This window comes from Coregonus lavaretus (assembly GCF_964263955.1).
Source record: "Coregonus lavaretus genome assembly, contig: HAP1_SCAFFOLD_694, whole genome shotgun sequence".
NCBI classification, from domain to species: domain Eukaryota; kingdom Metazoa; phylum Chordata; class Actinopteri; order Salmoniformes; family Salmonidae; genus Coregonus; species Coregonus lavaretus.
Genome location: NW_028160776.1, coordinates 185,862 through 257,231, shown reverse-complemented (window position 1 = coordinate 257,231; position 71,370 = coordinate 185,862). Strand labels below are relative to the sequence as shown.

At 46.2% G+C, this 71,370-nt stretch overlaps 3 protein-coding genes across 5 annotated transcripts in view; 2 read left to right on the top strand and 1 right to left on the bottom strand.

Moving 5' to 3' along the window:
• The first annotated feature begins 18,854 nt into the window (after positions 1–18,854).
• LOC311121450 (protein THEM6-like) lies at positions 18,855–27,906 on the top strand. Of its 3 annotated transcripts, none has more exons than XM_084195942.1 (6): positions 18,855–18,917; positions 19,035–19,152; positions 24,196–24,420; positions 24,605–24,793; positions 25,372–25,462; positions 26,827–27,906. In XM_084195942.1, coding segments are annotated over exons 2-6 (636 nt in total). In that variant the 5' UTR covers positions 18,855–18,917; positions 19,035–19,150; the 3' UTR covers positions 26,956–27,906. The 3 variants fall into 3 exon arrangements, with proteins under 3 accessions (XP_084052068.1, XP_084052069.1, XP_084052070.1); XM_084195943.1 differs by having other exon boundaries at positions 18,855–18,935; XM_084195944.1 differs by having other exon boundaries at positions 18,860–18,908.
• A 4,990-nt stretch (positions 27,907–32,896) lies between these two features.
• LOC311121452 (protein THEM6-like) lies at positions 32,897–52,974 on the top strand. Its single transcript, XM_084195945.1, has 4 exons — positions 32,897–32,955; positions 42,639–42,866; positions 51,007–51,286; positions 51,947–52,974. The coding sequence occupies exons 2-4, from the start codon at positions 42,643–42,645 to the stop codon at positions 52,073–52,075; spliced, it is 633 nt and encodes a 210-aa protein (XP_084052071.1). The 5' UTR covers positions 32,897–32,955; positions 42,639–42,642; the 3' UTR covers positions 52,076–52,974.
• Positions 52,975–66,409: 13,435 nt separating this feature from the next.
• The window catches only part of LOC311121449 (serine/threonine-protein kinase pim-2-like), an 18,367-nt gene continuing 13,406 nt past the window's right edge, over positions 66,410–71,370 (bottom strand). Inside the window, exons 7-8 of the mRNA XM_084195941.1 lie at positions 69,865–69,946; positions 66,410–66,551 (exon numbers count right to left, since the gene is read on the bottom strand). Coding sequence (XP_084052067.1) covers positions 66,460–66,551; positions 69,865–69,946 — 174 coding nt within the window. The 3' untranslated portion in view covers positions 66,410–66,459. The remainder of the gene's footprint in view (positions 66,552–69,864; positions 69,947–71,370) is intronic.

Sequence of the window (71,370 nt, the reverse complement as noted above, 5' to 3'; positions counted from 1 at the left end):
ATTATTAAAGTGACTAGTGTTCCATTTCTTATAGTGGCCAGTGGTTTCAATAGGCAGCAGCAGCCTCTAATGTGCTAGTGATGGCTATTTAACAGTCTGATGGCCTTGAGATAGAAGCTGTTTTTCATTCTCTCGGTCCCAGCTTTGATTCACCTGTACTGACCTCGCCTTCTAGATGATAGCGGGGTGAACAGGCAGTGGCTCGGGTGGTTGATATCCTTGATGATCTTTTTGGCCATCCTGTGACATCGGGTGCTGTAGGTGTCCTGGAGGGCGGGTAGTTTGCCTCCGGTAATGCGTTCGGCAGACCGCACCACCCTCTAGAGAGCCCTGCGGTTGCGGGCGGTGCAGTTGCCGTACCAGGCGGTGATACAGCCCGACAGGATGCTCTCAATTGTGCATCTGTAAATGTTTGAGAGGGTTTTAGGTGATAAGCCACATTTCTTCAGCCTCCTGAGGTTGAAGAAGCTCTGTTGCGCCTTTTTCACCACACTGTCTGCGTGGGTGGACCATTTCAGTTTGTCAGTGATGTGTACGCAGAGGAACTTGAAGCTTTCCACTTTCTCCACTGTGGTCCCATCGATGTGGAAAGAGGGGTGCACCCTCTGCTGTTTCCTGATGTCCACGATCCTCTCCTTTGTTTTGTTGACGTCGAGTGAGAGGTTATTTTCCTGGCACCACACTCCCAGAGCCCTCACCTCCTCCCTGTAGGTGGTATTGTTGGTAATCAAGCCTACTACTGTTGTGTCGTCTGCAAACTTGATGATTGAGTTGGAGGCGTGCTTGGCCACGCAGTCATGGGTGAACAGGGAGTACAGGAGGGGGCTGAGCATGCACCCTTGTGGGGCCCCAGTGTTGAGGATCAGCGAAGTGGAGATGTTGTTTCCTACCTTCACCACCTGGGGGCGGCCCGTCAGGAAGTCCAGGACCCAGTTGCACAGGGCGGGGTTCAGACCCAGAGCCTTGAGCTTAATGATGAGCTTGGAGGGTACTATGGTGTTGAATGCTGAGCTATAGTCAATGAACAGCATTCTTACATAGGTATTCCTCTTGTCCAGATGGGATAGTGCAGTGGAGAAGGAGAGGCCACAGTCCTTGGTAGTGGGCCTCATCAGTGGCACTGTGTTGTCCTCAAATCGGGCGAAGAAGGTGTTTAGCTTGTCTGGAAGTGAGACGTCGGTGTCGGTGACGTGGCTGGTTTTCCTTTTGTAGTCCGTGATTGTCTGTAGACCCTGCCACATACGTCTCGTGTCTGAGCCGTTGAATAGCAACTCCACTTTGTCTCTATACTGATGTTTTGCCAGTTTAATTGCCTTGCAGAATGAGTAGCTACACTGTTTGTATTCTGCCATATTCCCAGTCACCTTGCCATGGTTAAATGCGGTGGTTGGTGCTTTCAGATTTGCGCGAATGCTGCCGTCTATCCACGGTTTCTGGTTAGGGTAGGTTTTAATAGTCACAGTGGGCACAACATCTCCTATACACTTCCTGATAAACTCAGTCACCGTTTCAGTGTATTCATCAAATAATTTTCCAAAGCTACCCTGAACATATCCCGGTCTGCATGATCAAAACAATCTTGAAGCGTGGATTCCGATTGGTCAGACCAGCGTTGAATAGTCCTTAGCACGGGTACCTGCTGTTTGAGTTTCTGCCTATAGGAAGGGAGGAGCAAATGGAGTTGTGGTCAGATTTGTCGAAAGAAGGGCGGGGGAGGGCCTTATAACCATCCCGGAAGTTCGAATAGCAATGGTCGAGGATTTTAGCAGCCCGAGTACAACAGTCGATATGTTGATAGAACTTCGGCAGCCAGTCCTCAAATTTGCTTTGTTAAAATCCCCGGCTACAATAAATGCAGCCTCGGGATATGTGGTTTCCAGTTTGCATAAAGTCCAGTAAAGTTCTTTGAGGGCCGTCGTGGTATCGGCTTGAGGGGGGATATACACAGCCGTGACTATAACCAAAGAGAATTATCTTGGGAGATAATACGGCCGGCATTTGATTGTGAGGTATTCTAGGTCGGGTGAACAAAAGGACTTGAGTTCCTGTATGTTACTACAATTACACCATGAGTCGTTAATCATGAAACACACACCTCCGCCATTCTGCTTCCAGGATAAATATTTATTTATGTCTGTGCGATGAACTGAGAACCCATCTGGCTGGACCGATTTCGACAGAATATCCCCAGAGAGCCATGTTTCTGTGAAACAAAGTATGTTACAGGCCCTGATGTCTCTCTGGAAATAAATTCTTGCCCTGAGCTCGTCGACTTTGTTATCCAAACACTGAACATTAGCGAGTAGTATACTTGGAAGCGGTGGGTGGTGTGCGCGCCTCCTAAGTCGGACCAGTAGGCCGCTCCGAGTGCCTCTCCTCCGCCGGCGATGTTTTGGGTCAGCCGCTGGAATCAGTTCAGTTGCCCTGGGGAGAGCAAACAAAGGATCTGCTTCGGGAAAGTCGTATTCCTGGTCGTAATGTTGGTGAGTTACCGTCGCTCTGATATCGAAACGTTTTTCCCGGCTGTAGGTAATGTTACAAAACACTTTCTGAGCTAATAATGTAAAAAATACTACATAAAAAAACAAAATACCGCAAAGTTTCCTAAGAGCTAGTCCCGAGGCCGCCATCTTCGTCGGCACCAGGATATATGATCCATATTATGACCATCTTAAAACATTTCCATATGTCAGTTTAGCCCCCCCCCCCCTTAGACTCGAAATAATTAAAAGAGAAACATATTCATGAAAACATTTCACTTGGAACAATTACCCCATCTAGTGTCTGTTTTTTGGAGCGTTCAGTGTTACATTGAGCAGACATATTGCACTGTACACAATTTCTGATATTATACTGGCTCTTAATCTTTGGAAAAGTTACAGAAAACTGGTATTCAATGCATAAAGCTGGCCATGCTCCTCAAGTGGGTTGCTGATGAACATGAATCCAGAACAGGGTTGCCAGGTGCAGCAAAAATGTCTAGGCCAATGACTACTCAAAACACGCCCATAAGGCCCTTTTTATTTCGCAGCAAGATAGGAGTTGACACATTTAGCCAATAAACCCTGTTTCCATAACGTTACCGAGCGAATTAAGAAGGAATCTCCACTTAACTTCTGATCAACCTAAAAAGCAAAATTCAGTTTTCCATCAAAATAATAATTATTGCCAGCTAATGTGACTAATAATACAGGAATGTGAATATGTCACAAGATAAAAGATAATTCCTCCTTATTAAACTTTTAAAAAACGAATGTTAGACTATTTTCTGGCAATTGTGCTGTTATTATGTGCCAGATGTTGAGACTACAAACCGTTATAGATTGACTGGTCATTATAATAGACATAGGTTAGGCCTGACTGAAATCTGGGTTTATGATTGTAGTTCAACTTTGCTACTTTGCTATGGTTTGGTTAGCTAGATAAAGGTGGCCCATAGCCCCTGGTAGGCCTACAGTAAGGAGCCTAGTCAAGATGTTAAGATGAACAATTTAGCAGCTTGCTTAGTTCAAATTGACAGAGTAATTTATTCAACATGTACAGCGAGGCGATTTCGAGGTAATAAGTGCTTCCATTACCCAATAGCCTGCTGTAAAAGGCTAATAATGACTTGCATAGTTAAATAAAGGTTTAATAAAAATAAAATAAAATAAAAGGCTATTGAGGATGGGTTCATAATTTCAATCACTGAATCAAATATTAACATATGGATATGAACTGAATAGGCTTGTTTATTTTAACCTGCAGCCTAATCTGACCTGTTACCTTCAATCTAATGCCTTCTATGACCAGGTGACTAAGACTAGATGACTATGACCAGGTATCCCACTTTCCTTTTCTCTTTCTTAACAACAGCTGATCAGCGGGTGCGATTGAACTGTGACCATGATCACAATTGATAACTTCCAATTTAATTAACTAAAAATGGCCATTAATAATTGCATAATAACAAAAGGCTGCAACAACAGTAAACTGAAGTTATAGGCTATTTATTAAATCAGTTTGACAGCTCCGGGTAGGCTACACAAGTGGCACAAATTGATTTGCATTGACTCCAGTGATATGGTCATTTCAACATATTTATTGTATAAAATGGTAGGCTACATTAGTCTACAACGGCATTGGAAATTAATAAGCTACTTGATGGCCAACAGATGTATCATTCTCCACAGTTAATGTCAGTTTCATTGTGGACTTTTCCCCATAACAGAAGCACGCAAGGGAATTCCATAACTTCCATTTGAAATTTCCACTCGCGCACGGTGCGAGGACCAAGAACTATGCATAAAACCCATCGCTTGATATGGTTTTCTATAAGCAAAGCTGACATTAGAATACAGTTTAAAGCACCTCTGAGCACATTTATCTAATGCGCTCTAGAGCGCCTAAAGTCGTTTTCCTGTGCTTTGTCACCGTTATTTCTTGATGCGCATCAGTTCAAGGGCATTAATGTGTTTTGTGGAAAAGGGTTGGAAATAGGTGTCTCCATAACGACAATCTAAAAAGCCTACAACTGGTAACAAGTTACTGGTAACAAGTTACTGGTAACAAGTTGCCAGCACCTGTATGTGCTGCCCTGTCTCCTCTCACTCACTCAGAAACTGGCTTCCTGCTGCAGCGCTCAGTCTCAACACACACACTCCCCTCTGGCCTCCCAACGTCTCTCTCTCTCTCTCTCTCTCTCTCACTCACTCAGAAACAGTCTGATAGACAGCAGCAGCAGGTCACAGTGATATACACTATATATACAAAAGTATGTGAACACCCCTTCAAATTAGTGGACAAATTAGTGGAGAGAATGCCAAGAGTGTGCAAAGATGTCATCAAGGCAAAGGGTGGCTATTTGAAGAATCTCAAATATAACATATATTTTGATTTGTTTAACACTTTTTTGCTTACTACATGATTCCATATGTGTTATTTCATAGTTTTGATGTCCACATCACCAACAAACTATCATGGTCCAAACACACCAAGACAGTCGTGAAGAGGGCACGACAATGCCTATTCCCCCTCAGGAGACTGAAAAGATTTGGCATGGGTCCCCAAATCCTCAAAAAGTTCTACAGCTACACCATCGAGAGCATCCTGACCAGTTGCATCACCACCTGGTATGGCAACTGCTCGGCATCCAACCGTAAGACGCTACAGAGGGTAGTGCGTACGGCCCAGTACATCACTGGGGCCAAGCTTCCTGCCATCCAGGACCTCTATACTAGTGTCAGAGGAAGGTCCAAACATTGTCAAAGACTCCTGTCACCCAAGTCAAGCGGTACCGGAGCTCCAAGTCTAGGACCAAAAGGCTCCTTAACAGCTTCTACCCCCAAGCCATAAGACTGCTGAACCGTTAATCAAATGGCCACCCGGACTATTTACATTGACCCCCCTTTGTTTTTACACTGCTGCTACTCACTGTTTATTATCTATGCATTGTCACTTTACCCCTACCTACATGTTACTTCAATTACCTCAACTAACATGTCCCCCCTCACATTGACTCAGTACCGGTACCCCCTAACCCCCTGTACTTTAGTTTATTTTGAAAATATTTTCTTAACTCAATTTCTTGAAGGGCTTGTCAGTAAGCATTTCACAGTAAGGTCTACACCTGTTGTATTCGGCGCATGTGACAAATATTAAGACCTAATAAACCAACAGACTCTCGCCCTTCCAGGAATTGAGTTTGACACCCCTGCCTTAGTCCTTACATCAAGAGGTCTGAGCATAACAATACATTTTAAATGCCCAAATTCAGAATCAATTGGGCTTCCAAAAATAATATGGTCACTGGGTTAGTTTTACCTTGATTGCAGATTTTCTCAATTTTTATTTATTTTATTGTTATGCTCAGACCTCTTGATGTAAGGACTAAGGCAGGGGTGTCAAACTCAATTCCTGGAAGGGCGAGAGTCTGTTGGTTTATCAGGTCTTAATAGTTTGGAACTCCAAACATGGTTTTCTAGGTCTTAATTGAACACAAATTGAAGGGAAATAACCCAGTAGGAATTGAATTTGACACCCCTGAACAAAGGTGTTGGACTGTCTGTCACAAGGAGTCCAAGCCTGGCTACCCATCAAATATTATGCAGTTATAAATAGAATTACGGTAAACTGATGATATGCAGACATACAGTAATAAACTACCAGGAGTGGATTTCACCAGTATGTCACTTTGGGGAACAACACAAAGAGCACCCTATCCAGGTTTGCCAGCCTGGGGTGACACCACCCAAGATGGCTCTAGGTCCGGTGTGTGTGTGTCTGGTGTGTCCTGTCTGGTGTGTCCTGTCTGGTGTGTCCTGTCCGGTGTGTCCTGTCTGGTGTGTCCTGTCTGGTGTGTCCTGTCCGGTGTGTCCTGTCTGGTGTGTCCTGTCTGGTGTGTCCTGTCTGGTGTGTCCTGTCTGGTGTGTCCTGTCTGGTGTGTCCCGTCTGGTGTGTCCTGTCTGGTGTGTCCTGTCCGGTGTGTCCTGTCTGGTGTGTCCTGTCTGGTGTGTCCTGTCTGGTGTGTCCCGTCCGGTGTGTCCCGTCTGGTGTGTCCTGTCTGGTGTGTCCTGTCCGGTGTGTCCTGTCTGGTGTGTCCTGTCTGGTGTGTCCTGTCTGGTGTGTCCCGTCTGGTGTGTCCTGTCTGGTGTGTCCTGTCTGGTGTGTCCTGTCTGGTGTGTCCTGTCTGGTGTGTCCTGTCTGGTGTGTCCTGTCCATGACCTATGAATGTAGACACAGATAATGTGGTTGCAGAGCATGAATACAGCCATTACAGAACACCATTACAGGCACCTTCCTGATGCGGCAGGTAGCTTAGTGGTTAAGAGCGTTGTGCCAGTAACCAAAAGGTCGCTGGTTCTAATCCCAGAGCCGACTAGGTGAAAAATCTGTTGATGTGCCCTTGAGCAAGGCACTTAACCCTAATTGCTCCTGTAAGTCGCTCTGGATAAGAGCGTCTGCTAAAATGACTAAAAAAATTAAATACAATTATTAATCATTTGATATCAATTTTAACTTTCCATCATTCACACTATGAAAATAGATACTTGATACGAATAGGCTATCCAATATCATAGCTTAAGCTACATTTTATTGCATAGTATGCCTTTTTTTAGGGAAGGAGGTGAGACAAGTATTTTTAAGATAGGCCTGTTTCTTTGTTCTCTGGTGTGGGCAGCCCTGGTCTGCCAGCAGTTTCCCACCTGGATCTTGACTGGTGCCTTTGCCTCCCTCTCCCTTGTCACTCCCTTGGCACTGCTCTTTCCTGAGGTGGCAGAGACAGGCAGTTGACACCTGAGGTGGCAGAGACAGGCAGTTGACACCTGAGGTGGCAGAGACAGGCAGTTGACCCCTGAGGTGGCAGAGACAGGCAGTTGACCCCTGAGGTGGTTGACCTCTTCTCCAGCTGGCAGTGATAGATAGTTTGTCCAATGTACAGACATTAAAGGGGAAATCACCAGTTGCTACATCCATTTTTGGACTTATTAATTAATTATATGTATCCATTGATTCTTGAAGAATACAACTTATAAATGCCTAATGAGCTTAGTTCAACTGTCATACCCCATCAGAACCCAGTGGTGGAAAAAGTACCCAATTGTCATACTTCAGTAAAAGTAAAGATACCTTAATAGAAAATGACTCAAGTAAAAGTGAAATTCACCCGGTAAAATACTACTTGAGTAAAAGTCTAAAAGTATTTGGTTTTAAATATACTTAAGTGTCAAAAGTAAATGTAATTGCTAAAATGTACTTAAGTATCAAAAGTAAAAGTATAAATCATTTGAAATTCCTTATATTAAGCAAACCAGATGGCACCATTGTCTTGTTTTTTAAGTTTACGGATAGCCAGGGGCACACTCCAACACTCAGACATCATTTACAAACAAAGCATTTGTGTTTAGTGAGTCCACCAGATCAGAGGCAGTAGGGATGACCAGGGATGTTCTCTTGATATGTGTGTGAATTAGACCATTTTCCTGTCCTGCTAAGCATTCAAAACGTAACGAGTACTTTTGGGCGTCAGGGAATATGTAAGGAGTAAAAAGTACATTATTTTTTTTAGGAATGTAGTGAAGTAAAAGTAAAAGTAGTCAAAAATATAAATAGTAAAGTACAGACACCCAAAACAACTACTTAAGTAGTACTTTAAAGTATTTTTACTTAAGTACTTTACACCACTGTCACAACCCAAAATACAAGCTTGTTTTCCTCCAATGTTTGTAATAATAATAATAATATGCAAATTAGCAGACGCTTTTATCCAAAGCGACTTACAGTCATGCGTGCATACATTTTTGTGTATGGGTGGTCCCGGGGATCGAACCCACTACCTTGGCGTTACAAGCGCCGTGCTCTACCAGCTAGGCTACAGAGGACCACGAAACCAAGAAACCAAGAAAATGTAAACACTATATAGCCTCAAAACATTTACATTTTTACATTTACGTCATTTAGCAGACGCTCTTATCCAGAGCGACCTACAAATTGGTGCATTCACCCTATAGCCAGTGGGATAACCACTTTACAATTGTTTTTTTTTTTGTTTTTTTTGGGGGGGGGGGGGGGGTAGAAGGATTACTTTATCCTATCCCAGGTATTCCTTAAAGAGGTGGGGTTTCAAATGTCTCCGGAAGGTGGTGAGTGACTCCGCTGTCCTGGCGTCGTGAGGGAGCTTGTTCCACCATTGGGGTGCCAGAGCAGCGAATAGCTTTGACTGGGCTGAGCGGGAACTATGCTTCCGCAGAGGAAGGGGAGCCAGCAGGCCAGAGGTGGATGAACGCAATGCCCTCGTTTGGGTGTAGGGACTGATCAGAGCCTGAAGGTACGGAGGTGCCGTTCCCCTCACAGCTCCATAGGCAAGCACCATGGTCTTGTAGCAGATGAGAGCTTCAACTGGAAGCCAGTGGAGTGTGCGGAGGAGCAGGGTGACGTGAGAGAACTTGGGAAGGTTGAACACCAGACGGGCTGTAGCAAACTATTATCTTGATATCATGGATGGTCAGTCCTTGTATCCATGGCTCTGTCTATGAATTTGAGAGTGGTATCATTTCTCCAGGCCCATCCCTCAGTCTTTCACCGTACGGGGCGGGGACACCACTTTGTTTTTGTTTCTACTGCTGATTGACGCTTTAAGACGTCTTGAAACGATGGAAACATAAATGTCAAAGTGGCGTTAATATAATAACTTTAATACCTTTGTATGCTAGACATGACAATATTTCAGAGTTTACCATTAGGTCAATTACCTATTACCTTTCATGATACTGGGGCTGTTTTATATGGAAGGACATTCACACACTATTGGAATTAAAGTAATTGTGTTGACATTCTGGATGGACACATCATAGCCAGATACTGTGCTTTGCAAAAGTATTCATCCCCCTTGGCATTTTTCCTATTTTGTTGCATTACAACCTGTAATTTAAATTGATTTTTATTTGGATTTCATGTAATGGACATACACAAAATAGTCCAAATTGGTGAAGTGAAATGAAAAAAATTACTTGTTTCAAAGAATTCTAAAAAATAAATAATGGAAAAGTGGTGCGTGCGTATGTATTCACCCCCTTTGCTATGACGTCCCTAAATAAGATCTGGTGCAACCAATTACCTTCAGAAGTCACATAATTAGTTAAATAAAGTCCACCTGTGTGCAATCTAAGTGTCACATGATCTGTCACATGATCTCAGAATATATACAGTGGGGAGAACAAGTATTTGATACACTGCCGATTTTGCAGGTTTTCCTACTTACAAAGCATGTTGAGGTCTGTAATTTTTATCATAGCTACACTTCAACTGTGAGAGACGGAATCTAAAACCAAAATCCAGAAAATCACATTGTATGATTTTTAAGTAATTAATTTGCATTTTATTGCATGACATAAGTATCTTCAAAGTGGTAGGCATGTTGTGTAAATCAAATGACATGAACTCCCAAAAAATCAATTTTAATTCCAGGTTGTAAGGCAACAAAATAGGAAAAATACCAAGGGGGGTGAATACTTTCGCAAGCCGCTGTACGTACATTATACTAGCTAGCTACCTTCCTGGGTAGTTGTCTTCACTTTCTGTGGTAGGCTACTGCTGTCTGTCAACGTCGCCAGATTTATCTTGATTTCATGAAGTGGAACGTGGCATACCAATGTCTCTTTTACAATCTCAATGATGCAACTTTAGCTCTATTTTTGTATCTGGAAACAAGCAATGCTACTCGTAACCATGTCTATACTGAACAAAAATATAAACGCAACATGTAAAGTATTGGTCCCATGTTTCATGCACTGAAATAAAAGATCCTAGAAATGTTTCAAATGCACAAAAGGCTTATTTCTCTCAAATGTTGTGCACAAATTTGTTTGCATCCCTGCTAGTGAGCATTTCTCCTTTGCCAAGATAATCCATCCACCTGACAGGTGTGCTATATCAAGAAGCTGATTAAACAGCAGGATCATTACACAGGTGCACCTCGTGCTGGGGACAATAAAAGGCCACTCTAAAATGGGCAGTTTTGTCACACAGCACAATGCCCCAGATGTCTCCAGTCCTGAAGCATTGAGCATTTACAGACAATTGTGTCCAAAACAGGTTCATTACTCAAGGCTTTGATCAGTACAGTGTACACTAGTGGCCCCTGCTGGTCAAAAGAATTTAGAGCAGCCAAATGATTATAGATGACGTCCCACACCCCGTAGTGCGTGTTCAGTGTAGCCTATGGAAACCAATACTAAACCAATCATGTGGTTGTTCTATAAAACGAAGCTTCGGACATCATTTGATCATGTGCTTCTGATAAAGCGATACAAGCGTTGGAACACTGCTTCGAGACCGATGGAGAAACTCGAGGAGTGGGTGTGACAGTTGAGGGTACGACAGATTAGAAAAGATGGCGGAGGCGGACGATGAAGTGGATTCTAATGGCGGTAGAATCAAGGAGGATTGGAGTATTGTTCAAAAGAATGGAAAAAGGAGCAAAGTAGGGAACAGTGATGAGAACGTCCCTTTATATCTAGCAGGAGGACGAGGGTGAGGGTAACCAGAAGTGGTCTAGTGATAATTGTTTGTGTTTCTATTGGTCAGAGGGAGAAGGCGCTCAGAGTTAAACAGATGGGGGAAAGAATTGTGAATTGTTTCGCTCTCAAGAAAAGGACTCCATTGAAAGGAGTGATTACTGGGGTAGCGGTAAATGTGAAAGTTGACCAACTGAAGGGGAAGATTCCCGGTGTTTGTGATGCTCGTGTTTTGGTGCGACGCAGACAGGGTGGCGTGAGTGGTGAAACAGAAGAGTCGTTGTCTGTTCTTTTGAGTTTTGAAGTTGAGTCTTTGCCTGACAAAGTGAAATTAGGATATATAAGTTATCCTGTGCGAGCTTATGTGCCGAGTACATTACGATGTTACAGGTGTCAAACTTATGGGCATGTGGCAGCAGTATGTAGGAGGGAGATTCCAAGGTGTGAGAAGTGTGCAGAAGGGCATGAGACTAAGGAGTGTGAAAAAGTAGGGAAAGTGGTGGTATGTGCTAATTGTAGGGGTGCCATGGGGCTGGGGATCAGACATGTCCCATGCGAGAGAAGCAGGTTGAGGTTTGCAGGGTAACAGTAGAGAAGAAGTTGTCATATGCTGAGGCAGTGAATAAAGTAGAGGAAGATGGGTCAAGGGGGAGGGATCCTGAGAGGAGTGGTGTGAGTAGTAGATCTGTACCAGTACAGAGGGATAAACCAACAAGTGATATATGTTTCAGTAAGATTGGATTTTTAGCGTTTATAACAATGGTTATCAACTGTACTGCAGGGATGGAACATAAGTCGGAGAAAATCGAGGTTGTGTTGGCAGCTGCAGAGCGGTATTTGGGTGGCCGAGACTTGACATCAGAAGAGTTACAGGGAGTGTTAAGTGGTGATGTCCCATCATTTCAGTATGAAAAATAAAAAAATAATGTATGCACTCACTAACTGTAAGTCGCTCTGGATAAGAACGTCTGCTAAATGACTAAAATGTAAAATGATAAGGTATTGGTGTTGTACAACAGAGTGTGGGAGGAGGGGAAACTAACAGGCAGTTGGAAGGAGGCAGTAGAGGGACCGATCCAGAAGCCCGGGAAGGATCCAACGAAGCCAACACGCTATCGGCCAATAGCTTTAACATCACATGTATATAAGATTATGGAACGTATGATCACGGAGAGGCTAACTTACTTCCTGGAGAGCAGAGGGCTAGTATCGCCGGTTCAGGAAGGGTAGGGGAACTATGGATCCAGTGCTCTGCTTAGAAGCAGAGGTCAGGAAGGTTCAGGTGAACAAGGAAACTGTTGTAACTGTCTTTTTTGATGTGGAGAAGGCGTATGATATGATGTGGAAGGAGGGGTTGTTAATCAAGCTTGATTTTGTGGGGATAGGAGGAAGAATGTACAACTGGATAAAGGACTTCCTGTTTGGAAAGTCTATCCAGGTGAGGGTGGGGAAGTCTTTATCAGGCAGCTACCTGGTGGATAATGGTACACCGCAGGGGAGCGTGATTAGTCCTCTGTTGTTCTCAATCATGATCAATGATGTTTACTCTCAGGTACATCCGGATATAGGGAGGTCGTTATTTGCAGATGATGGGGCCTTATGGAAGAGGGGAAGAAATGTGCCATACATGGTCAGGAAGGTACAGGAAGCAATTGATGAGGTAGAGCGGTGGGCATTAATGTGGGGATTCAGGTTCTCTGTAGAGAAAACTTAAACAGTGTTCTTTACCAGGAGGAAGGTGGGAGATGAGGTACGTTTGAGGTTATATGGGAGAAACCTGGAGAGGGTGGTGGCCTTCAGGTTCCTTGGGGTATACTTTGATACTAGACTGACCTGGGCAGGACACATTGAGAGAGTGGTGGGAAAGTGTACGAAGGTGCTAAATGTGATGCGCTGTCTGGCGGGTAAGGAGTGGGGGGCTGTGCGTTCCTCATTGAAGACCATTATGTTGCATTGATCCGATCTGTAATAGACTATGACAGTATAGCGTATGGTTCGGCAGCCCGGACCTCACTGGAAAGGCTAGATGTCATACAGGGGCAAGGACTCCGAATATGTAGTGGGGCGTTTCGGACGTCCCCAGTGGCTGCATTACAGGTGGAGATGGGGGACATGCCATTGCAGATTAGGAGACAGCAGCTGGCAATGAATTACTGGGTCAACCTACAAGGACATGGGGTGTCTCATCCTGTGAAAGGGATTTTACAGGCATGCTGGGAACATGAGCGAAGACAGAACAGGAGCTTTGGGTGGGTGGGTAATACCCAGGCGAAGGACATGGGGCTGGATGGAAGGGAGTTTAGTCCAACGGTAGTTATTCCTGTAAATCCACCATGGCTACTCCCGCCTCCAGTAGTTGATCTAGAAGTGTTGGAGAGACTACAGAAAGATAGGGAGGGGGTTGATCCATCAGATTTGTTTAAGAGACGTCTGGAAACTGTGTATCAGGATTGTGTGGCTATTTACACTGATGGTTCAAAAGATCCAAGGACAGGACGTACTGGGTCAGCATTTGTAGTGCAGGAATGTGGGGTGGAAGTCAGGAAACGTATTACAGATCATCTGGCTGTATATACGGCGGAGCTGATGGCCGTACTGTTGGCCTTGCAGTGGGCGGAGCTGATGGCCATACTGTTGGCCTTGCAGTGGGTGGAGCTGATGGCCATACTGTTGGCCTTGCAGTGGGCGGAGCTGGTGGCCATACTGTTGGCCTTGCAGTGGGTGGAGCTGATGGCCATACTGTTGGCCTTGCAGTGGGCGGAGCTGATGGCCATACTGTTGGCCTTGCAGTGGGTGGAGCTGATGGCCGTACTGTTGGCCTTGCAGTGGGTGGAGCTGATGGCCATACTGTTGGCCTTGCAGTGGGCGGAGCTGATGGCCATACTGTTGGCCTTGCAGTGGGTGGAGCTGGTGGCCATACTGTTGGCCTTGCAGTGGGCGGAGCTGATGGCCATCCTGTTGGCCTTGCAGTGGGTGGAGCTGATGGCCATCCTGTTGGCCTTGCAGTGGGCGGAGCTGATGGCCATACTGTTGGCCTTGCAGTGGGTGGAGCTGATGGCCATACTGTTGGCCTTGCAGTGGGCGGAGCTGGTGGCCATACTGTTGGCCTTGCAGTGGGTGGAGCTGATGGCCATACTGTTGGCCTTGCAGTGGGCGGAGCTGATGGCCATACTGTTGGCCTTGCAGTGGGTGGAGCTGATGGCCATACTGTTGGCCTTGCAGTGGGTGGAGCTGATGGCCATACTGTTGGCCTTGCAGTGGGTGGAGCTGATGGCCATACTGTTGGCCTTGCAGTGGGTGGAGCTGATGGCCATACTGTTGGCCTTGCAGTGGGTGGAGCTGATGGCCATACTGTTGGCCTTGCAGTGGGTGGAGCTGATGGCCATACTGTTGGCCTTGCAGTGGGCGGAGCTGGTGGCCATACTGTTGGCCTTGCAGTGGGCGGAGCTGGTGGCCATACTGTTGGCCTTGCAGTGGGCGGAGCTGGTGGCCATACTGTTGGCCTTGCAGTGGGTGGAGCTGATGGACATACTGTTGGCCTTGCAGTGGGCGGAGCTGATGGCCATACTGTTGGCCTTGCAGTGGGTGGAGCTGATGGCCATACTGTTGGCCTTGCAGTGGGGGGAGCTGATGGCCATACTGTTGGCCTTGCAGTGGGTGGAGCTGGTGGCCATACTGTTGGCCTTGCAGTGGGCGGAGCTGGTGGCCATACTGTTGGCCTTGCAGTGGGCGGAGCTGGTGGCCATACTGTTGGCCTTGCAGTGGGTGGAGCTGATGGCCATACTGTTGGCCTTGCAGTGGGCGGAGCTGATGGCCATACTGTTGGCCTTGCAGTGGGTGGAGCTGATGGCCATACTGTTGGCCTTGCAGTGGGTGGAGCTGATGGCCATACTGTTGGCCTTGCAGTGGGTGGAGCTGATGGCCATACTGTTGGCCTTGCAGTGGGCGGAGCTGGTGGCCATACTGTTGGCCTTGCAGTGGGCGGAGCTGATGGCCATACTGTTGGCCTTGCAGTGGGCGGAGCTGATGGCCATACTGTTGGCCTTGCAGTGGGTGGAGCTGATGGCCATACTGTTGGCCTTGCAGTGGGTGGAGCTGATGGCCATCCTGTTGGCCTTGCAGTGGGTGGAGCTGATGGCCATACTGTTGGCCTTGCAGTGGGTGGAGCTGGTGGCCATACTGTTGGCCTTGCAGTGGGTGGAGCTGATGGCCATCCTGTTGGCCTTGCAGTGGGCGGAGCTGATGGCCATACTGTTGGCCTTGCAGTGGGTGGAGCTGGTGGCCATACTGTTGGCCTTGCAGTGGGTGGAGCTGATGGCCATCCTGTTGGCCTTGCAGTGGGCGGAGCTGATGGCCATACTGTTGGCCTTGCAGTGGGCGGAGCTGATGGCCATACTGTTGGCCTTGCAGTGGGTGGAGCTGATGGCCATACTGTTGGCCTTGCAGTGGGTGGAGCTGATGGCCATACTGTTGGCCTTGCAGTGGGTGGAGCTGATGGCCATACTGTTGGCCTTGCAGTGGGCGGAGCTGATGGCCATACTGTTGGCCTTGCAGTGGGTGGAGCTGATGGCCATACTGTTGGCCTTGCAGTGGGCGGAGCTGATGGCCATACTGTTGGCCTTGCAGTGGGCGGAGCTGATGGACATACTGTTGGCCTTGCAGTGGGCGGAGCTGATGGCCATACTGTTGGCCTTGCAGTGGGTGGAGCTGATGGCCATACTGTTGGCCTTGCAGTGGGTGGAGCTGATGGCCATCCTGTTGGCCTTGCAGTGGGTGGAGCTGATGGCCATACTGTTGGCCTTGCAGTGGGTGGAGCTGGTGGCCATACTGTTGGCCTTGCAGTGGGTGGAGCTGATGGCCATCCTGTTGGCCTTGCAGTGGGCGGAGCTGATGGCCATACTGTTGGCCTTGCAGTGGGTGGAGCTGGTGGCCATACTGTTGGCCTTGCAGTGGGTGGAGCTGATGGCCATCCTGTTGGCCTTGCAGTGGGCGGAGCTGATGGCCATACTGTTGGCCTTGCAGTGGGCGGAGCTGATGGCCATACTGTTGGCCTTGCAGTGGGTGGAGCTGATGGCCATACTGTTGGCCTTGCAGTGGGTGGAGCTGATGGCCATACTGTTGGCCTTGCAGTGGGTGGAGCTGATGGCCATACTGTTGGCCTTGCAGTGGGCGGAGCTGATGGCCATACTGTTGGCCTTGCAGTGGGTGGAGCTGATGGCCATACTGTTGGCCTTGCAGTGGGCGGAGCTGATGGCCATACTGTTGGCCTTGCAGTGGGCGGAGCTGGTGGCCATACTGTTGGCCTTGCAGTGGGTGGAGCTGATGGCCATACTGTTGGCCTTGCAGTGGGTGGAGCTGATGGCCATACTGTTGGCCTTGCAGTGGGTGGAGCTGATGGCCATACTGTTGGCCTTGCAGTGGGCGGAGCTGATGGCCATACTGTTGGCCTTGCAGTGGGTGGAGCTGATGGCCATACTGTTGGCCTTGCAGTGGGTGGAGCTGATGGCCATACTGTTGGCCTTGCAGTGGGCGGAGCTGATGGCCATACTGTTGGCCTTGCAGTGGGTGGAGCTGATGGCCATACTGTTGGCCTTGCAGTGGGCGGAGCTGGTGGCCATACTGTTGGCCTTGCAGTGGGTGGAGCTGATGGCCATACTGTTGGCCTTGCAGTGGGTGGAGCTGATGGCCATACTGTTGGCCTTGCAGTGGGTGGAGCTGATGGCCATACTGTTGGCCTTGCAGTGGGTGGAGCTGATGGCCATACTGTTGGCCTTGCAGTGGGTGGAGCTGATGGCCATCCTGTTGGCCTTGCAGTGGGTGGAGCTGATGGCCATACTGTTGGCCTTGCAGTGGGCGGAGCTGATGGCCATACTGTTGGCCTTGCAGTGGGTGGAGCTGATGGCCGTACTGTTGGCCTTGCAGTGGGTGGAGCTGATGGCCATCCTGTTGGCCTTGCAGTGGGTGGAGCTGATGGCCATACTGTTGGCCTTGCAGTGGGCGGAGCTGATGGCCATACTGTTGGCCTTGCAGTGGGTGGAGCTGATGGCCATACTGTTGGCCTTGCAGTGGGCGGAGCTGATGGCCATACTGTTGGCCTTGCAGTGGGTGGAGCTGATGGCCGTACTGTTGGCCTTGCAGTGGGTGGAGCTGATGGCCATACTGTTGGCCTTGCAGTGGGCGGAGCTGATGGCCATACTGTTGGCCTTGCAGTGGGTGGAGCTGATGGCCATACTGTTGGCCTTGCAGTGGGTGGAGCTGATGGCCATACTGTTGGCCTTGCAGTGGGTGGAGCTGATGGCCATACTGTTGGCCTTGCAGTGGGCGGAGCTGATGGCCATACTGTTGGCCTTGCAGTGGGTGGAGCTGATGGCCATACTGTTGGCCTTGCAGTGGGTGGAGCTGATGGCCATACTGTTGGCCTTGCAGTGGGTGGAGCTGATGGCCATACTGTTGGCCTTGCAGTGGGTGGAGCTGATGGCCATACTGTTGGCCTTGCAGTGGGTGGAGCTGATGGCCATACTGTTGGCCTTGCAGTGGGTGGAGCTGATGGCCATACTGTTGGCCTTGCAGTGGGTGGAGCTGATGGCCATACTGTTGGCCTTGCAGTGGGTGGAGCTGGTGGCCATACTGTTGGCCTTGCAGTGGGTGGAGCTGATGGCCATACTGTTGGCCTTGCAGTGGGTGGAGCTGGTGGCCATACTGTTGGCCTTGCAGTGGGCGGAGCTGATGGCCATACTGTTGGCCTTGCAGTGGGTGGAGCTGATGGCCATACTGTTGGCCTTGCAGTGGGTGGAGCTGATGGCCATACTGTTGGCCTTGCAGTGGGTGGAGCTGATGGCCATACTGTTGGCCTTGCAGTGGGGGGAGCTGATGGCCATACTGTTGGCCTTGCAGTGGGGGGAGCTGATGGCCATACTGTTGGCCTTGCAGTGGGTGGAGCTGGTGGCCATACTGTTGGCCTTGCAGTGGGTGGAGCTGATGGCCGTACTGTTGGCCTTGCAGTGGGTGGAGCTGGTGGCCATACTGTTGGCCTTGCAGTGGGTGGAGGAAGTCAAGCCAGACAGAGTAGTTATTTGTTCTGATTCATGTGCAGTGTTAATGAGCCTCCAGTCCTTTAGCTCACGTAGCAGACAAGACCTGCTTTATGAGGTGCTACAAACCCATGGCAAGATTAAACAGATGGGAGTTCAGATAAGATTTACTTGGGTCCCAGCCCATGTGGGGGGGGGGGGGGGGGGGAGAACGAGGCAGTAGATGAACAGGCTAAACAAGCACTTAGTAGTGGGGATGGTGATGTTGAAGTTCAATGAGCAAGGCAGAGGCAAAAAGACTGATATATACAGTGATGGTGCAGAGATGGCAGGAGCAGTGGAATAGAGATAATAAGGGAAGGCATTTATTTCAAGTACAGAGGAAAGTCGGGAGGGGAGGACGGCAGGAAGGGACAGAAGAGAGGAGGCTATTTTTACAAGATTAAGGGTGGGACACGGCCAGCTGAATAAGACATTAAATGTGATAGGAAAGCATTCAACAGGAAAGTGTGATTATTGCCAGGAAACAGAGACCCTGGAGCATGTATTGCTACAGTGTGGGCCGTATCAGAGGGAAAGAGATAGGATGAGATCTAGTATGAGGGAGAAGGGGATACAGGAAATTAGTTTAAAGAGTATATTGAGCAGAACGTCATTAGATATAGTTTCAAATATTTTGCTATCTTTTTTAAGAGCAACAGGGTTGGCTGGTAGGATTTAGTTTCTCCCTGTCTCTGGCCCACACTCCAGTACGATAGGTGGCGGTAATGCACCATAACGTTGGATGCCAACCGCCGATAAACCCCACTGAAGAAGAAGAAGATGAAGAAGACTGTTTCGAAATAAAGTGCATAGTGAGTTCGCAGCATACCTCGGAGCTCCGGTATCAAACGTAACATCACTATTTAAAGTTAGCATAGGTTTTACTTGACTTGGGAAGTTTGGACTGGATAGTTTGCTCGACGGAGAGCGATAGCTAAAGATCTGCTCTTCCAATCTATTTCTGTAGGTGTTTCGCAGAATCACGACATTGTAGAGCAACAGAACTCCAGACCAGAGTTTCAGGCTAAGAAGTCCCAACGTGCACTGCTGATTTCAGCCAGCAAGTTTCTCATCAAAACAGTCATGTAAGTTTGTTATAACTTCGCTTGAACGTTGGTCTGTGTTGTCCACAGTGAGAGTTCATGTAACTTCAAAGTTTGCGTAAATGTGTTAATATCTAATTCAGGTTTTGAAGACTAACGTCTCTACTATGCCACATTTTCCCCATTCAAATATAAAGTGAGTGTGAAAAACATTAGGAACACCGGCTCTTTCCATGACAGACTGACCAGGTGAAAGCTATGATCCCTTATTGATGTCACTTGTTAAATCCACTTCAATCAGTGTAGATGAATGGGAGGAGACAGGTTAAAGAAGGATTTTTAAGCATTGAGACATGGATTGTGTATGTGTGCCATTCAGAGGGTGAAAGGGCAAGATAACAGATTTAAGTACTTTTGAACGGGGTATGGTAGTAGGTGCCAGTTAGAGAGTCAAGAACTGCAACGCTGCTGGGTTTTTCATGCTCAACAGTTTCAAGAATGGTCCACCACCCAAAGGACATCCAGCCAACTTGACACAACTGTGGGAAGCATTGGAGTCAACATGGGCCAGCATCCCTGTGGAATGCTTTTGACACCTTGTAGAGGGCTGTTCTGAGGGCAAAGGGGGGTGCAACTCTATTTATTTATTTTTTAAATGAAAAATTCTCCAGTCTGAACTAAAATGACTAAACCCAGGTAGAAAGTGTGTAAAAATGATAATGAACCTATGTTTTTTTTAAATAATTTAACCTCTGAACTATTTTTCTTCAATCACAGTATTTAACGGGAGTGGTTGATTTAGTGGTCTCAAACCAGTGACCTTAACATTCTTCAAGAATATGGGCAAAATTGAATTATTGACAATGAAAAAGGTGGAATCGTTGCTTCAAATACAGCAGTTGTGTTTAATTGAGCCTTTCATTATCCTTAATTGCCTCAACACGTTATTGAAAGACATTAACTGTATAGGAAGCTCTGGGGACAAATCATCTGGACAGAATACATTGGCAGATAAACAGATTATAATCATTAGCGGACAAGTTATTGAGGGCTTAAAAAAAATATATATATATTTCGTTCATACTGTGGTTGCAATATCAACAGTCCTTTATCTCTGGTAGATCTTTGCATGCATCATTCAAGACTGTTTAAATTGTGTGCAGAGCAATGGACATGTAATTCACAATGTCTGGGTCGTCAGTATAGAAAAGTTGGGCCTGCAACATGGACCTACAGGCAGTGGTGAAAACATTTGCACACAAAAAAGGACTTCAGGAGACCAGGGGAGTCTCAAGTTGGGTTTGATTTAATTGACGTTGAATATTGCATTTGTGTAGACTATTAGCCAGACAACCTGCTGAGTTTAACAATAGTGGCTGAATTTATCCTCCAGATGACTACTTTTTCCCTCATTGTTAGACTATTTGATGTGGAATTTAAAAACAGGTTTCTAAATAGAAGCTAAATACGGTATATAGCTATAGATCACTGCATAATGAAACAATCCCTAGTCAGGTAGTGTCAGGCTGGACTGGCTGTATTAATGGGACAGATACCCCCAAAATCTACTTAACTGCTTTTTACTGAAGTACTTTACACCACTGCGAGTGGGCCAGCTGTGATCGGTACCGTCAGCTGAGAACTCCAGGTGGGCCGGCTGTGATCGGTACCGTCAGCTGAGAACTCCAGGTGGGCCGGCTGTGATCGGTACCGTCAGCTGAGAACTGAGAACTCCAGGTGGGCCGGCTGTAAGCTTGGTATGCCCCACTCGGGTTCTTGAGAGCTAATCTAAACTAGGAGATATGATTTGATGAGTGTATATGCTGTCAGTAAGAGGCTAAACTGTGATATTTTTATATCTATCTTCAGCTGAAGATGTATTAGCCCGTTTCCTAGACCTCGACACCAGTATCCTGTCGATAGGTTTACACTCTGTTCCAGCTAAACGGGTCCATGAATCATTCTCACCAACCAGGTTTCTCCAACCCACCTTTCAAGCTGAACCTGTTCTTAGTTACAGTACCAGTCAAAAGTTTGGACACACCTACTCATTCAAGGGTTTTTCTTTATTTTTTACTATTTTCTACATTGTAGAATAATAGTGAAGACATCAAAACTATGAAATAACACACATGGAATCATGTAGTAACCAAAAAAGTGTTAAACAAATCAAAATATATTTGAGATTCTTCAAATAGCCACCCTTTGCCTTGATGACAGCTTTGCACACTCTTGGCATTCTCTCAACCAGCTTCATGAGGTAGTTACTTGGAATGCATTTCAATTAACAGGTGTGCCTTGTTAAATGTTAATTTGTGGAATTAATGCTTTTGAGCCAATCAGTTGTGTTGTGACAAGGTGGTAGGGGGGGGGGGGGGTATACAGAACATAGCCCTATTTGGTAAAAGACCAAGTCCATATTATGGCAAGAACAACTCAAATAAGCAAAGAGAAATGACAGTCCATCATTACTTTAAGACATGAAGGTCCGTCAATATGGAACATTTCAAGAACTTTGAAAGTTTCTTCAAGTGCAGTCGCAAAAACCATCAAGCGCTATGATGAAACTGGCTCTCATGAGGACCGCCACAGGAATGGAAGACCCAGAGTTACCTCTGCTGCAGAGGATAAGTTCATTAGTTACCAGCCTCAGAAATTGCAGCCCAAATAAATGCTTCACAGAGTTCAAGTCACAGACACATCTCAACATCAACTGTTCAGAGTGGACTGTGTGAATCAGGCCTTCATGGTCGAATTGCTGCAAAGAAACCACTACTAAAGGACACCAATAAGAAGAAGACTTGCTTGGGCCAAGAAACACGAGCAATGGACATTAGACAGGTGGAAATGTGTCCTTTGGTCTGGAGTCCAAATTGGAGATATTTGGTTCCAACCGCCGTGTCTTTGTGAGACGCGTGTGGGTGAACGGATGATCTCTGCATGTGTATTTCCCACCGTAAAGCATGGAGGAGGAGGTGTTATGGTGTGGGGGTGCTTTGCTGGTGACACTGTCTGTGATTTATTTAGAATTCAAGGCACACTTAACCAGCATGGCTACCACAGCATTCTGCAGCGATACGCCATCCCATCTGGTTTGGGCTTAGTGGGACTATCATTTGTTTTTCAACAGGTCAATGACCCATCACACCTCCAGGCTGTGTAAGGGCTATTTTACCAAGAAGGAGAGTGATGGAGTGCTGCATCAGATGACCTGGCCTCCACAATCACCCGACCTCAACCCAATTGAGATGGTTTGGGATGAGTCGGACGGCAGAGTGAAGGAAAAGCAGCCAACAAGTGCTCATATGTGGGAACTCCTTCAAGACTGTTGGAAAAGCATTCCAGGTGAAGCTGGTTGAGAGAATGCCAAGAGTGTGCAAAGCTGTCATCAAGGCAAAGAGTGGCTATTTGAAGAATCTCAAATATAAAATATATTTTGATTTCTTTCAGACTTTTTTGGTTACTACATGATTCCATATGTGTTATTTCATAGTGATGTCTTCACTAGTATTCTACAATGTAGAAAAAACACAGCCAGGCCCATCAGGCAGCCAGGTCCATCAGGCAGCCAGGTCCATCAGGTCCATCAGGCAGCCAGGTCCATCAGGCAGCCAGGCCCATCAGGCAGCCAGGCCCATCAGGCAGCCAGGTCCATCAGGCAGCCAGGCCCATCAGGCAGCCAGGCCCATCAGGCAGCCAGGTCCATCAGGCAGCCAGGTCCATCAGGCAGCCAGGCCCATCAGGCAGCCAGGCCCATCAGGCAGCCAGGCCCATCAGGCAGCCAGGCCCATCAGGCAGCCAGGCCCATCAGGCAGCCAGGTCCATCAGGCAGCCAGGCCCATCAGGCCCATCAGGCAGCCAGGCCCATCAGGCAGCCAGGCCCATCAGGCCCATCAGGCAGCCAGGCCCATCAGGCAGCCAGGCCCATCAGGCAGCCAGGTCCATCAGGCAGCCAGGCCCATCAGGCAGCCAGGCCCATCAGGCCCATCAGGCAGCCAGGCCCATCAGGCAGCCAGGCCCATCAGGCCCATCAGGCAGCCAGGCCCATCAGGCAGCCAGGCCCATCAGGCAGCCAGGTCCATCAGGCAGCCAGGCCCATCAGGCAGCCAGGTCAGCCAGGCCCACCAGGCAGCCAGGCCCACCAGGCAGCCAGGCCCATCAGGCAGCCAGGCCCATCAGGCCCATCAGGCCCATCAGGCAGCCAGGCCCATCAGGCAGCCAGGCCCATCAGGCAGCCAGGTCCATCAGGGTCTGTGTAGTTGGCTACACTCTGGTGACCCCGCCTACCTGCTGAAACTATTAATCTCTCTGGCTCGTACTGGTCAGTGCTGCGGTCTCTCTCTCTAGAACCATATTGCTGTAGTGTAACTCTACCTCTTCCCCACCCCTCCAGGGAGATATTGCTGTAGTGTAACTCTACCTCTTCCCCCCCCCTCCAGGGAGATGTTGCTGTAGTGTAACTCTACCTCTTCCCCTCCCCTCCAGGGAGATGTTGCTGTAGTGTAACTCTACCTCTTCCCCACCCCTCCAGGGAGATATTGCTGTAGTGTAACTCTACCTCTTCCCCCCCCCTCCAGGGAGATGTTGCTGTAGTGTAACTCTACCTCTTCCCCTCCCCTCCAGAGAGATGTTGCTGTAGTGTAACTCTACCTCTTCCCCCCCCCTCCAGGGAGATGTTGCTGTAGTGTAACTCTACCTCTTCCCCTCCCCCTCCAGGGAGATGTTGCTGTAGTGTAACTCTACCTCTTCCCCACCCCTCCCAGGGAGATGTTGCTGTAGTGTAACTCTACCTCTTCCCCTCCCCTCCAGGGAGATGTTGCTGTAGTGTAACTCTACCTCTTCCCCCCCCCTCCAGGGAGATGTTGCTGTAGTGTAACTCTACCTCTTCCCCCCCCCTCCAGGGAGATGTTGCTGTAGTGTAACTCTACCTCTTCCCCACCCCTCCAGGGAGATGTTGCTGTAGTGTAACTCTACCTCTTCCCCACCCCTCCAGGGAGATGTTGCTGTAGTGTAACTCTACCTCTTCCCCCCCTCCTCCAGGGAGATGTTGCTGTAGTGTAACTCTACCTCTTCCCCCCCCTCCAGGGAGATGTTGCTGTGTGCTCTGGGGGGCCTGCTGCTGCTGCTCTTCTCCTGTCTGGATGTCTGGTACTTCCTGCGGGGGGTGGTGGTGGTGGTCAGGGCCTGGTTCCAGAAGCCGGTGTGGGACGTCCTCGGGGAACAGAGTGTGTCGGGACGCGTCCTGCTTCACGATATCGACCTGGGACACATGAACAACGCCAGATACCTCCGGGAGTGTGACTTCGCCAGGTTAGATGGGTCCCAGGGCAGGGAGGATGCTGAGTTCTCTGTTGGTCTTAACATATTCCCCTAGATGATTCCTCAGTAGCTCCTAACCCCTGGAGGATAATGTGTGTGCAACGTCCTGTACTTCCCCAGGTTCTCCATCTTCAGGGGGGGTGTGATGATGGTGTGTAATGTTCTCCTCTCCCAGGTTCTCCCTGTACAGTCGTAACGGGGTGTTTAAGGCCTGCCGTGCCCTGAGGGCCACCATGGTGGTGGGAGCCACTACTATCCGCCTGCGCCGGGCCCTGTGCCTGGGGGAAGCATTTGAGCTGCGCACCAGAATCGTGGTCTGGGACGAGAAGGCCTTTTACCTTGAGCAGCGTTTCGTCTCCTGCAGGTGTGTCTGCTGGGTGTGTCTGCTAGGTGTGTCTACTGGGTGTGTCTGCTAGGTGTGTCTGCTGGGTGTGTCTGCTAGGTGTGTCTGCTGGGTGTGTCTGCTGGGTGTGTCTGCTGGGTGTGTCTGCTGGGTGTGTCTGCTGGGTGTGTCTGCTGGGTGTGTCTGCTGGGTGGGTGTGTCTGCTGGGTGGGTGTGTCTGCTGGGTGGGTGTGTCTGCTGGGTGGGTGTGTCTGCTGGGTGGGTGTGTCTGCTGGGTGGGTGTGTCTGCTGGGTGGGTGTGTCTGCTGGGTGGGTGTGTCTGCTGGGTGGGTGTGTCTGCTGGGTGGGTGTGTCTGCTGGGTGGGTGTGTCTGCTGGGTGGGTGTGTCTGCTGGGTGTGTCTGCTGGGTGTGTCTGCTGGGTGTGTCTGCTGGGTGTGTCTGCTGGGTGTGTCTGCTAGGTGTAATGCCTTATGGAGTTCAGACATGAAGACAATCCTACTTTTCAACCTGTTTTGGCTTCATGTATTACATCCATGTGAATCAGTATATGATATGATGATGATATATGATGTAACAGTATGATTATTTTCTGTTCCAGGGACGGTCTGGTGGCAGCTGTCATGTGGTGTAAACAGAACGTCATGCGCAGCAGCCCTGATAAGATACTGCAGTACCTCTGCAAGAGAAAAGTAGGAGGTGGGGGGGAGGGAGAGGGGGGGAAAGGGAGGAGAGGGGAAAGAGGGGAAGGGAAGGGGAGGAGGGGAGGGAGAGGAGGTGGAAGATAAATGAGGGGGGGAGGGGAGGGACTGATGTAGAATTTCAGATCCTACAACTGAATAAAATTAAAGGAGGGCTGATTTAGGTTTCAGTCCTCATTAGGAAACGAGAACCAGATGTGGGTCTTGGAGGAGTGGCGTTGATGTGGCCGTCTCTTGTGTGTTTGGACATCCGCTGTTAGTCACTCAGCCTTCTAGATAACTCCAAACCGTCTAACCAGGTCCAAACCGTCTAACCAGGTCCAAACCGTCTAACCAGGTCCAAACCGTCTAACCAGGTCTTGTCTGGAAGTAGCCTCGACTAGCTAGCAAGCTAGCCAACTTCATTCACCAATTAGCTGCACCGTGGCAAAGTTGATTTGACTTTGGATAGCCTACCTCTGGGGCTAGTTAGGGACCGTCAATATATTCCACAATGTAAATGGGACTCTATTTCCATGTTGCACACCTTTTTTAGTTTTCTCATTTAAATGCTTTCAATATTTATATATGAATTTCTACAATTCATAGTTAGTATCAGGTTTTTAAGTCATTGAATTTTAACATATTGTCATGTACATTGTGTAATTTACTGATGGTCCCTAACTAGCCCCATAGGTATATCCGAAGTCAAACCAAATTTACCAAGGTCCGTGTGCATTCCGTACCCACGTGTTGGGCATTATGATCGGGTTGCGTGCAGCTGCGCTCCGAATTGATGATTACTTGGGTGCTGCCAGCTTTGAGCCTGTGGGTTTAAATAAACTCAACCTGTTACGTTACTACCCTTCATTCCTCTATCTCGCAAATCTCTGCTTTGGACGAGACTGACTTTATCTCGCAAATCTCCGCTTTGGACGAGACTGACTTTATGACCAAAATGATCCTGTTTACACTTCGTAGTCTATTTTGACACTATAATAAATGTTTCTGACTCGTATCGATGCCACAAGCTGTTTTCAACCAGAGAAGTTGTTTTTTCTGATTCGGTCACGTTTTCAATATAAAGTGTGTGTGTGTTCAGGTGGAGTGTCTCGACTACCCTGAGGATCTGCAACCCTGAGAGCATCCTACAGAGGAGAGGGAGTGGAGTGGAGAGGAGGGAGGGAGGGAGGAGAGAGAGAGAGAGAGAGGGGAGAGGGAGGAGGGGGGAGAGGAGAGATATGATGGGCCTTTGATGCATGGGATATCACTCAGTCCATATGATGGGCCTTTGATGCATGGGATATCACTCAGTCCATATGATGGGCCTTTGATGCATGGGATATCACTCAGTCTTCTTCTCTGTGTGTGTTCAGGTGGAGTGTCCCGACTACCCTGAGGATCTGCAGCACTGGATCAGCTTCATCTCAGCCAGCAGCCAGGCACTGAGAGCCCAGAGTGGACTAGTGGACAAGACTGGAGCACAGGAAGACAAAGACAAGTGATTGAGTGGTGCGGTGGTCGACGATATGGGAGAAATGAAGGATCTCTGACAGATCTGGGGTGTGTTCATTAGTGTGAAACTGTAGGAAAACGTTTCCCAATGAAAATAAGAATTACTATTAGACAAATGTAGGTAGGTTTGTTCCATTTGGTTCATAGTGAATTCACCCCAGCTTCAGACGCTGCTGGATCCTCCATCTCTTCCACTCTGACCTGCTGCTAAGGCTGCGTTTACAGAGGCAGCCCAATTCTGATATTTTTCCCACTAATTGATATTTTTGACCAATCATATCTTTTCACATCATATCTTTCAGAGCTGATCTGATTGGTCAAAAGACCAATTAGTGAAAAAAAAAAGATCAGAATTGGGCTGCCTGTTTAAACACATCCTATGAGACTTCACTTCACTGGTGCCTTCTGTCTTTCTAGGTCAAGTCCCAAATGGACCCTACGCGATATGCACTTGTGGAGATCTGAGATAATTTGATTGGTATAAGCAAGACGGTGAAACTTCTACCTATCAAAGGGCAAGTTGGAGCCATTTTCCATATTGATTACAGATCTCTCTATTATGGCCTAGGGTCCATTTTGGGACTGGGCCTAGTGTCAAACAGGACAAATAATAATAATAATAATAATAATATGCCATTTAGCAGACGCTTTTATCCAAAGCGACTTACAGTCATGCGTGCATACATTTTTACGTATGGGTGGTCCCGGGGATCGAACCCACTACCCTGGCGTTACAAGCGCCGTGCTCTACCAGCTGAGCTACAGAGGTGAGACCTGTCCATCTGCCCTCTGCTGTCTCCTGGATACTCTTGTGGCGGGTGGCATGCACAACTGTCTGTTAATACTGACCATTCAATATAGGAATTGTTAATGTATAGGAAAGAGGCCAAATGGATTCAGCTATATTTTCTATGTTGAAAAAATAAAATCATTTGATTTGAGTCATTTTTTTGTTTTTTTGTTATAGGTTTAAAATACTTAATAAAGATATTCTCCTGATAAAATGGTAACCAAGGTTGATTGTGAAATATAGGGAATAGAATCCTGTGGTTAAAATGTGTTGTATTTTAAGATCTAATTTGGAGAATTTACAGATTCTCTTGATTCGGACAGTGGGGCCTTTTCTCAACTCCTCGTGTCCTCTCTCCTCCTTTTCTCAACTCCTCGTGTCCTCTCTCCTCCTTTTCTCAACTCCCCGTGTCCCCTCTCTCCTCCTTTTCTCAACTCCCCGTGTCCTCTTTCCTCCTTTTCTGAACTCCTCGTGTCCTCCTTCTTTTCTCAACTCCTCGTGTCCTCTCTCCTCCTCCTGCGGGACCTCTGACTTTCTCATCCAATGGGGTTTGAGAATGAGGACTAGGAGTATGCAGAAGGCCAGACTCTCCTCGACCCCTCATCGGTTTCCGGGTCACGGAGGAGAGACGGCAGAGGATGGACTTTTCCCCAAACCAGAGAAGGCCAGGGTTTTTGTTGTGGTTAAAAATCAGCCAAGCGTGTGACGGTTTAGTTTAGCTGAGCTATTTCTGGGATTAAAAGACTAAAGATCTGAGGAGCTGCACGCATTACTGACTTGTGCAGGTTGCAGAGCCTGAACAGGGGATCTGAAGTTTCGAATGACTGAAGGAGCGGGACATATATATATATTTTCAGTAAATTAATGTTAATTTTCTCCTCCCTGTAGTATAATTTACTTTAGTGATTATTTTCACCCCCGTCCAGTTGGGAGCGACAATTAACATTTTGCGTGTAGTTCGCCAACAAACCCAAAGAAGAAGAAGACCTTGTTTGGACCAATCGGATTGGGGCAGGGTGACCGGCTCGAAAACATGCGCACCGTATATTACCGTTCCCATAGCAGCAGGATATTATTCTGGCAGCACGATCGCGGATTTTTTATTCTTCAAAATAAGACCCCCTGTGCAAAGACAAGCTACATTTGGCATATCGATATTTTTTTTGCACTCCAGTGCAGTACAACTGTTTTTCACAACATTGCAACCACCTCTGGGGAAAAAGTCAATGGGTAATTTGACGTCTTTTATTTGTAATGTTGTATTATTTATACCAGAATTTATTTTATTTATATATAAGTTTACACAAATACTGGTATGTTGAAAGCTATTGGGTAGGCTATATTTTAAAGAAATACACTTTTAATAAAATACAAAAATATTACTGGAATTATCTGCAAAACTTAAATGGGTCTCTTGTGCTGACAGAGTACTGGTGACTCTTTACTCCACCCACTTTCACTGCAACGCAAAACAGGGTATAAGGGATCCTTATTGGCTTGTAGAGAGAGAACATGTCTTCCTGTCTCAGCTAAAGTGGACTGGGAAATACTCCGTAGGGTATCTACTAACCACATATGTATAGTTTTGAAGGGGGACTGTGTTTCACTATGGCGGAACCATAAGCATGCAGCAAGTCTGGTATGACTGAAAGATGAAATGTAATATGATCTGGGCCTACAGTCGTGGTCAAAAGTTTTGAGAATGACACAAGTATTGGTCTTCACAAAGTTCGCTGCTTCAGTGTTTTTTAGATATTTTTGTCAGATGTTACTATGGTATACTGAAGTATAATTACAAGCATTCAATAAGTGGAAAAGGCTTTTATTGACAATTACATTAAATTTATGCAAAGAGTCAATATTTGCAGTGTTGATCCTTCTTTTTCAAGACCTCTGCAATCCGCCCTGGCATGCTGTCAATTAACTTCTGGACCACATCCTGACTGAATTTGTGGGTTTTTGTTTGTCCACCCGCCTCTTGAGGATCGACCACAAGTTCTCAATGGGATTAAGGTCTGGGGAGTTTCCTGGCCATGGACCCAAAATGTTGATGTTTTGTTCCCCGAGCCACTTAGTTATCACTTTTGCCTTATGGCAAGGTGCTCCATCATGCTGGAAAATGCATTGTTCGTCACCAAACTGTTCTTGGATGGTTGGGAGAAGTTGCTCTCGGAGGATGTGTTGGTACCATTCTTTATTCATGGCTGTGTTCTTAGGCTAAATTGTGATTGAGCCCACTCCCTTGGCTGAGAAGCAACCCCACACATGAATGGTCTCAGGATGCTTTACTGTTGGCATGACACAGGACTGATGGTAGCACTCACCTTGTCTTTCCGGATGCCCCAAACAATCGGAAAGGGGATTAATCAGAGAAAATGACTTTTCAGCAGTCCAATCCCTGTACCTTTTGCAGAATATCAGTCTGTCCCTGATGTTTTTCCTGGAGAGAAGTGGCTTCCTCGCTGCCCTTCTTGACACCAGGCCATCCTCCAAAAGTCTTCGCCTCACTGTGCGTGCAGATGCACTCACACCTGCCTGCTGCCATTCCTGAGCAAGCTCTGCACTGGTGGTGCCCCGATCCCACAGCTGAATCAACTTTAGGAGACGGTCAGGCGCTTGCTGGACTTTCTTGGGCACCCTGAAGCCTTCTTCACAACAATTGAACCTCTCTCTTTGAAGTTCTTGATGATCTGATAAATGGTTGATTTAGGTGCAATCTTACTAGCAGCAATATCCTTGCCTGTGAAGCCCTTTTTGTGCAAAGCAATGATGACGGCACGTGTTTCCTTGCAGGTAACCATGGTTAACAGAGGAAGAACAATGATTTCAAGCACCACCCTCCTTTTAAAGCTTCCAGCCTGTTATTCTAACTCAACCAGCATGACAGAGTGATCTCCAGCCTTGTCCTCGTCAACACTCTCACCTGTGTTAACGAGAGAATCACTGACATGATGTCAGCTAGTCCTTTGTGGCAGGGCTGAAATGCAGTGGAAATGTTTTGGGGGGATTAAGTTCATTTTCATGGCAAAGAGGGACTTTGCAATTCATCTGATCACTCTTCATAACATTCTGGAGTATATGCAAATTGCCATCATAACTGAGGCAGCAGAATTTGTGAAAATGAATGTGTCATTATCAAAACTGTTGACCACGACTGTACATATCACTAGAACAGCACAATTTGCCAAGTGATTAGTGAGGGTGACTCCTCATGAAACTAGAGCAAAACAGGACCATGATTTTTATTTATTTTACAAAATGTAGGCCTGTACACTTCGAATGACTAAAGACAATAGCAAAGAAACATTGATAACTGTCTACTTGAACTAAATGAACGTGACTGTACAAAAATGTTGCGGCAGGTAGATTAGTGGTTAAGAGCGTTGTGCCAGTAACTGAAAGGTCGCTGGTTCTAATCCCTGAGCCGACTAGGTGAAAAATCGATCGATGTGCCCTTGAGCAAGGCACTTAACCCTAATTGCTCCTGTAAGTCGCTCTGGATAAGAGCGTCTGCTAAATGACTAAAAATGTAAAATGTATATGTAAATAAGAGTTAAGATAGGCTCAATACTTAACTTGACTTTCTTAGGAGTGAATTAACATAGTGAATTCAGGGGTGGCTGTACAAAAGGCTGTGAAGTATTTGTATTTAATCGTATCAGTAATGTTAGTTCATCATATCAGAGCTGTAGCTCCGCGCACCGCTGAAGTGGAGCAGAGCATGCTGGACGAGCTCCAGCTCAGAGAAGAAGATCAGCTGGAGAGAAGTCAAGCGAGAGAAAGGTCCAGCCATCCTTGTGTTTTCCCACCAGTTAGTTTCCATGGTGTTACCCAAGGCCAGTGTGCATCCTTGTTGATATGTAAGTACATATTTCATATCTTTCAGGTGTTTATGTCTGAAGATGCACTCTCTGTGACGATAATGTCATATTTATGGTTATGCTAATTTGTAGTTTATACTGCGAGCTAGCTATTGTGAGCTGGCTAGCTCTGGTTTGGTTGTCATATCATTTCGGACATTTAACCCTGTATTTGTAAAGGATAATGTCCCCCCAGTGCATTGTTTATATGCCCTGTAATTGTATAGGTGTATGGTGCATCATTATTTGGGGATTACATTGTATTTCACTGTTCATTGTGCAGTTGTAGCCCTGTACTGAAGATGATGGTGCTATGCTTTGTAGTACACGTGCAGGGGCATCCATTTGATCTCAAATTAGTGCAGTCACAGTCAGTCACAGTGCAGTCACAGTCAGTCACAGTCAGTCACAGTCAGTCACAGTGCAGTCACAGTCAGTCACAGTGCAGTCACAGTCAGTCACAGTGCAGTCACAATGCAGTCACAGTCAGTCACAGTCATGTTGTAATGCTCTGTCTGGTCCTGTATAGAGTTAAGTCATCATAGTCATGTTATAGCCATGCAAATTGTTTATAAGAGATGTGAATTGGAGATTGTATTCTGTCATTCACTATTGTATCTTAATTTCTCTCTTTACTTGCAGACACACACACACACACTTTGAATGAAGCAAGTTGCCAGACCACTAAGTGCCTTGGCCCATCCATACAATATACACTGTGCGGTGCTGTTCCGTGCCTGTGCGTATTCAGCATTATTAAACCACCTCAACTGGAATCCTGTCTGTCATCTGTGCCCTTACCAGCACACGGGAGAGAACACATACAGTTAAACCTAAAGAATATACAGTCCACCAAGTCCTCACTTACAGTGATTTGGGTAGCCTATAGCACCATAATGCATTGAGTGCAGCTATAGAGGGGACTGAGAACAAAGTGCTGCTGGTTATGGACGACACAGTCCCCCTCCAAAAACCACATAATTGGTTAGTAGAGACCTTTCTGATTTATTTCCCACCCCGCTTTAGCTGAGACAGGTAGAAAAGTTCTCTACAGCCCCAATATTCTCAACATACCAATGTCAACGTTTTCATTATTGGTATAAATTACTAATTACTAATTACATTTCCTTGTTGCCACAACAGAAGTGGCCATTGATAAAAAAAAAAATCGATATATTTTGAATTAGTTATCGACATTGAAATGTTTTGAAATGAGGGCTTTTATTTGGAAGATTTCCTCATTACCATACAACTGACGTCATCGTTTGTGCTGCCGGTAGAATACTGGCGACTCAGTTAACGGCTTCTTCCGCTGCGCAGCACATCTCCATAAAAACCAGGTAAGTTGACTGGCTATTCATTATGAAAATGAAAGACATTCTGTTACATTCTAACATCTGTCTAGAAATATACAAGACAACTTCATAATAAGATAGGGGAACACAATCCTGACACCACATTTTGAGCTAGCTAGCTAATTTAGCTAGCTACGCGTTAGCTACACAGTTAGCCAGCAGATTACCCGAGGTAGCAGGCTAACGTTGGGCTGTACTTGAACGTTATTGAACAAGCTAACGCTAGTTAGCTAGTAATTCAATTACATTTGCTGCTCAGTGTTTAATTTTAAAGTTACATTTGTAGTTCACGCTGCTGATGGTTTACAGTGTGGCGTGTATTTATGGATGCCAAGGGAAGCCATGCTTCCCCAAAAAATTGACCAAGAAAAAAATATACAAAATAAAAATATCTCGCCGTAGAAAAGCGAACGAACCAGCGCCCCTCTGTCTCAGTATGTGTAGCGGATCTATCTGATGCTGTCTGGTCAGAAAGAGTATGACATTGTTGACACCCATTTTTTTACATTTACATTTTAGTCATTTAGCAGACGCTCTTACCCAGAGCGACTTACAGTTAGTGAGTGCATACATTATTTTATTTTTATTTTTTCATACTGGCCCCCCTTGGGAATCGAACCCACAACCCTGGCGTTGCAAACGCCATGCTCTCATTGTGCCCCTGGCCTGAGAGGATGGAAGTTCAACATGTGGCTAGAGGTAGTATGCTAATGTTAACTAGCTGGCCTGGTGTATCATTGCCCATGAAAGGAAGTTAGGCTAGCGAGCAAGTAGGTAGCCAGGTAGCCTAGGGCAACAAAACTACATGTGGTAGAGCAATTGGTAGAGCACAGTGCTTGTAACGCCAGGGTAGTGGGTTCGATCCCCGGGACCACCCATACGTAAAAATGTATGCACACATGACTGTAAGTCGCTTTGGATAAAAGCGTCTGCTAAATGGCTTATAATAATAATAATATGCCATTTAGCAGACGCTTTTATCCAAAGCGACTTACAGTCATGCGTGCATACATTTTTGTGTATGGGTGGTCCCGGGGATCGAACCCACTACCCTGGCGTTACAAGCGCCATGCTCTACCAGCTGAGCTACAGAGGACCACTTATTATTATTATTATTATTATTATAAAAGGTTGAAAAATGATTTTTTTCTATTTGCACGCACACACAAACGCACATAAATCACCACCATGGACAGCCACATTATATTTAGCCTACGTTGATTGATTTTAGTTGTCACTGTATTAGACTAAGCAGAGGTGATTAGATGATGTTGAAATGGTGCTGGAATAGTGGAGGCAGCTCCTGTTTTCTTTGCGACTTGCAGTAACTCTCTGTGGTTCTAAATCAATAGTTGTTTAGTGGTCAGAAAATGTTGGAAACATGAACTTGCTTGACCGTGCTGTAGGTCATGTAACAGTTTGTTATATGTAATATACTTTGTGGACTTGATCTCCATTTTGTAATGAACCAAAGGTGTGGTTGAATTTATTCTGCCACTGTGTCTTCTTATTGTCTCGACCTTAACAACGCAATTATCACAACCAATGTTCCCTCTAATTTTTTTGGCCATTGAGCAAATTTCAGGGCTGCTGAGTGCGAACTTGAATGTTGTGAAAATTCGGTGCAACTTCCAGCGCATGTTTACTGTGAACACTGAGGCTGTATCCGTTTTAAATTACAGTTTTAACAGTGGCCAAGTAGGCTACTGTGGCTATTTGATCCTAATGTAGGACTACCAGAGTGGCCTACCATCAACAACTATGGAGAAAATGCATCACATAACATTTTAACATGGAAATAGCTGTTCTATCATTCAGCCTACAGTAGCAGCCAATGTGTGGTGTTCAATGTAGGGCTACATTCCATGAGACCTTTGAGAAAAAAAACATGCAGGGCTTGACATTAACCTGTTTATCCACTTGTCCTTCAGACAAGGAGGGGACTGAAAATGTTGTGTTGTTTGATGCAAGAAACCACTTTAGAAAGTAAAATGCATTATTATTCCCATACCATTATTACAGAGAATCAGACAAATTATGCTACCCTCTGCCTATTGGCTACTTAGTTTATTCAAGCCTATCTCAAAATACAACACTGCCCCTTTAAGACAAAAAAAAGCTCTTGTAGGAAGCAATCACTCCCCCATTGCTGACTACAAATGATCTATAACTGGGCTAATAACTCACTAACTAGCAAAGGATATGAACAAATGATCTATAACTGGGATAATAACTCATTAACTAGCTAAGGATATGAACTAAATGATCTATAACGGGGCTAATAACTCATTAACTAGCAAAGGATATGAACAAATGATCTATAACTGGGATAATAACTCACTAACTAGCAGAGGATATGAACAAATGTGCACACGTGGCTACATTTATTTAACTAGGCAAGTCGGTTAAGAACACATTTTTATTTACAATGACGGCCTACTTTCGTCCCGGACGACGTTGGGCCAATTGTGCGCCGCCCTGTGGGACTCCCGATCACACCGGTTATGATACAGCCTGGGATTGAACCCGGGTCTGTAGTGACGCCACTAGCACTGGAATGCAGTGACTTAGACTGCTGCACCACTTGAGAGGCTGTGGACATGCAACTTTTGCTTTGATCTCAGAACAAGCGCATCTACTCACGACCGCTCATGCTGTAAACACAGTCCAGATCAAAGTGAATGGACCAGCTCCATAAATGGCAATAGTCAATTTGCATATAGGCCTACTGCAGCTCTGATTGGTTATGCCGGACCGGTCTGTGTAGAGTAGGGCTGAGTCATGAGTGTCAATGCAATAGAATCCAACTGATGCGTTCTGCCTACAACAAAATCTCTTGCATAGTTAGTTTTGTTTCGGTATGTTGCATTGAAAGTGGCTAATAGTGCATTGATTCGATCACAATTCCCACAGTAGAGGGGAACGTTGACCGTGTTAACTAAGGGGGAAAACTAGAAACTTTAGTGTGAAGTTAAATCTCGTGCTTCTCTGCGCGGGCTGATATTTCTTCTGCGCAGCAGTACCAGGGTGCACTCGCCGCTTAGAGGGAACATTGATCACAACACATACGTTGTAATATGGAACATTTTTCTGGATTGGCTTCCCCGGTGATTATACACACCGCTACTGCTGATTTAGCAAATGACCTGGCTAGTTAGTTAGTTAGCTGGTTAGCTGGTTAGCTGGTAGCCATAATCCGAATAGACGTTCATTACATTCTCTCTCTAGTCACGTCACATTTTAATTGTCACATGCTTCGTAAACAAGCGTAGACTAACATTGAAATGCTTACTTACAGGTCCTCCCAAACAATGCAGAATACCATTTTTAAAAATACTAATACGAGGAATAAATACGCAATGAGCAATGATAGCTAGGTTATATACACGGGGTATCAGTACCGCGTCGATGTGCAGGGGTACGAGGAAATGGAGGTAGATATGTACAGAATAATGCATTTTATTTTGTAAAGGGGTTTCTTGCATCAAACAACTTAACATTTTCAGTCACCTCCTTGTCTGAAGGACAAGTGGATAAACAGCTTAATGTCAAGCCCTGCATGTTTAAAAAAAAAAAAAAGGCCTACATTGAACACCACACATTGGCTGCTACTGTAGGCTGAATGATAGAACAGCTATTTCCATGTTAAAATGTTACGTCTTCTATGCTCGGACAGGGCACGTACAGCGCATTCGGAAAGTATTCAGGCCCCTTGACCTTTTGATAAAAATATATAGAATCCTCATCAATCTACAAACAATACCCTATAATGACAAAGCCAAAACAGGTTTTTATAAATTTTTACAAATGTATATAAAATAAAGAGTTCAAACTGAGCAATTAGGGGAGAAGGGCCTTGGTCAGGTAGGTGGCCAAGAACCCGATGGTCACTCTGACAGAGCTCCAGAGTTCCTCTGTGGAGATGGGAGAACCTTCCAGAAGGACAACCATCTCTGCTGCACTCCACCAATCAGGCCTTTATGGTGGAGTGGCCAGGCGGAAGCACATGACAGCCCACTTGGAGGTTGCCAAAAAGGCACCTAAAGGACTCTCAGACCATGATAAACAAGTTTCTCTGGTCTGATTAAACCAAGATTGAACTATTTGGCCTGAATGCCAAGTGTCACGTCTGGAGGAAACCTGGCACCATCCCTACGGTGAAGCATGGTGGGGCAGCATCATGCTGTGGGGATGTTTTTCAGCGGCAGGGACTGGAAGACTAGTCAAGATTGAGGCAAAGATGAACGGAGAGATCCTTGATGAAAACCTGCTGCAGAGCGCTCAGGACCTCAGACTGAGGCGAAGGTTCACCTTCCAACAGGACAATGACCCTAAGCACGCAGCCAAGACAATGCAGGAGTGGCTTCGGGACAAGTTTCTGAATGTCCTTGAGTGGCCCAGCCAGAGCCCAGACTTGAGTGGCCCAGCCAGAGCCCGGATCAAACATCTCTGGAGAGACCTGAAAATAGCTGTTCAGCGACGCACCCCATCCATCCTGACAGAGCTTGAGAGGATCTGCAGAGAAGAATGGGAGAAACTCCCCAAATACAGGTGTGCCAAGCTTGTAGCGTCATACCAAAGAAGACTCGTTGCTGTAATCGCTGCCAAAGGTACTTCAACAAAGTACTGAGTAAAGGGTCATAATACTTGTGTAAATGTGAAATTTCCGTTTTATTTTTTTTTAAATTAGCAAACATTTCTAAAAACCTGTTTTTGCTTTGTCATTATGGGGTATTGTGTGTAGATTGATGAGGGGGAAAAACGATGTAATCCATTTTAGAATATGTCTGTAACATAACAAAATGCGGGAAAAGTATTTCCGAAGGCACTGTATTCAACAGTACAAATGCACAATTTCACGACTCTACGTGCATATTTAGTGATATAAAGACGGCCTCACTTCTACATGTGACCAAATGTCCAGTTTAAGCTCTTCAATTATGAACTCGCCCTGACCGGCTCCTGCCCGCTCCTCACTCATCACCTCAAATCTCTCTCCATTTAGGTCATGGAGGCAAGCATTTGTTGATTTAGTTTCCATGACACCCATACCTACGGAAGCCAACGAGGATCAAATTAAGAAATTAGTTTTCCTGCTGGTAGACAGAGATCCTTAGCGGAATGATAAAATGCGTTTCTCAGCTGACGGATTTGGAATCATATGCAGATATTGTGATGCGATTCAAGATCAATAAATGGATTCAAGATCAATAAATGTTGACACATTAAACCAATACGAATTCAATGCATTACTTTGATGCATTACACATGATTTCCATTTGATTTCATTGATTCCCTCTTGTTTAAATGCCATTCATGGTGCAGTAGACACGTTTGACCTTTAATGACCAGTAGATGGCAGTATTGACCTGATATGAGAAGCTGTCACCCTTAGCAGGTCAGTGTGGTATTGACCTGATATGAGAAGCTGTCACCCTTAGCAGGTCAGTGCAGTATTGACCTGATATGAGAAGCTGTCAACCTTAGCAGGTCAGTGTGGTATTGACCTGATATGAGAAGCTGTCAACCTTAGCAGGTCAGTGTGGTATTGACCTGATATGAGAAGCTGTCACCCTTAGCAGGTCAGTGCAGTATTGACCTGATATGAGAAGCTGTCACCCTTAGCAGGTCAGTGTGGTATTGACCTGATATGAGAAGCTGTCAACCTTAGCAGGTCAGTGTGGTATTGACCTGATATGAGAAGCTGTCAACCTTAGCAGGTCAGTGTAAATCACCGTTGTAACCAGGAACACGTTGCATTAATAAAACAGAAAACTAGAGACCAAGTGTCCGAGGTTAGATAACCATTTGTGTCCAGCAGCCGACCACGCATCAAATATGTTAATACAGAGAAAATTGTCACTTGGCACAATGTTATAGGACACCTTCAGCTAAACAATCAGGTATGCAATGGGCAGTAAAAAGTGTCTAATCTTTTTAGCCACATTAATTTACTTCGGTTTCAGGTAAATAGCATCCGAGAATAGGCGACATTGCGCTATAGGGTAAAGTGACTAGGCAACAGGATACATCGTAGAAAGTAGCAGAAATACACTATATACACTACCAGTCAAAAGTTTGGACACACCTACTCATTCCAGGGTTTTTCTTTATTTTTACTATTTTCTACATTGTAGAATAATAGCGAAGACATCAAAACTATGAAATAACACATATGGAATCATGTAGTAACCAAAACAGTGTTAAACAAATCAAAGTATATTTTATATTTGAGATTCTTCAAAGTAGCCACCCCCTTGAATGAGTATGTGTGTTCAAACTTTTGACTGGTACTGTATATAAAAGTATGTGGACCCTTCAAATTAGTGGATTCAGCTATTTCAGCCACACCCGCTGCTGACAGGTGTATAAAATGGAGCACACAGCCATGCAATCATTGGCAGTAGAATGGCCCGTACTGAAGAGCTCAGTGACTTTCAACGTGGCACCGTCGTAGGATGCCACCTTTCCAACAAGTCAGTTCGTCACATTTCTGCCCTGCTAGAGCTGCCCCGGACAACTGTAAGTGCTGTTATTGTGAAGTGGAAACGTCTAGGTGCAACAACGGCTTAGCCGCGAAGTGGAAGGCCACACAAGCTCACAGAAAGGGACCGCAGAGTACTGAAGCGTGTAGCGCTTAAAAATCGTCTGTCCTTGGTTGCAACATTCACTACCGAGTTCCAAACTGCCTCTGGAAGCACAAGAACTGTTCGTCAGGGAGCTTCATGAAATGGGTTTCCATGGCCGAGCAGCCACACACAAGCCTAAGATCACCATGCGCAATGCCAAGCGTCGGCTGGAGTGGTGTAAAGCTCTCCGCCATTGGACTCTGGAGCAGTGGAAACGCGTTCTCTGGAGTGATGAAACACACTTCACCATCTGGCAGTCCGACGGAAGAATCTGGGTTTGGCGGATGCCAGGAGAACGCTACCTGCTCGAATGCATAGTGCCAACTGTGAAGTTTGGTGGAGGAGGAATAATTGTCTGGGGCAGTTTTTCATGGTTCGGGTTAGGCCCCTTAGTTCCAGAGTTGGAAGCACGATTCTGTGCTTCCAACTTTGTGGCAACAGTTTGGGGAAGGCCCTTTCCTGTTTCAGCATGACAATGCCCCCGTGCACAAAGCGAGGTCCATACAGAAATGATTTGTCGAGATCAGTGTGGAAGAACTTGACTGGCCTGCACAGAGCCCTGACTTCAACCCCATCGAACACCTTTGGAATGAATTGGAACGCCGACTGCGAGCCAGGCCTAATCTCCCAACATCAGTGCCGACCTCACTAATGCTCTTGTGGCTGAATGGAAGCAAGTCCCTGCAGCAATGTTCCAACATCTAGTGGAAAGCCTTCCCAGAATAGTGGAGGCTGTTATAGCAGCAAAGGGGGGACCAACTCCCCTTTGTACACTGCCATCTCCCATCCCTGGATTGAGGCACGTTTTCCGAGCTATATCTCGCGCCGCGCTGTCCTGATCATGGCGTAGCCGCGTTTCGTGTAATGACCGTCTAGTCGGATTCTGGCTAGCAAGCTACTTTAACAGGATAGTGTCTGAGGCTGATGAACCGGCTAGCTGAATTCAAAGGGAAATGCATAACAGAACCTACAAAAAAAGTATATAGTTAATTTCCTGAAGTCCCATAGAACAAGGCCAGTGAAACCAGAGGCATGGCCCTGTCTTTCCCTCCCTAAAGTGAAACCTGACATGTGAGAGAGATGCTCCTGAACTGGTCTAGTGTAACACCTGTCTGTCTCTCTCCCCTCTCTCCTGTTCTCTTTAACCCTAGCTGGTGTTTACAGAACATTTGTTGCTGTCTGATTAGGATATGAAGGGCCTAGCTGGTGTTTACAGAACATTTGGTACTGTCTGATTAGGATATGAAGGGCCTAGCTGGTGTTTACAGAACATTTGGTACTGTCTGATTAGGATATGAAGGGCCTAGCTGGTGTTTACAGAACATTTGGTACTGTCTGATTAGGATATGAAGGGCCTAGCTGGTGTTTACAGAACATTTGGTACTGTCTGATTAGGATATGAAGGGCCTAGCTGGTGTTTACAGAACATTTGGTGCTGTCTGATTAGGATTTGAAGGGCCTAGCTGGTGTTTACAGAACATTTGGTACTGTCTGATTAGGATATGAAGGGCCTAGCTGGTGTTTACAGAACATTTGGTACTGTCTGATTAGGATATGAAGGGCCTAGCTGGTGTTTACAGAACATTTGGTACTGTCTGATTAGGATATGAAGGGCCTAGCTGGTGTTTACAGAACATTTGGTGCTGTCTGATTAGGATTTGAAGGGCCTAGCTGGTGTTTACAGAACATTTGGTACTGTCTGATTAGGATATGAAGGGCCTGGCTGGTGTTTACAGAACATTTGGTGCTGTCTGATTAGGATATGAAGGGCCTGGCTGGTGTTTACAAAACATTTGGTACTGTCTGATTAGGATATGAAGGGCCTGGCTGGTGTTTACAGAACATTTGGTACTGTCTGATTAGGATATGAAGGGCCTAGCTGGTGTTTACAGAACATTTGGTGCTGTCTGATTAGGATATGAAGGGCCTGGCTGGTGTTTACAGAACATTTGGTGCTGTCTGATTAGGATATGAAGGGCCTAGCTGGTGTTTACAGAACATTTGGTACTGTCTGATTAGGATATGAAGGGCCTAGCTGGTGTTTACAGAACATTTGGTACTGTCTGATTAGGATATGAAGGGCCTGGCTGGTGTTTACAGAACATTTGGTACTGTCTGATTAGGATATGAAGGGCCTAGCTGGTGTTTACAGAACATTTGGTACTGTCTGATTAGGAAATGAAGGGCCTAGCTGGTGTTTACAGAACATTTGGTGCTGTCTGATTAGGATATGAAGGGCCTGGCTGGTGTTTACAGAACATTTGGTACTGTCTGATTAGGATATGAAGGACCTAGCTGGTGTTTACAGAACATTTGGTACTGTCTGATTAGGATATTAAGGGCCTAGCTGGTGTTTACAGAACATTTGGTACTGTCTGATTAGGATATGAAGGGCCTAGCTGGTGTTTACAGAACATTTGGTGCTGTCTGATTAGGATATGAAGGGCCTAGCTGGTGTTTACAGAACATTTGGTGCTGTCTGATTAGGATATGAAGGGCCTAGCTGGTGTTTACAGAACATTTGGTACTGTCTGATTAGGATATGAAGGGCCTAGCTGGTGTTTACAGAACATTTGGTACTGTCTGATTAGGATATGAAGGGCCTAGCTGGTGTTTACAGAACATTTGGTACTGTCTGATTAGGATATAATATATATATATATTTTCTCTGTTTCCGTTCTGGTGTTGTCTCCCTGTTGCAACTTGTCATAAACCAGTTAGATTTTTGTATTTACTTTATCTGTGACTTTTCTTCTGTTCTCCTGGAAATTGAAACCCTTTCTCTCTCTCCTCCACCCCTCCCCTCCAGAGAGATGTTGCTGTAGTGTAACTCTACCTCTTCCCCCCCCCTCCAGGGAGATGTTGCTGTAGTGTAACTCTACCTCTTCCCCCCCCCTCCAGGGAGATGTTGCTGTAGTGTAACTCTACCTCTTCCCCCCCCCTCCAGGGAGATGTTGCTGTAGTGTAACTCTACCTCTTCCCCCCCCCCTCCAGGGAGATGTTGCTGTAGTGTAACTCTACCTCTTCCCCCCCCTCCAGGGAGATGTTGCTGTGTGCTCTGGGGGGCCTGCTGCTGCTGCTCTTCTCCTGTCTGGATGTCTGGTACTTCCTGCGGGGGGTGGTGGTGGTGGTGCAGGCCTGGTTTCAACCCCCGGTCTGGGACGTCCTGGCAGAGCAGAGTGTTCCTGGGAGGGTCCTACCTCATGACCTGGACTATATGGGTCACATGAACAACGCCAGATACCTCCGGGAGTGTGACTTCGCCAGGTTAGACGAACACACGAACACAGGCCTGTTTTACTGGGCCACTTTACTGCTTTACTTTAAAAACATATTGAAGTGTTTTGTATGTTTTAGGATAGATAGAGGTGAAAGAGCAGTGGGCCGGATTCACTGAGATTAGAATTTGTGCTGATCTATTTCATTATTATTATTCTCGTCAGATATTATACATTTTACCACAATTTCCACGACTACTAAAGCAACACTTCTCATTGTTCTCATACCCATAACATGATGCAGCCACCACCGTGCTTGACAATATGAAGAGTGGTACTCAGTGATGTGTTGTGTTGGATTTTCCCCAAACATAACACTTGGTATGCAGGACATAACGTTAATTTCTTTGCCACATTTTTAGCAGTTTTACTTAAGTGCTTTTAGGGCTGTCCCCGATGAAATAAATCTTGGTCGATTGGTCGACGTTTTAAACGTGTATTTTTCCTTATATAGACACACCTGTGTTTTAATAAAATCAACCATATGTAGGCTTCTGAGCTTGTCTGATGATTTAAGCACACTGTGAATGAATAATTAAGACACACAAATGACTCAAGAGGGAACCAAAGATCAAGATAGCTTAACCAGAAGAAGGAAAAAAATTAACTATTCCCGACCCTCCTCCTCCCGACCCTCTTCCTCCCGACCCTCTTCCTCCAGACCCTCCTCCTCCCGACCCCCCTCCTCCCGACCCCCCTCCTCCCGACCCCCCTCCTCCCGACCCCCCTCCTCCCGCTGCCGCTGGCCAGATTCTGCCGTTACGCTCCTGAAGTTGCCTGTAGGTAATAGTCTACACCAGGGGTCCTTTTCCATTTGGAGTGCCAAGTTATCTTACCATTTATACTGATCTACGTGCTAGTTAGGATTTTCATATGGACATTTTCGTGGAACAGTTTATTTTATAATAAGTATTTGTGTCTCAAAATCATCATGTGGTTAATCAAAATTCTAAAAGTAACTAATATTGCCAATGCCAACTATGTAAAATAACAGGTAGAAAATATCCTAAATAAAAATAAATATCCTATAAATCACATTGGCTATGCATGGCCAGTCTGCAAGGAACTTGAAACATTCTATCAACAATTAACTTGAGTCTGGCCTGAAGCTTCCGCTACCAAACTTGCAACATTGTATAAAATATTCTGGGTCCTCAGAGTTTTTCCCTGCACCAGTGAGCTCCGGACAGACGGACACAGCTGGAGGCTGTTTGCACAAGGGATAAGAAGTAATCAGGTAGGCTTTTTTTTAATGACGTTTCCACCAGATCAGAGCATGACATTTTTTCCCCTTTCATGCTAAGTGGTTATCGAAGGAGAGAGAGCTGGAAAGATTTTTCAAATAGGCTACGTTGAGGAACTATTGTCATTCTCAATGGATGTAAAAACAGACTTTGTTTACTTGCTGTTTCGAGGTGAAGAAAAAATTACTTTGAGAAGCTCCACATTAATACACAGGCCAGGTAGCCTAGGACTACTTCTATACATAATTAATGCGCGTCATTACTCAACATTGACAGGAGCGCTACAATGAATACATTGACAACTTGTAAATGGAAATAAACCAAGCCTTGGTCCCCACAAGCGTAGCCTAGGTTGTGCCGTCCACTCCGACAGAAAACGGTAGAAGACTGGAATAATAATAATATATTGAATGCATTAACAGAAATTACCGTAACCAAGCAAACATTGTAGATTGGAAAAGATGGTAATTAACGGTAAATGTACTACTGGTGAGACTGGTGATCCCTGTGGCCTCCGCAATGGATTAGTCCACTGAGACAGGCGTGAATCAGACAGGCGTGAATCAGACAGGCGTGAATCAGACAGGCGAGAAATCAGACAGGTGTGAATCAGACAGGCGTGAATCAGACAGGCGTGAATCCGACAGGTGTGAATCAGACAGGCGTGAATCAGACAGGTGTGCCATAAAAAATATATATATAGATATTTGCGACTGCTCGATTTAAAAATAAATTGTGGTCGACCAACAGCCTATCAACCGAACAATCGACCAGTCGACTAAATGGGGGTCAGTCCTAAGGGCCTTATTGCAAAAAGGATGCATGATTTGGAAAACTGTTATTCTGTACAGGCTTCCTTCTTTTCACTCTGTCATTTAGGTTAGTATTGTGGAATAACTACAATGTTGTTGATCCATCCTCAGTCTTCTGCTACCACAGCCATTAAACTCTGTAACTGTTTTAAAGTCACCATTGGCCTCATGGTGAAATCCCTGAGCGGTTTCCTTCCTCTCCGGCAACAGAGTTATGGAGGACGCCTGTATCTTTGTAGTGACTGGGTGTATTGATACACCATCCAAAGTGTAATTAATAACTCCACCATGCTCAAAGGGATATTCAGTGTCTGCTTATTTAAAAAAAATTACCCATCTACCAATAGGTGCTCTTTGCGACCCATTGGAAAACCTCCCTGGTCTTTTTGGTTGAATCTGTGTTTGAAATTCACTGCTCGACTGAGGGACCTTACAGATAATTGTATGTGTGGGGTAGAGATGAGGTAGTCATACAAAAATCATGTTAAACACTATTATTGCACACAGAGTGAGTCCATGCAACTTTATTATGTGACTTGTTAAACAAATCTTTACTCCTGAACTTATTTAGGCTTGTCATAACAAAGGGGTTGAATACTTATTGACTCAAGAAAGATTGTGTGTGTGTGTACAGTACCAGTCAAAAGTTTGGATGTAGTAACCAAAAAAGTGTTAAACAAATCAAAATATATTTTGTATTTGAGATTCTTATGTGGGAACTCCTTCAAGACTGTTGAAAAAGCATTCCAGGTGAAGCTGGTTGAGAGAATGCCAAGAGTGTGCAAAGCTGTCATCAAGGCAAAGGGTGGCTACTTTGAAGAATCTCAAATATAAAATATATTTTGATTTGTTTAACACTTTTTTTTGGTTACTACATGATTCTATATGTGTTATGTCATCGTTTTGATGTCTTCAGTATTATTCTACAATGTAGAAAATAGTAAAAATAAAGAAAAACCCTTGAATGAGTAGGTGTGTCCAAACGTTTGACTGGTAGTGCATTCGGAATGTATTCAGACCCCTTCCCTTTGTCCACATTTTGTTACGTTACAGCCTTATTCAATAATAGATTAAATTAATTGTTTTCCTCGTCAATTTACACACAATACCCCATAATGACAAAGTTAAAACAGGTTTGTAGAAATGTTCGCGCATTTATAAAAATAAAAATAAATACCTCATTTACATAAGTGTTCAGACCCTTTGCTATGAGACTCGATAATTGAGCTCAGGTGCATCCTGTTTCCATTGATCATCCTTGAGATGTTTCTACCCAAGAAGAGTCGAGGCTGTAATCGCTACCAAAGGTGCTTCAACAGAGTACTGAGTAAAGGGTCTGAATACTTATGTAAATGTGATATTAATGTTTTTTTTTTTTAAATCTTCTTAAAAAAACAAACTGTTTTGGCTTTGTCATTATGGTGTATTGTGTGTAGATTGATGAGGAAAGTATTCAGACCATTTGCCTTGTTCCACATGTTGTGTTACAGCCTTATTCTAAAATAGATTCAATTCATCAATTTACACACAATACACCATAATGACGAAGCAAAACCAGGTTTTTTTATTTTATTTATTTTTATTTAAAAACTGAAATATTACATTTACATTTTACGTCATTTAGCAGACGCTCTTATCCAGAGCGACTTACAAATTGGTGCATTCAACTTATGATAGCCAGTGGGACAACCACTTTTTTTTTAGGGGGGTGGGGGGGTAGAAGGATTACTTTTATACTATCCCAGGTATTCCTTAGAGGTAGGGTTTCAAGTGTCTCCGGAAGGTGGTCAGTGACTCTGCTGTCCTGGCATCGTGAGGGAGCTTGTTCCACCATTGGGGTGCCAGAGCAGCGAACAGTTTTGACTGGGCTGAGCGGGAACTGTGCTTCCGTAGAGGTAGGGGGGCTAGCAGGCCAGAGGTGGATGAACGCAATGCCCTCGTTTGGGTGTAGGGTCTGATCAGAGCCTGAAGGTAAGGAGGTGCCGTTCCCCTCACAGCTCCGGAGGCAAGCACCATGGTCTTGTAGTAGATGCGAGCCTCAACTGGAAGCCAGTGGAGTGGGCGGAGGAGCGGGGTGACATGAGAGAACTTGGGAAGGTTGAACACCAGACGGGCTGCAGCGTTCTGGATAAGTTGTAGGGGTTTAATGGCACAGGCAGGGAGCCCAGCCAACAGCGAGTTGCAGTAATCCAGACGGGAGATGACAAGTGCTTGGATTAGGACCTGTGCCGCTTTCTGTGTAAGGTAGGGTCGTACTCTGCGAATGTTGCAGAGCATGAACCTGCAGGATCGGGTCACCGCTTTGATGTTAGCGGAGAATGACAGGGTGTTGTCCAGGGTCACGCCAAGGTTCTTTGCACTCTGGGAGGAGGACACAACGGAGTTGTCAACCGTGATGGCGAGATCATGGAACGGGCAGTCCTTCCCCGGGAGGAAGAGCAGCTCTGTCTTGCCGAGGTTCAGCTTGAGGTGGTGATCCGACATCCACTCTGATATGTCTGCCAGACATGCAGAGATGCGATTCGCCACCTGGTTATCAGAAGGGGGAAAGGAGAAAATTAATTGTGTGTCGTCTGCGTAGCAATGATAGGAGAGACCATGTGAGGATATGACAGAGCCAAGTTACTTGGTGTATAGAGAGAATAGGAGAGGGCCTAGAACTGAGCCCTGGGGGACACCAGTGGTGAGAGCACGTAGTGCGGAGACAGATTCTCGCCACGCCACCTGGTAGGAGCGACCTGTCAGTTAGGACGGAATCCAAGAGTGAGCAGCGCTGGAGATGCCCAGCTCGGAGAGGGTGGAGAGGAGGATCTGATGGTTCACAGTATCAAAGGCAGCAGATAGGTCTAGAAGGATAAGAGCAGAGGAGAGAGAGTTAGCTTTAGCAGTGCGGAGAGCCTCTGTGACATAGAGAAGAGCAGTCTCAGTTGAATGACCAGTCTTGAAACCTGACTGGTTTGGATCAAGAAGGTCATTCTGAGAGAGATAGCAGGAGAGTTGGCTAGAGACGGCACGCTCAAGAGTTTTGGAGAGAAAATAAAGAAGGGATACTGGTCTGTAGTTGTTGACATCGGAGGGATCGAGTGTAGGTTTTTTTGAGGAGGGGTGCAATTCTCGCTCTCTTGAAGACGGAAGGGACATGGCCAGCGGTCAAGGATGAGTTGATGAGCGAGGTGAGGTAAGGGAGAAGGTCTCCGGAAATGGGCTGGAGAAGAGAGGAGGGGATAGGGTCAAGCGGGCAGGTTGTTGGGCAGCCGGCCGTCACAAGTCGCAAGATTTCATCTGGAGAGAGAGGGGAGAAAGAAGTCAAAGCATAGGGTAGGGCAGCGTGAGCAGGACCAGCGGTGTCATTTGACTTAATAAATGAGGATAGAATGTCGTCGACCTTCTTTTCAAAATGGTTGACGAAGTCATCCACAGGGAGGGGGAGGAGGAGGATTCAGCAGGGAGGAGAAGGTGGCAAAGAGCTTCCTAGGGTTAGAGGCAGAGGCTTGAAATTTAGAGTGGTAGAAAGTGGCTGTAGCAGCAGAAACAGAGGAAGAGAATGTAGAGAGGAGGGAGTGAAAAGATGACAGGTCCGCAGGGAGTCTAGTTTTCCTCCATTTCCGCTCGGCTGCCCGGAGCCCTTTTCTGTGAGCTCGCAATGAGTCGTCAAGCAACGGAGCAGGAGGGGAGGACCGAGCCGGCCGGGAGGATAGGGGACATAGAGAGTCAAAAGATGCAGAAAGGGAGGAGAGGAGGGTTGAGGAGGCAGAATCAGGAGATCGGAGGGAGAAGGATTTAGCAGAGGGAAGAGATGATAGGATGGAAGAGGAGAGAGTAGCGGGAGAGAGAGAGCGAAGGTTGCCACAGCACATTACCATCTAAGTAGGGGCAGATCAAGGCCTCAAGCTCATTGACATTTACATTTACATAAGTATTCAGACCCTTTACTCAGTACTTTGTTGAAGCACCTTTGGCAGCGATTACAGCCTCAAGTCTTCTTGGGTATGACGCTACAAGCTTGGTACACCTATATTTGGACAGTTTCTCCCATTCTTCTCTGCAGATCCTCTCAAGCTCTGTCAGGTTGGATGGGGAGCTTCGCTGCACAGCTATTTTCAGGTCTCTCCAGAGATGTTCGATCGGGTTCAAGTCCAGGCTCTGGCTGGGCCACTCAAGGACATTCAGAGACTTGGCCTGAAGCCAAGCTGGCTGTCATGTGCCTTTTACTGAGGAGTGGCTTCTGTCTGGCCACTACCATAAAGGCCTGATTGGTGGAGTGCTGCAGGGATGCTGGTCCTTCTGGAAGGTTCTCCCATCTCCACAGAGGAACTCTGGAGCTCAGTTTGGCCGGGCGGCCAGCTCTAGGAAGAGTCTTGGTGGTGCCAAACTTCTTCCATTTAAGAATGATGGAGGCCACTGTGTTCTTGGGGACCTTCAATGCTGAATAAATGTTTTGGTACCCTGCCTCGACACAATCCTGTCTCGGAGCTCTATGGACAATTCCTTCGACCTCATGGCTTGGTTTTTGCTCTGACATCCACTGTCAACTGTGGGGACCTTTTTATATAGACGGGTGTGTGCCTTTCCAAATCATGTCCAATCAATTGAATTTACCACAGGTGGACTCCAATCAAGTTGTAGAAACATCTCAAGGATGATCAATGGAAACAGGATGCACCTGAGCTGAATTTCAAGTCTCATAGCAAAGGGTCTGAATACTTATGTAGATAAGGTATTTCTGTTTTATTTGTAATAAAATATATCTATCCAAGGTAATACAGGTAATATTGGTGGACGTGGATATTTGGGGTTTTAAGGTATTTTAGATGTATTTCTGGATTGAATGGGATCCTATGGGCAAACGGCATGACACAATATGTCTACACGTTTCAAAATACGTGAGATATGTACCAAAAACTGCCTTGGGATATTATTAACAACAGTATAGGTAAGTTTGAAATCAGGGACACGTCAAAATGGAGGATATTCTCCTTTCAGTGGTAGCGTTGCTCTTTGCCGAAACACAAACTGCCAATTGTGACTTTAAGTAAAATAAATGGGGTTTATTATATTACTGTTTATAAACCCCATATTTCAAACTTAATCAAATAACTGTTGTTTTACAAAAAATCTATACAGTATGTTTAAGGCGTGGTCCAAGTAAATACATAAAGTTACCAGCATAGCACACCCATTGACTATACATTAGAATTAGCTTATTATCATTACCGAAATTAAGGTTCTCATTACCGAAACGGACCTAAAAAGGACGGTAATGAGGCCCATAGCTCAATCAATCAAATAAAAGGAGACAGCCATTATTAACCCGCAAAGATTGTCTACATCACTAAAGCCCATTCATGCCTCCATGTTGCTACGGTAATGGTACTCTGACTTTTTCCCAATTTAGCGTTTTAGCCATTTCGGTAGTGAGAAGGCCAAGTGGGGTAAAGGGGGTGTTTTAAGGTATATAAGCGAATAAATGAACTTTAACCTGTGGACTGCTCCTCTAAACCAGGGTTCCCAGAGTTCCCTGGGCAGGTGGGTCCTGAGTTATGAGAATACATCTATAATCACACACACTTTCTTCTTTGGGTTAATGGAGGACGATTTGGGTCAGGGGAGGACGGTCAATGTCTCATTTGGGTATGGAGCTGAAATAGTTTTAAGGATCCCTGCTCTAGATAATGCATCGTGGGTGTGTTTTTATGTAATAAACATATTTGAATGTAAACAACTTCACAATTTTTATGATTTATGGACAAACTACAGTACCATATTTTGTGTTTTATTCAAAGGGTTAGGTTTTTCTAAAGTAAAATTGTATAAAATACTTCCGCATTTAATCCGTATGCATTTTGGTAATAAGAATTAGTGGTGAAAATGTACAAAAAATCAGGTAAGACACTTTCCCTAAAACTAAAACTACACATCTTAGTTCTCAGAATGATAGTTGATTTTTTTGCAGATGCATCATGGTTTTGTAACTCAATTTGCTGCAGACATTTTAAAAACTGGTTTCATGAGAATCCCTCAGATGTACGTATGTGCATCCGGTGATGTCTGTACTCGTTCCCTCCTCCTCCAGGTTCCACCATTACATGCGTAACGGGATCTGTAAAGCGCTGCGGACCCTGGGGGCCACTATGGTGGTCGGGGCCTCCACCATTCGCTACCGACGCTCGCTGGCCTTCGGGGAAGCATTCGACTTGCGCACCCGCATCGTGGCATGGGACGACAAGTCATTCTTCGTGGAGCAGCGGTTTGTCTCCCAGGGCGACGGGTTCATCTCCGCGGTGATGCTATGCAGACAGAACGTTCTCCGTAGCAACCCTGAGAGCATCCTACAGCTGCTCTGCAAGCGGAAGGTAGGAGAGGAAGGGAGGTGAGGGAGGACGGGAGGACGGGAGGAGAGGGAGGAGAGGGAGGAGAGGAGAGGAGAGGAGAGGGAGGAGAAGCGGGAGAGGGAGGAGAGAGGAGAGAGAGGAGAGGAAGGAGAGAGGAGAGGAAGGAGAGGGGAGAGGAAGGAGAGAGGAGAGGAAGGAGAGGTGAAGGAGGAGAGAGGGGAGAGGAGAGGAGAGGAGAGGAAGGAGAGATGAGAGGTGAAGGAGGAGAGAGAGGAAGGAGAGGGAGGGGAGGAGAGGAGAGAGGGAGAGGAGAGGAGAGGAAGGAGAGAGGAGAGGAGAGGAAGGAGAGAGGAAAGGAGAGAGGAGAGGAAGGAGAGAGGAGAGGAAGGAGGGAGGAGAGGAAGGAGAGGAGAGGAAGGAGAGGGAGGAGGGAGAGGAGAGGAAGGAGAGTGGAGAGGGAGGAGAGGAGAGGGGGGAGAGGAAGGAGAGAGGAGAGGGGGGAGAGGAAGGAGAGAGGAGAGGAGGGAGGAGGGGGGAGAGGAAGGAGAGAGGAGAGGGAGGAGAGAGGAGAGGAGAGGAGAGGGAGGAGAGGAAGGAGAGAGGAGAGGTGGGGGGGGGGGATATGATGGGCCTTTGATGCATGGGAGATCACTCAGTCTTCTTCTCTGTGTGTTTGTTCAGGTGGAGTGTCCCGACTACCCTGAGGATCTGCAGCACTGGATCAGCTTCATCTCAGCCAGCAGCCAGGCACTGAGAGCCCAGAGTGGACTAGTGGACAAGACTGGAGCACAGGAAGACAAAGACAAGTGATACACACATTCCTTGAGTAGCCCTAATGTTACACATTATAGTTGTAGCCCGGCCCCAAGCACACCTGATTCAACTAATCTGCTCAACATTCAGCTGTTGATTAGTTCAATCAGGTGAGGGCCTAGAACTGACATGACTGACAGCTCCCTCAGTACACCAGGACGGACCAGAGTGACGGACGGACCAGAGTGACGGACGGACCAGAGTGACGGACGGACCAGAGTGACGGACGGACCAGAGTGACGGACGGACCAGAGTGACGGACGGACCAGAGCCCATATCCACAAAGCGTCTGAGAGTAGGAATGTTAATCTAGGTTCAGGTCCCTTCTCTTATTCATTATGATTTAAAATACAAAACGGATCCTAGATCAGTACAACTACTACAGGCCAAGGGGCTAAATCAGGGTCTTAAACAAACACCTCACACACATGGCTATGAGCTTAAAACAATAAGACACCTTTACCATGTCAGATATAGAGGTGAAATGTATTACATTTTGAGTTTGCATCCCAATAATACACTTTATATACATCACAGATGACTGAAATATAACAAAACCGCTTGACATAGAAACATCAGATTCTCTGCATTTAAAAAATGAATGTTTATTAATTATGAAAAATATAAATCACATTCCACCCAAGAGGCCACTAGAGAGCGCTTTGGTTATTCGACTGCAGGATAGGGGACCATCATGTTGTTAAGGGGTTCATCCTAGCCTGAGCTGCAGAACCGTTTTCCATTGACTTTTACCATAGTAGTTTTAGTTATTTGTGCATGTATCTCAAGATAGTATTCAGCACCTAAGTTGATTAGTTAATTTGAGTTCTCTTTCAATTATTCATTTCGACATCTGTGGGATTCACCAGAATTTCCTAAGTAGCTTGAAGGACCAATCATACACGTCTGTCAGAGACAGACAGGTCGAGTGGCGAATGAGGGAGCCCCTCCCCTCATACTAAAGAGCCACCCCCCTCTCCTCTGATCATTCTCACCTCTCTTCCTCACAGAAGGGTTCTACCTAGCTCTCCTCAGCACGGCTTGATCTGTTTTCCTGTTTTAACTGTTCAAAGGTGTGCCGGTAAGGTTACGCCGCCGAGCGCAGGGCCATCCGTCTTTTGTGTTGGGTGACTTTACCTAAAGGAAAGCCCTAGGTGAAAAATCTGTCGATGTGCCCTTGAGCAAGGCACTTAACCCTAATTGCTCCTGTAAGTCGCTCCGGATAAGAGCTTCTGCTAAATGACTAAAATGCTAAATGAATTTGCTTCACCGCTTTTTCTTCCTTCGTCTCCTGTTGTAGCTAGCATCACACAGCTAGCTAAGGAGACTTGGCTAGCTCGCCACAAGGCCAGCTATCCTACAGACTAGCTTTTCTACCTGGAAGGGTAGAATTACTAGTTCGCTTTCTCATTTAGTTCAACCCACTACCGGTGTTGACCAGACTGATCATCCTAGCGTCACTGCTTATCAGTCGAGAGGCACACTTTTGTTCATCGCAAGACCAACAAAGCGCTAGCTTCCTTTGGCTAGCCATGATGCTAGCCCTCGTGGCGAACGCTAGCTGCTTTCACATTGTTAAAAGGATTCGCTTCTCCGGCCAGCACTGTGCTAACTCGCTAGCCTACTAGCCCAAGTGGCGAACGGTAGTTACGTTTCACTTTGTTCTCGAATTAGCTGTTATTTGGAGCCATTGAACCTGCTAGCTCGGCCCAAGAGGTACCGAGCAAGGCCCCTACCGGCGCACCCGTGAACATGCGGGGCTACCATATTGGACAACATGTGTGTCATCTGCCCGGGTCTCAAACACATGGAAGCAGCGTTCGACGACCCCCGGTCATGCGCAAAGCAGCCCAACGTGGTTAATCTCCCACTCTTAACTCGAGCGTTGACATAGCCTCGCAGACCCATGGGCCGACGTCTTGGATGGCTACCCCGAGGACTTTCACCCACTTTTCCAGGGCCCAGAGGATGGGGGACAAGAAGGGGACAAGCAGCTCGGCCCTCTGCCGCCCTTAGCGGGGCATCGATGTGGGATGACAGATATTCGCTCATTGATTTCAGGAAACGGGCAGGGACCAGACTCTGTGGGGGGTGTCAGAGCAGAGAGGAAACTCCCCTCTCGCACTGTTCCAGTCATTTAATTTCTCACAGCTATCCCAGCTTGCGTAGTGGAAGCCAAACACAATTGGGATAAACCCTTGACTGGCAAGGTCCAAATCTGACATGAACGTCAAGGACATGGAGGAGCTGGGCCTCGACAAGCCACCGGTGGTCGATCTGTCACTGGCCAACCAACTCAACCCAGTGCCTCGTCAATGACAGGAACTTTTCTCCCTGGTAAGACGGGCCGCTTCTCCGCGTCTATCTACCAAAATGTCTACATGTCTGCCGCACGTTTTGTATGGGCGTTGAACGTCACGTCCCTACTACTGGCTTATCGGGCCGATGTGCATCTCCAGCATCAAGCCTTACCCAGACCTTTGGAATGAGATCTGTGTTGTCACAGACCTCAACCTCCTTGCCTCCAGGGGTGCCAGACAAGGTTGAGGCCGTGCCATGAGCCTTGCAGGGTGGGATGAGAGAGAGCAGATTTCCTTGAAGCTTCTGTCGAGCCGATGGAACTGTTTGGGCCAGCGGAGGGTGAAGCCTTCAACTTTTGTCTGCCTCGTAGACCCGGGAATCGTGGATACCCGGCCTACCCCTCCACAAGCCAAGGCAATTCACTGGCACCAGGGCTTTCCGTGGGAAGCCCCCGGAGACACAGCGGACATCGACCCCACAGTTCGGATCCCCTAACGGGCCGAGAGTGGTGAAAACGGTCCTTCGCTGCAGCCGCATTAAGGTCCAGCCCATTTGATTCCCCTGAAAGAAGTGGCGCCCGACCTAAGGGTGCGTGGCAGCCAACAGTGCACCCCCTGCCTCCTCTCAGGTGGAGCCCTTTATGCAGTACCCAAAACTTCCTGTTTCCATCACAGCTGTCTTGATTTTTTTTTTTTATACGGGATGACTTTACTTGCATAAAAACTATGGATGGAAACGTGGTTACTGATACACTTTTTTCCATCGCTGTGGAATTGTTACGCCCTGATCAGAACAGACAATAAGACCGTAGTGGCGTACATCAACCACCAGGGTGGCACTTACTCCCTGCGCTTACAGAGACTATCCATCAGGATTATTCTGTGGAGCAGGGCACACCTACTGTCCCTAAGCATGACTCATGTCCCGGGCGTACTGAACGTAGGAGCAGACTTATTCTCCAGAGGGAACCCCCATCAAAGGGACTGGAGACTCCTTCCCCAGGTGGTGGAACAGATCTGGTCAAGCGCACTGGCCATTGTTCTTCGCGCTAGCAGGAGACGCACCACTAGGGGTGGGGACGTGCTGGCACACCCTTGGCTTTACGCTTTTCCTCCCCTCAATCTCATACTCTCCACTCTGGCCAGAGTGAGGGAAGAAGGCTTATCCCTAATCGTGGTAGCCCCTTGATGGCAAGGCAAGCTCTGGATAGCGGAGATCATTCTCCTGCTGTACAACAAGCCTTGGCAACTAAATCTGGAGTCACTGAGACTATCCAAAGTGCTAGGGCTTGTTCTACACGCTCACTGTACCGAAAACCGATAATTCCTTACCAATGTTCTGTCTCTGAGGTTTTCTGCTTCCTGCAGGACATTTTGGACAGAGGGGAAGGCTTTCTCTACTGTTAAGGTCTATTTAGTTGCCATCTCTGCCTGTCGTATAGGCTTTGACGATAACACGGTGGGAAAACACCTCCTTTTATGTCGTTTCATGAAGGGGATGCGTCGCTTATGTCCAGTTCCCAGCCTTTAGTCCCGTCATGGGATTATGTCCAGTTCCCAGCCTTTAGTCCCGTCATGGGATTATGTCCAGTTCCCAGCCTTTAGTCCCGTCATGGGATTATGTCCAGTTCCCAGCCTTTAGTCCCGTCATGGGATTATGTCCAGTTCCCAGCCTTTAGTCCCGTCATGGGATTATGTCCAGTTCCCAGCCTTTAGTCCCGTCATGGGATTATGTCCAGTTCCCAGCCTTTAGTCCCGTCATGGGATTATGTCCAGTTCCCAGCCTTTAGTCCCGTCATGGGATTATGTCCAGTTCCCAGCCTTTAGTCCCGTCATGGGATTATGTCCAGTTCCCAGCCTTTAGTCCCGTCATGGGATTATGTCCAGTTCCCAGCCTTTAGTCCCGTCATGGGACCTGTCTATTGGGCTTGAGGCTATTTCACAGCAGCCTGGAAAGGAGATCTAATATCTTTAAGCTTTGCTGGTCCCCTTAAGTCTGCAGAGCCAGTGAGTTTCATGCACTGTCAGTTCACCATTCGTGCCTACAGTTTGCCCAGGGCTTTTCCAAGGTTACCTTGTTGCCCAAACCCACCTTTATGCCAATTGTCTGGCCTTGGAGCTTGTGGCTTTCCCCATGCCGACTTTCCCTTCTATGGAAGAGGATCGGCTACACGCGTTGTGCATATAATTGGATAGGACGAGAGCTTTGCTCAAGCGCAACCAACTCTTTGTGTCCTGGGCACCTCTCTGCAAGGGGTCAACGGTTGTCTCATTGGATGTGGAAGCTTTTATATTGGCCTTCAATAGCAAGGGGTTACAGCCTCCGGAGGCCCTGAGGGCTCACTCCACCAGAGGTATGGCTACCTCTTGTGCACTGTTTAAGGGTATCTGCTCTGTTTAAGGGTATCTGCTCTGTTTAAGGGTATCTCCTTACAGGAGATTTGCGATGTGGCTTGTTGGGCGTCCCCTCATACTGTTGTGAGGTTCTACTGGCTAGATATCATTGGCTCATACTGTCCTCGGTGTCGGGGCCTCTGAGGGATGAAATTGAGACTGCCTGGCTTCGGAGTGCATCTGTGATATGGGAGTTGGCCATATCCCACTGTGAGTTGAAACTAATAATTGAAAGACAATTTAATTGGTTCTCTGATATGAGTGATCACGGTTGACAACTCTGTTGTGTCCTCCTCCCAGAGTGCAAAGAGCCTTGGCGTGACCCTGGACAACACCATGTCGTTCTCCGCTAACATCAAGGCGGTGACCCGATCCTGTAGGTTCATGCTCTACAACATTCGGAGAGTACGACCCTGCCTTACACAGGAAGCGGCACAGGTCCTAATCCAGGCACTTGTCATCTCCCGTCTGGATTACTGCAACTCGCTGTTGGCTGGGCTCCCTGCCTGTGCCATTAAACCCCTACAACTCATCCAGAATGCCGCAGCCCATCTGGTGTTCAACCTTCCCAAGTTCTCTCACGTCACCCTGCTCCTCCGCACACTCCACTGGCTTCCAGTTGAGGCTCGCATCTACTACAAGACCATGGTGCTTGCCTACGGAGCTGTGAGGAGAACGGCACCTCCGTACCTTCAGGCTCTGATCAGTCCCTACACCCAAACGAGGGCATTGCGTTCATCCACCTCTGGCCTGCTGGCCCCCCCACCTCTGCGGAAGCACAGTTCCCGCTCAGCCCAGTCAAAACTGTTCGCTGCTCTGGCACACCAATGGTGGAACAAGCTCCCTCACGACGCCAGGACAGCGGAGTCACTCACCACCTTCCGGAGACACTTGAAACCCCACCTCTTTAAGGAATACCTGGGATAGGATAAAGTAATCCTTCTACCCCCCCTTACCCCACCCCCCCAAAAAAATTATATATATATATTGTAAAGTGGTTATCCCACTGGCTATAAGGTGAATGCACCAATTTGTAAGTCGCTCTGGATAAGAGCATCTGCTAAATGACGTAAATGTAAATGAGTGAGACATCTCACCACAGTCCCCTACTCGCAGGAGTGTGAGGAAGTTGGGCACGCTCGAGAATGATCAGAGGGCAGGCGAGTGGCTCTTTAGTATGAGGGGAGGGGCTCCCCCATTCGCCACTCAACCTGTCTGTCTCTGACAGATGTGTATGATTGGTCCTTCGAGCTACTTAGGAGATTCTGGTGAATCCCACTGTGAGATGTCTCACTCATAATATCAGAGAACCGGGGTTCCGCAGGTAACCGTCTATATAATGCACCAAAGCTTCTCCATTCTGTGTTTTTATCACATTGGCAATGAGTATTATATAATTTATTGATGATGATGTTCATCGTCTATTTATTTTTGTAATTATTTATGTTGCTGTCTATAGATGAAATATTTAATTGGATGCAGAGTATATCATTATTGGAATTGATTTGAAATAAATGTCAATTATTTTGAATGCATTTCGAATAAAACAATATGTAACCCCCTGGTTACTTTTAGCCCTGACTGCATTGAATTACTGTGTTCAACACCAGGCAACAGTCCAGACCAGAAAACCAGGCAACAGTCCAGACTAGAACACCAGGCAACAGTCCAGGCAACAGTCCAGACCAGAACACCAGGCAACAGTCCAGGCTAGAACACCAGGCAACAGTCCAGACTAGAACACCAGGCAACAGTCCAGGCTAGAACACCAGGCAACAGTCCAGACTAGAACACCAGGCAACAGTCCAGACTAGAACACCAGGCAACAGTCCAGACTAGAACACCAGGCAACAGTCCAGACTAGAACACCCGGAACTCCGAGCTAGCAACGTTGCTAATTTGTTGTTTTGAGTATTTAAAGTTGATAACTCACTGTTCATTTAAATAAATAGCTATACAAAAAATAGTTCATACAACGATAGCAGCGAGGGATTTGAGTTTTTTTCCCCAACTGTCATCGAAAGACCAGGCGTATCTCTGCCGCTGTCTCTTCCCGCCCAGATGTTCACCTGTTGGGATGCTGCTAGAGAAACTGAGCTGGGATGATGCTGCTCGTGAGGAACCACTCATTGTAAAAGTGGCAACAACAGTAGTTTTAGAAAAGGGACCTGTACCGTTTTTGTGAAGAATGGCCTGTTTTCATATTCATTTATTTTCCCCTCTTAGATTATTTTATTTATTTTTATTTCACCTTTATTTAACCAGGTAAACCAGTTGAGAACAAGTTCTCATTTACAACTGCGACCTGGCCAAGATAAAGCAAAGCAGTGCGATAAAAACAACAACACAGAGTTACATATGGGGTAAACAAAACATAAAGTCAAAAATACAACAGAAATACATATAATATACAGTGTGTGCAAATGTAGTAAGTTATGGAGGTAAGGCAATAAATAGGCCATAGTGCAAAATAATTACAATTAGTATTAACACTGGAGTTAGTAAAGGGGAACTGCACCTGCTGATTTGGCCTGGTTTTTTTGGCTTGGTGATGAGCTTGTGAAAGCTGTTGCTGCTGATAGGTGAAGGTCGCTGACCAGATACTTGCCAACATCACTGCGAGGGCATGTCTGCATGATGCTGATGAGGGACCCCCTTGCTGCTGTTCTCTCTGCTGCAAACTGGACATCTCTCGAACTGCAGCAGGCAATCCTATGAGGTGGTGTTGACTGGGAGGGCCTGTGACTGGGAGGGCCTGTGACTGGGAGGGCCTGTGACTGGGAGGGCCTGTGACTGGGAGGGCCTGTGACTGGGAGGGCCTGTGACTGGGAGGGCCTGTGACTGGGTGAGATAACAGACAGCCAAGTAGGAAAGAAAGGAGAAAGCGTTTTGCTAATGCACTTCACAACCAAAATGACTTTACTGGTTGTATCTGCTCCAACTTACTAGTTGTTGGATTCTAGCTTGAAATATATACTTATTCGTGTTACTATACTAGAAATACTTGACATGTATAATGTTATTGTTAAATCTTACGGAGAGGGCCAAAGGGTAACAGTCTGGTTTCAGTCACTGATAAGGTAGGATAGCCATGGATTAGGGAAGAGTGAGGAATGTGGGCCGAGGTCAGGCCCCATGGGGCGGCGCACAGTTGGCCCAGCGTCGTCCAGGGTAGGGGAGGGAATGGCCCAGCGTCGTCCAGGGTAGGGGAGGGAATGGCCCAGCGTCGTCCAGGGTAGGGGAGGGAATGGCCCAGCGTCGTCCAGGGTAGGGGAGGGAATGGCCCAGCGTCGTCCAGGGTAGGGGAGGGAACGGCCGGCAGGGATGTAGCTCAGTAGGTAGAGCATGGCGTTTGCAACGCCAGGGTTGTTGGTTCGATTCCCACGGGGGGCCAGTATGAGAGCATCTGCTAAATGACTAAAACGTAATGAAGTGAGGAGTTCTATTACACACTCACCACCTAAGTTCCTGCCTAGCAACAGAGATGGATTGGCTGTCTAGATGTGTAAGGAGTTGACTCCGCCTAGTAGGAGGGTATAAATACTAGTGATGGTGGGAACATGTCTTTATCTTTTCAGCTGTTTGACCCAGTGGGTGAATAAACTTGGTTTGAGCTTTACTAGTCGACCGTTAGTTTTTCACTCTCTTAGTCAGAACCTGACATAGTTTATCAAGCCGGGTATTTTTTAATACAACTTTTCACATTTCACATAACACACATTACCTGTCGTTGTTGATGAAGCTGTCTGTGTCATCAGAGCAGTAACTGGGGTCACTATCAGAGGCCTCATGATGAAGTGTCCTTTCCATAGGAGTCGAGATTGACACACAAGGGTACTTGTGTTGCATGACACAATTTATTCTGAGGTCTTGCCTGACAAAGTGTGAAAATAGCAAGTGTATAGTGATTGAACCAATTTTTTGGAGGTCGCTCAACCACTGCAATCGCAGTGGTTATGATACCCACGTTTGCTCCTTCTGGTAGGTCCCAGAGTCCGTTCATGACCAGGGGATCAGTCTGGCACCCAACTGTTCATGACCAGGGGATCAGTCTGGCACCCAACTGTTCATGACCAGGGGATCAGTCTGGCACCCAACTGTTCATGACCAGGGGATCAGTCTGGCACCCAACTGTTCATGACCAGGGGATCAGTCTGGCACCCAACTGTTCATGACCAGGGGATCAGTCTGGCACCCAACTGTTCATGACCAGGGGATCAGTCTGGCACCCAACTGTTCATGACCAGGGGATCAGTCTGGCACCCAACTGTTCATGACCAGGGGATCAGTCTGGCACCCAACTGTTCATGACCAGGGGATCAGTCTGGCACCCAACTGGGCACTTTGTCATCATCCCTCAATTATAAACATAGCTCGAGAAATAACGTAATCTCGTTTGGAAGCTAATGCTAAGCTAATGCTAAGCTAATGCTAAGCTAATGCTAAGCTAATGCTAAGCTAATGCTAAGCTAATGCTATGCTTTACAGACTGGCACCAGATTGGATTAGATTCAGGCCGGTTACACCGTTACGTTGTAACCAACTGTGACATGTTTTGCTATGGTATTTTTTTATATTTTATTATAATTATAATTTTGTAACCCCTTTTTCTCCCCAATTTCGTGATATCCAATTGGTAGTTACAGTCTTGTCCAATCGCTGCAACTCCCGTATGGACTTGGGAGAGGCAAAGGTCGAGAGCCATGCGTCCTCCGAAACACAACCCTGCCAAGCCGCACTGCTTCTTGACACACTGCTCGCTTAACCCGGAAGCCAGCCGCAACAATGTGTCGGAGGAAACACCGTACAACTGGCGACCGAAGTCAGCGTGCATGCGCCCGGCCCGCCACAGGAGCCGCTAGAGCGCGATGGGACAAGGACATCCCGGCCGGCCAAACCCTCCCCTAACCCGGACGACGCTGGGCCAATTGTGCGTCGCCTCATGGGTCTCCCGGTCGCGGCCGGCTGGGACACAGCCCGGGATCGAGTCTGGGTCTGTAGTGACGCCTCAAGCACTGCGACCGCTGCGCCACTCGGGAGGCCGGCCCTGGGTTGGGTTGAGTTTGTTGCCGCTAGTTAGTACACTGTTGTAGTCAGACATGAGTTAGCTAGTACCACCATAGCTGCATCCAATATTTATTTGTGTCCTAGACATGCGTTGCACCTCGGAGACTGTTTCATCTCAATTACACTAACTAACTAACTAACTAACTTAGTTACTCTAAGTTAAAGAGTAACTGTCTTGAAGAAAACACGTCATGTTAAACCAGATGTTTAGTTATAGTGAAACGTCAATTCTGGTCTTCATTTTGACAGTCCGTTGCAAGGTGATATACACTGCTCAAAAAAATAAAGGGAACACTTAAACAACACAATGTAACTCCAAGTCAATCACACTTCTGTGAAATCAAACTGTCCACTTAGGAAGCAACACTAATTGACAATACATTTCACATGCTGTTGTGCAAATGGAATAGACAACAGGTGGAAATTATAGGCAATTAGCAAGACACCCCCAATAAAGGAGTGGTTCTGCAGGTGGTGACCACAGACCACTTCTCAGTTCCTATGCTTCCTGGCTGATGTTTTGGTCACTTTTGAATGCTGGCGGTGCTTTCACTCTAGTGGTAGCATGAGACGGAGTCTACAACCCACACAAGTGGCTCAGGTAGTGCAGCTCATCCAGGATGGCACATCAATGCGAGCTGTGGCAAGAAGGTTTGCTGTGTCTGTCAGCGTAGTGTCCAGAGCATGGAGGCGCTACCAGGAGACAGGCCAGTACATCAGGAGACGTGGAGGAGGCCGTAGGAGGGCAACAACCCAGCAGCAGGACCGCTACCTCCGCCTTTGTGCAAGGAGGAGCAGGAGGAGCACTGCCAGAGCCCTGCAAAATGACCTCCAGCAGGCCACAAATGTGCATGTGTCTGCTCAAACGGTCAGAAACAGACTCCATGAGGGTGGTATGAGGGCCCGGCGTCCACAGGTGGGGGTTGTGCTTACAGCCCAACACCGTGCAGGACGTTTGGCATTTGCCAGAGAACACCAAGATTGGCAAATTCACCACTGGCGCCCTGTGCTCTTCACAGATGAAAGCAGGTTCACACTGAGCACATGTGACAGACGTGACAGAGTCTGGAGACGCCGTGGAGAACGTTCTGCTGCCTGCAACATCCTCCAGCATGACCGGTTTGGCGGTGGGTCAGTCATGGTGTGGGGTGGCATTTCTTTGGGGGCCGCACAGCCCTCCATGTGCTCGCCAGAGGTAGCCTGACTGCCATTAGGTACCGAGATGAGATCCTCAGACCCCTTGTGAGACCATATGCTGGTGCGGTTGGCCCTGGGTTCCTCCTAATGCAAGACAATGCTAGACCTCATGTGGCTGGAGTGTGTCAGCAGTTCCTGCAAGAGGAAGGCATTGATGCTATGGACTGGCCCGCCCGTTCCCCAGACCTGAATCCAATTGAGCACATCTGGGACATCATGTCTCGCTCCATCCACCAACGCCACGTTGCACCACAGACTGTCCAGGAGTTGGTGGATGCTTTAGTCCAGGTCTGGGAGGAGATCCCTTAGGAGACCATCCGCCACCTCATCAGGAGCATGCCCAGGCGTTGTAGGGAGGTCATACAGGCACGTGGAGGCCACACACACTACTGAGCCTCATTTTGACTTGTTTTAAGGACATTACATCAAAGTTGGATCAGCCTGTAGTGTGGTTTTCCACTTTAATTTTGAGGGTGACTCCAAATCCAGACCTCCATGGGTTGATAAATTTGATTTGCATTGATAATTTTTGTGTGATTTTGTTGTCAGCACATTCAACTATGTAAAGAAAAAAATATTTAATAAGATTATTTCATTCATTCAGATCTAGGATGTGTTGTTTAAGTGTTCCCTTAATTTTTTTGAGCAGTGTATTTTGGTCTTTTAGTAGTGAATCTCTTTTTGTTCCTAGCGGTTCAACTCTACCGTTGAAATCGTGACTCGGGCGAAAAAAACGATCTTTGACTGGGGAAAATAGTTTTGAACGGTCATCCAACTCGGAATAACAAGTCGGGAACTAGGGCATCTTTCCAGAGCTCCGACCTGAAGATCACTGATGTCCTGATTTGACCTCGTTTTTTTCCAAGTTCCCAGTTGTCTTGAAAGCACCATTAATGTGTTGTATTTTCTCCCAACCACTATGACTGATTGCCGGCGCTAAAACAGTTTGCTCATAGTTCATTGTGGTTTCTAATCCCAATTTTTGTATCCTTTATTTACAATATTCATCCTGGTCCCACATAATTCTGAAAAGTGAAAGCATACCTGTGAGGGGGGTGGGGGTGGTCGCCCTGGTAGTAGTTGTAGGTTTTTATAGAGAACCCAAGACCAACCTGTGAGTTAATTTGACCATTGGAAAAAGAGCCACTGCGTAAATACTGCAATGCGGGTTGGATTGAATTGAGCCCCTAATCTTAACTTTCACGGTGATGATTACACTTTTTCCTCCCAACACAATTCCGCAGTAAATGTGAGCTACATTTTATTTTGCGCCCCATGGGGGATTCGAACTTCCACCGCAAGTGGCAATAGATGTCAGGAACTCGGCACCTTACCACTGTGAGCTAAATGTCCAGAGACTTATTTAACTTCACATCATTTTATCAGAGGCAGTGGCCTTCTCTCAGTGGCCTTCTCTCAGTGGCCTTCTATTAGTGGCCTTCTCTCAGTGGCCTTCTCTCAGTGGCCTTCTCTCAGTGGCCTTCTATCAGTGGCCTTCTCTCAGTGGCCTTCTCTCAGTGGCCTTCTATCAGTGGCCTTCTATCAGTGGCCTTCTATCAGTGGCCTTCTCTCAGTGGCCTTCTCTCAGTGGCCTTCTATCAGTGTCCTTCTATCAGTGTCCTTCTCTCAGTGGCCTTCTCTCAGTGGCCTTCTCTCAGTGGCCTTCTCTCAGTGGCCTTCTCTCAGTGGCCTTCTCTCAGTGTCCTTCTATCAGTGGCCTTCTATCAGTGGCCTTCTCTCAGTGGCCTTCTCTCAGTGTCCTTCTCTCAGTGGCCTTCTATCAGTGTCCTTCTCTCAGTGGCCTTCTCTCAGTGGCCTTCTATCAGTGGCCTTCTCTCAGTGGCCTTCTATCAGTGTCCTTCTCTCAGTGGCCTTCTCTCAGTGGCCTTCTATCAGTGGCCTTCTGGTAAGTATGCTTTAGTGAGAAAGTGTTGGGATCTGGTAGGGGGGTTCCCTTACACAGACAGAGACAACTGCAATGGAACAAATAGGTCTGAGCTTTATGCAGGGTGCGTCGTCTAGCATGCACCTATAATTAAAAAGTTATTAACACAGTATATGTCATCACTAAGTTAATTTCAGTCAATCATTTGGAATGGAAAGGTCTAGGAAGCCTAGCCAGCCAGTGCATTTGTGGCACACCTTGTATGTTAGTGGGCGGACCTTGTTTATGCCCCACCCACAACTTCTCACCTGAATGCATTTTTGAAGGGGTTGGGCAAAGGCTGAAATTGGGGTAAATACAATGACATTGCTACAGGTTCATCTGCCTCACCTAAAGCCCATTCTGGTGGGAAGCTGCTATAGACCACCAAGTGCTAACAGTCAGTATCTGGATAACGTGTGAAATGCTTGTTAATGTATGTGATATCAATAGAGAGGTATACTTTCTGGGTGATTTAAATATTGACTGGCTTTCATCAGGCTTATTCCAGTCATGAAATTGCTTGTTCCAGTTACTAATAAGCATGCACCCATTAAGAAAATGACTGTAAAAACAATTGAAATCCCCGTGGATTGATGAGGAATTGAAAAGTTGTATGGGTTGAGAGGGATGAGGCAAAAGGAATGGCAAATAAGTCTGGCTGCACAACCGATTGGCAAACGTATTGCAAATTGAGAAATCATGTGACTAAACTGAATAAAAAGAAGAAGAAACTACACTATGAAACAAAGATAAATGACAAAGAATGATAGTAAAAAGCTTTGGAGCACCTTAACTGACATTTTGGGAAAAAAGGCAAACTCAGCTCCATCATTCATTGATTCAGATGGCTTATTCATCACAAAACCAACTGATATTGCCAACTACTTTAAGGATTTTTTTCATTGGCAAGATTAGCAAATTTAGACATGACATGCCAGCAACAATTGCTGACACTACACATCCAAGTGTATCTGACCAAATTATGAAAGACAAGCATTGTCGTTTTGAAGTCCGTAAAGTGAGTGTGGAAGACGTGAAAAAATTATTGTTGTCTATCAACGATGACAAGCCACCGGGGTCTGACAACTTGGATGGAAAATGACTGAGGATAATAGCGGATGATATTGCCACTCCTATTTGCCATCTCTTCAATCTAAGCCTACTAGAAAGTGTGTGCCCCCAGGCTTGGAGGGAAGCAAAAGTCATTCTGCTACCTAAGAATAGTAAAGGCAACTTAACTGGCTCAAATAGCCGACCAATTAGCCTGTTACCAACCCTTAGTAAATTATTGGAAAAAATGGTGTTTGACCAGATACAATGCTATTTTACAGTAAACAAAGGGAAAGATTCGTAGGGAAAGATTTGAATTCCCCTGCTATATAATTTCATCTACTATCAGTCAGGGATGACATGACACAAATAGGAATGCTGACAATGTTTATTTAGGACATTATAGATGAAATATTTCCAAGATGTGAAATCAGTAGTAGTCTGTTCTATTGCATCCAGGGGTGTTGTTGTAACTGCTCCAGGGTTGGCCGGTCGTCTGGACTGACAGCGAGGCACCGGCGAATCAGGTGACGGCAATCTGCAACACAAAAATAGTGATGTCATGTCATTCACACATGCAGGTAAACTGTTTTAGCCCGCTAAGCTAAAGCCTAGGCATTGGGGTCGCCATTGAGTCTCAGGCAAGTTCAACACACGTGAGTGCGGTTCACTAACCTAACTTCGTTACACAGAGACACACAAATCCAAAATCAAGTCACATTTTATTTCGTCACACAGTATAAAAGGTGAAACGCTTTCTACTAGCTGTAGCTCAGCTGGTAGAGCACGGCGCTTGGAACGCCAAGGTAGTGGGTTCGATCCCCGGGACCACCCATACACAAATAAAAAAAATGTATGCACGCATGACTGTAAGTCGCTTTGGATAAAAGCGTCTGCTAAATGGCATATTATTATTATATATTATTATACTACTATCTACTGCTCTCTCAACAATAATCAATATTAATTGTAAAAAAGTCTAATAAAAAATATTAAGTAATTAGAAGATTAATAGTATAAAACGGATATATAATATACTGACTAGATGATGTCAATTATTACAATATAATATACTGACTAGATGATGTCAATTATTACAATATAATATACTGACTAGATGATGTCAATTATGACTGTATTTACCAACATAAAGTAGATAGTGTCATGGACGCGCAGTTTAATTAAGCAATAAGGCCCGAGGGGGTGTGGTATATGGCCAATATACCACGGCTAAGGGCTGTTCTTATGCTCGACGCAACGCGGAGTGCCTTGTATATTGGCCATACGGTGGCTTGCCAAAGTATTCACCCCCCTTGGCATTTTTCTTATTTTGTTGCCTTACAACCTGGAATTTAAATGGATATTGGGGGTGTTTGTATCATTTGATTTACACAACATGCCTACCACTTTCAAGATGCAAATTTTGTTGTTGTGTGAAACAAACAAGAAATAAGACAAAAAAACTGAACTTGAGCGTGCATAACTATTCACCCCCCCAAAGTCAATACTTTGTAGAGGCACCTTTTGCAGCAATTACAGCTGCAAGTCTCTTGGGGTATGTCTCTATAAGCTTGGCACATCTAGCCACTGGCATTTCTGCCCATTCTTCAAGGCAAAACTGCTCCAGCTCCTTCAAGTTGGATGGGTTCCGCTGGTGTACAGCAATCTTTAAGTCATACCATAGATTCTCAATTGGATTGAGGTCTGGGCTTTGACTAGGCCATTCCAAGACATTTAAATGTTTCCCCTTAAACCACTCGAGTGTTGCTTTAGCAGTATGCTTAGGGTCATTGTCCTGCTGGACGGTGAACCTCAGTCTCAAATCTCTGGAAGACTGAAACAGGTTTCCCTCAAGAATTTCCCTGTATTTAGCGCCATCCATCATTCCTTCAATTCTGACCAGTTTCCCAGTCCCTGCCGATGAAAAATATCCCCACAGCATGATGCTGCCACCACCATGCTTCACTGTGGGGATGGTGTTCTCGGGGTGATGAGAGGTGTTGGGATTGCGCCAGACATAGTGTTTTCCTTGATGGCCAAAAAGCTCAATTTTAGTCTTATCTGACCAGAGTACCTTCTTCCATATGTTTGTGGAGTCTCCCACATGCCTTTTGGCAAACCAAACGTGTTTGCTTATTTTTTTCTTTAAGCAATGGCTTTTATCTAGCCACTCTTCCGTAAAGCCCAGCTCTGTGGAGTGTACAGCTTAAAGTGGTCCTATGGACAGATACTCCAATCTCTGCTGTGGAGCTTTGCAGCTCCTTCAGGGTTATCTTTGGTCTCTTTGTTTCCTCTCTGATTAATGCCCTCCTTGCCTGGTCCGTGAGATTTGGTGGGCGGCCCTCTCTTGGCAGGTTTGTTGTGGTGCCATATTCTTTCCATTTTGTATTAAGGGATTTAATGGTGCTCCGTGGGATGTTCAAAGTTTCGGATATTTTTGAATAACCCAACCCTGATCTGTACTTCTCCACAACTTTGTCCCTGACCTGTTTGGAGAGCTCCTTGGTCTTCATGGTGCCGCTTGCTTGGTGGTGCCCCTTGCTTAGTGGTGTTGCAGACTCTGGAGCTTTTCAGAACAGGTGTATATATACTGAGATCATGTGACAGATCATGTGACACTTAGTTGCACAGAGGTGGACTTTATTTAACTAATTATGTGACTTCTGAAGGTAATTGGTTGCACCAGGTCTTATTTAGGGGCTTCATAGCAAAGGGGGTGAATACATACGCACGCACCACTTTTCTGTTATCTATTTTTTCGAATTTTTTGAAACAAGTAATTTTTATTTTCACTTCACCAATTTGGACTATTTTGTGTATGTCCATTACATGAAATCCAAATAAAAATCCATTTAAATTACAGGTTGTAATGCAAAAGGCACTGTATATCACAAACCCCTGAGGAGATGTATTGCTATTATAAATTGGTTACCAATGTAATTAGAGCAGTAAAACTAAATGTTTTGTCATTCCCGTGGTATACGGTCTGATATACCATGGCTTTCAGCCAATCAGAATTCAGGGCTCAAACCACCCAGTTTATAATAAATATAGTATATAATACAACAGCAGCATGTTTGTAAGGGTTGGATGTGTTTAGAGTCAGTGCAGATAGTCCCTAGGTGCAGATAGTCCCTAGGTGCAGATAGTCCCTAGGTGCAGATAGTCCCTAGGTGCAGATAGTCCCTAGGTGCAGATAGTCCCTAGGTGCAGATAGTCCCTAGGTGCAGATAGTCCCTAGGTGCAGATAGTACCTAGGTGCAGATAGTCCCTAGGTGCAGATAGTCTCTAGGTGCAGATAGTCCCTAGGTGCAGATAGTCCCTAGGTGCAGATAGTCCCTAGGTGCAGATAGTCCCTAGGTGCAGATAGTCTCTAGGTGCAGATAGTCCCTAGGTGCAGATAGTCCCTAGGTGCAGATAGTCCCTAGGTGCAGATAGTCTCTAGGTGCAGATAGTCCCTAGGTGCAGATAGTCCCTAGGTGCAGATAGTCCCTAGGTGCAGATAGTCTCTAGGTGCAGATAGTCCCTAGGTGCAGATAGTCCCTAGGTGCAGATAGTCCCTAGGTGCAGATAGTCTCTAGGTGCAGATAGTCCCTAGGTGCAGATAGTCCCTAGGTGCAGATAGTCTCTAGGTGCAGATAGTCCCTAGGTGCAGATAGTCCCTAGGTGCAGATAGTCCCTAGGTGCAGATAGTCCCTAGGTGCAGGTAGTCCCTAGGTGCAGATAGTCCCTAGGTGCAGATAGTCTCTAGGTGCAGATAGTCTCTAGGTGCAGATAGTCCCTAGGTGCAGATAGTCCCTAGGTGCAGATAGTCCCTAGGTGCAGATAGTCTCTAAAGTCTTTACACTCACCTCTGGATATTCCGCGTGGAAAGTAGAGGGTTGCCTTGGCGATGCTAGTGTCACTGTAGAAAGGAACGTCACCCCACACCATCTAGAAAAAAACAGTTCCACAGCAAACACTTGTTACAGCAATGTGCTATCTCTTTATTATAGCAGTGGGATTACTATTATTAAAGAGTGGGATAGTGGTATTGTACCACCAGCTAATGTTTAGTAGTAGTAGTAGTAGTAGTAGTATCAATAGTAGTAGCAGCAGTAGTAATAGTAGTAGTAGTAGTAGTAGTAGCATCAATAGTAGTAGTAGTAGCAGCAGTAGTAATAGTAGTAGTAGTAGTAGTAGCATCAATAGTAGTAGTAGTAGCAGCAGTAGTAATAGTAGTAGTAGTAGTAGTAGCATCAATAGTAGTAGTAGTAGCAGTAGTAGTAGTAGTAGTAGTAGTAGCATCAGTAGTAGCATCAATAGTAGTAGCAGTAGCAGTAGTAGTAGTAGTAGTAGTAGCATCAGTAGTAGTAGTAGTAGTAGTAGTAGTAGTAGTAGTAGTAGTAGCATCAGTAGTAGTAGTAGTAGTAGTAGTAGTAGTAGTAGTAGTAGTAGTAGTAGCATCAGTAGTAGTAGTAGTAATAGTAGTAGTAGTAGTAGTAGCATCAGTAGTAGTAGTAGTAATAGTAGTAGTAGTAGTAGCAGTATTTGTATTTATTAGGGATCCCTACTCTTCCTGGGGTCCAAACATATTAAAGCACTTACATATAAAACAAAATATAAAACAGTACATCATATAACATTATTACACCACTACCTATCTACAATACAAAATGTTTAATACCACCATACAACAATATCCCAATGTGTCCTTCACAGTCCCCATTGTTCCATAAGGTGTATTTTTACCAGTTTTTTAAATCTGATTTTACTGCTTGTATCAGTTACCTGATGTGGAATAGAGTTCCATGTAGTCATGGCTCTATGTAGTACTGTGCGCCTCCCATAGTCTGTTCAGGACTTGGGGACTGTGAAGAGACCTCTGGTGGCATGTCTTGTGGGGTATGCATGGGTGTCTGAGATGTGTGCCAGTAGTTCAAACAGACAGCTCTGTCTATTCAACATGTCAATACCTCTCACAAATACAAGTAGTGATGAAGTCAATCTCTCCTCCACTTTGAGCCAGGAGAGATTTGCATGCATATTATTAATATTAGATCTCTGTGTACATCCAAGGGCCAGCCGTGCTGCCCTGTTCTGAGCCAATTGCAATTTTCCCAAGTCCCTTTTTGTGGCACCTGACCACACGACTGAACAGTAGTCCAGGTGAAACAAAACTAGGGCCTGCCTTGTTGATAGTGTTGTTAAGAAGACAGAGCAACGCTTAATTATGGACATACTTCTCCCCATCTTAGCTACTGTTGAATCAATATGCTTTGACCATGACAGTTTACAATCCAGGGTTACTCCAAGCAGTTTAGTCACCTCAACTTGCTCAATTTCCACATGATTCATTATGAGATGTAGTTGAGGTT

Bases quoted from the DNA above. Each gene is read 5' to 3' on its own strand.
- LOC311121450 (XM_084195942.1), top strand. The intron at 24,421-24,604 runs GTTAGATGGGTC...CTCCTCTCCCAG, and splicing joins CGGGAGTGTGACTTCGCCAG to GTTCTCCCTGTACAGTCGTA. The intron at 25,463-26,826 runs GTAGGAGGTGGG...GTGTGTGTTCAG, and splicing joins AGTACCTCTGCAAGAGAAAA to GTGGAGTGTCCCGACTACCC.
- LOC311121452 (XM_084195945.1), top strand. From the start codon at position 42,643: ATGTTGCTGTGTGCTCTGGGGGGCCTGCTGCTGCTGCTCTTCTCCTGT. The intron at 42,867-51,006 runs GTTAGACGAACA...CTCCTCCTCCAG, and splicing joins CGGGAGTGTGACTTCGCCAG to GTTCCACCATTACATGCGTA. The intron at 51,287-51,946 runs GTAGGAGAGGAA...GTGTTTGTTCAG, and splicing joins AGCTGCTCTGCAAGCGGAAG to GTGGAGTGTCCCGACTACCC.